This window comes from Scyliorhinus canicula, chromosome 5 (genome assembly GCF_902713615.1).
Source record: "Scyliorhinus canicula chromosome 5, sScyCan1.1, whole genome shotgun sequence".
Classification (NCBI taxonomy): domain Eukaryota; kingdom Metazoa; phylum Chordata; class Chondrichthyes; order Carcharhiniformes; family Scyliorhinidae; genus Scyliorhinus; species Scyliorhinus canicula.
The window spans coordinates 185,742,877-185,814,965 of NC_052150.1; the positions used below are offsets into that span (position 1 = coordinate 185,742,877).

The 72,089-nt window shown below is 47.2% G+C and overlaps 1 protein-coding gene across 1 annotated transcript; it reads right to left on the bottom strand.

The window, feature by feature from the left end:
• Positions 1 to 14,477: 14,477 nt before the first annotated feature.
• Positions 14,478 to 36,378, bottom strand: map3k8 (mitogen-activated protein kinase kinase kinase 8). Its single transcript, XM_038798238.1, has 7 exons — positions 35,890 to 36,378; positions 33,951 to 34,121; positions 31,310 to 31,571; positions 31,082 to 31,188; positions 27,269 to 27,421; positions 24,397 to 24,643; positions 14,478 to 18,305 (listed from the first exon to the last, which is right to left on the bottom strand). The coding sequence occupies exons 1-7, from the start codon at positions 36,217 to 36,219 to the stop codon at positions 18,178 to 18,180; spliced, it is 1,398 nt and encodes a 465-aa protein (XP_038654166.1). The 5' UTR covers positions 36,220 to 36,378; the 3' UTR covers positions 14,478 to 18,177.
• Between the last annotated feature and the right edge of the window lie 35,711 nt (positions 36,379 to 72,089).

The window sequence follows — 72,089 nt, forward strand, 5'->3', positions numbered from 1 at the left end:
CCCGCCGTGTCCCGAATTCTCCACCATCAGAGATTCGGCGGGGGCGGGAATCGCGCCACGCCGGTCGGCAGGCCCCGCCCTCCCCGGAGATTCTCCGGCCCGCGATGGGCCGAAGTCCCGCCGCTGTCAAGCCTCTCCCACCGGCGGAAATCAAAACACCTACCTGACCGGCGGGACTGGCAGCACGGGCTGGCTCCGGGGTCCTGGGGTGGGGGGGCGCGGGACGATCTGGCCCCGGGGTGTGCCCCCACGGTGGCCTGGCCCGCGATCAGGGCCCACCGATCGGCCGGCGGGCCTGTGCCGTTAGGGCACTCTTTTCCTTCCGCCTTCGCCATGGTCTTCACATGGCGGAGGCGGAAGTGACCCCCTCCCCTGCGCATGCGTTGGGCTGAAGCTCCGGCGCATGCGCGGACTTACGCCGGCCGACGAAGTCCTTTCGGCCCCGGCTGGCGTGGCACCAAAGGCCGCCACGCCAGCTGGCGGAGCCCATCACTCACATGACACCACACAACCAGACCAGCTACATGGCATGAGTCATCATTTTCCCGAGCAACAATGTTGCTTTATAAACTTACATTACACCTCATTTTATTTGATTAATATAAAAGTAGGATGAGTACTCATTCAGAAAAATATTATTGTGGTGATTTTCTAAAACATTTTGGAATGTTTCAAATAATGTATTCCATTTTAGTAATATGAAAATATTCAGACTTTAAAAAAAATTCATTTACGGGATGTTTACGTCGCTGACTAACCCAGCATTTATTACCCATCCCTCATTACCCTTGAGAAAGTGGGGGTGAGCTGTCTTTTTGAACAGCTGCAGTCTATGTAGTTTTGATGCACCCACTGCGCTGTTCCAGGAGTTCCAGGGTTTTAACCCAGCGACAGTGGAGGAACGCCGATATATTTCCAAGTAAGAATGGTGAGTGACTTGATGGGGAACTTCCAGGTGGTGGGGTTTCTAGTATGCATTAATATTTTACTAAGGACGTTTAATACAATAACATAACTGCACATAAATTTATCACATTTAGTATTGAGAAATATTTATAGTTTCCAAAAATTCTGATTAATTCTGAAGAGCTCTTTTTGCAGTGACAGGAGAAAGCAGTGGGGCAGGACTGGTACATGGCCTAGAGCAGGGGTGGGCACAATACGGCCCGCGGGCCGCATGCGGCCCGCCAAAGGTATTTCTGCGGCCCACCAAGTCATTAAAAAAAAAAAAAAAATTTTGTTTTAAAATTTTTTTTATTTTTTTTTATTTTTTTTAAGGTTAATGGGGGGGGGCTGTTGGGTTACTTACTGGTATAGGGTGGATACGTTGACTTGAGTAGGGTGATCATTGCTCGGCACAACATCGAGGGCCGAAGGGCCTGTTCTGTGCTGTACTGTTCTATGTTCTATATGAGGCGCCCAGAATCATAACCGGGTGAAGTAATTATTTTACTTAATATACTATGCGGCCCTTTGTGAATTGTGAATTTCTGAATGTGGCCCTTGCACGGAAAAGTTTGCCCACCCCTGGCCTAGAGGGTTTTATTTTCTGTGTCGGTGGATGAAAAGGTTCGAGAATCACTGCCTTAAGGTATGTGAACCTTATCCTGTCAAAATTGGAAAAGGAGGCAATAGGGAAAAAGCGGATGCTGGAATCTGAAACAAAAACAGTAAATAGTGGACAATCTCAGCAGGTCTGATAGCATTTGTGTAGAGAGAAGGGAGCTAAGGTTCTGAGTTTGATGGCCCTATGCCAAAGCTGGAGAGAATTGGAAAAAGGGGGCGGGATTCTCCAATAATGAGGCTATGTCCCCAAGCCAGAGTCAAAACGTGAGCATTTCACTCTGGACTTTCCTGAAGAATGTCCAGAGTAATTCTCCAATTTGTAGGGGGCTAGCAGGGCCCCGGAGTGCTTCTCGCAGCTCTGGCTGCAGATACGGGTCCTGCACTTCCGGTCAGGAGTCCGCGCATGTGCACGGCGGCGGCCTGCAGCGGCCGCCCCGTGTGACTTGGCGGACTCACACCGCGGACCATGATGAACGAAGTAGGTCCCCCCTCCCCCGAGATCGCGCACGCCCACGGATCAGTGCCGTTCGATCGCTAGCCTGGCTGTCTGTGAGCCCCAACCCCCCAGTGAAGGATCCCCCCCCCCCGCCTCCCACCAGGGCGGTCGCGGACTGAGTCCGCAGCCGCCACCGGCCTTTCCCGACAGACAAAACGTGGTTAGAACCACACCATCGGGAACTCGGACAGTTTTCCTGGGAGAATCACCGCGGAGTCCTCTGTCAATGGCCCCCTACCTGCGCCGCGTAGACCACGTGCACGATTCATGGGAGCGACGATTCACGGGAGTGGCGTCAGACCAGTTTTTGGCGTAAATGCTCATTCTCTGCCCCCGCGCCGATTGCGATTTCGTCGTGGAGGCTCGGAGAATCCCGCCTGATGCGGTAGTGTAAAATATTCATAATTTTTAAATATAAATTGTTGTGAGATCTGAGGCTGGTGGTATATTGCAGACTCATAGACAGTTGAGGATAAAAACACAAATTCATCAGATCCAGTTTCAGTCCATTCCACACAGACACACAAACATGCACACACATGCAAACATAAACACACACATACACGCACTTGCATACACACATGCACACACATTTGTGCAAACACACACTCAAATATATGCACCCATACCCATGCATGCACACACACACATACATGCACACTCAGAAATGTACAGGCGCACAAACACAAGGGCTCACATACATATACACACACGCATGCGCACATATAAACATCTTTAGGACTTCAAACATGAAAAATAAATCTGCAAGTGGCATCTAAATATTCCTCCAGGGTTTTGGGCACATGCTCTAAAATGCTGTGATTGTTGCTGTGATGATCAATAAAGATACTGGGGGTGATTCTCCGGCCCTGTTGCCACGGTGCAAATCCTGCTATGTCAGGAGAATCCCAGGTGAGGTCCAAAACGGGATTTGTGTCAGACACCAAACAGTTTCCTATGCTCCCGCCCACTCCAGCTGGCGTGATCTGGATCTCACCCAGAAAGCGTGAGAACCTGACGAGAGCTCATTTGCATTCATTTTAATCTCAGTAGTGAATTCAGCAGCCTCCCAGTATACTCCCTCACCCCACAGCAAGAACTCCCCCAGATGCAAATCGTTACTGGGCCTTAAAACTGGGGACCAGGGACGGCACGGTGGCACAATGGTTAGCACTGCTGCCTATGGCGCTGAGGACCCGGGTTCGAATCCCGGCCTTGGGTCACTGTCCGTGTGAAGTTTGCTCATTCTCCCCGTGTTTGCGTGGGTTTCACCCCCACAACCCAAAGATGTGCAGGTTAGGTGGATTGGCCACGCTAAATTGTCCCTTAATTGGAAGAAATGGAGGGACCAGACACCATGGACGTCGAGGGGCAGCAAGGAGGTGCGTGCTCCTCTCCACTTACCTCCAGGGAGAACAAGGGCACGGCAGCCACTGGGCAGATGCCGTGAGGGGGTCCTTCAAGGGAGCTGGGGATTGGCAGGTTTGGGCTGAGTTGGAAGGGGCCAGGTAGGGGGTTTCCGCCGGGGATGAGAGTCACTTTGGGTCTGTGAAGCTGTGAAGCCTGCTTTCTTTCATGCTTTCTTTCATGGACTGTGTGTCTGAAAAGCCTCTTGCAGAATAGATCCCTTCTGTAACTTATCTCTTAAAGAAGCATTTCACCCTTAAAGTTTCAATAGGCTCGATGGTTTCACAGTTGCAGTATTCCTGCATATATCCCTTCCTACTTGCTTCTTTACATTGAATTTCACACCCCATTGATATTTACATGGCTCTGCAGTTTCACTGTTGCAATATGTCTGCTTTTATCCCTTTGTAATTGGTTGTTTACATCAAATTTCACACCCCATTGACTTTTACCAGCCTCCTGGTTGACAGCTCAAGGTTATCTCAGAGAAGCGATTAGCTTTGTTTGTTTTTTAATGCACCTCATGGTCCATTAACTCTGCAGTCCTTCCTCTTTTGAGCAGGTGTCCTGTCTGACTGCATTTTTTCTATCGTGGATTGTTTTCTACTCTGAATTGATTCCGAGAATGAGCATGTGCTCAGTTGGAGTGCAATTTTTCACAGTAGTTTTGTTTAAAGTCTGAAGTGCTTCCTAGAAAGAGCATGTGCTCTGTCTGGCAAAAATTTTTAAGACTGGATTTTTTAGAACCTCTGATGCCTGAACAGCATGGCTGCACTGGAGCTACCTTTCCACCATAGAAGCAGCTGGCACAACTCTTAAAGTGCAAAGGTTGCTCAATGAGCACTTTCTCACAACCACTGATGGGTTCTCTGGCTATATGTGATGGCTATGCCGGGGTGGCTCGGAGGCCTTTGTAGTCCTAGGGTGGAGAGGCTTATTACTGGACAGTGCCCTGACATTTTATTGGCACTGCTAGGGTGCTGGGACAGTGCCAGGTTGGCACTGCCAAGGGGTGGCACCTGAAGGTATCACTGGGGAGGGTGAAGGGTGGTGGGGGGGGGGGGGGGGGGGGTGCCTGAAGGGATGGCCTGAAGAGGGGTGTCTGAGGGGGAGGCTGAATGCTGGACTGGTGGCCTCGTGGTTTGAGATGTCAGGAGGTGGCACAATAACAGATGGAAACAACAAAGAATGTGGTTGCGGGCAGGCAACTGTGCGCAGTGCCCATCTGTTTCGCCGCACAACAGAGCCATCAGCACAACACACGATCGAGGTGCAGCCTGTCGAACAACAACCGCTGGAGCTGACCAGCCTCCATCAGGTAGCTTGATCCGAACAACATCCGCCGGAGATAGCTCAGGCAAATCATTGGCATGAGCATCATAGCTCTGCTTTTGACGGTCCCTGAGTTTCTGCACCTTCTGCAGCCCCGGGAGGTGATCCAGGTCAGGCAAGTGTATGGCTGGAAGAGTCTTCCGCAGGTCCCTGTTGATCAGGAGTTGAGCCGGTGACATGCCGGTAGACAGAGGGGTTGCCCTGTACGCAAGCAGCGCAAGGTTGACATCAGAAGCAGAATCTGCGGCCTTGCAGATGAGCTGCTTCACTACGTGCACCCTTTTCTCAACCTTTCCGTTGGACTGCGGGTAATATGGTTGGAAGTGACGTGATGAAGCTGATATACCTGGGCAAATCTTGACCACTCTTGGCTGCTGAAGCAAGGACCGTTGTCACTCATGACAGTGAGAGGAAGACCGTGCCTGGAGAACGTCTCCTTACAGGCCTTGATGACGGTCTTGGATGTGAGGTCCGAGGGCTTCACAACTTCTGGGTAGTTGGAAAAATAATCAATGATTAGCACATAATCACGACCGTTGGCGTGAAAGAGGTCGATGCCCACCTTGGACCACAGGGAGGTCACGATTTTGTGCTGCTGAAGCGTCTCCTTGCTCTGTGCTGGCTGGAAGAGTTGACAGGTTGGACTGTTGAGGACCATATTTGAGGTGTCCTGACTAATCCCAGGCCAGTAGACAGCTTGCCTGGCTCTGCGCCTGCACTTCTCAACACCCGCGCGGATTTGCCGAAGCACCAAGCTCTGGAGACTGAGTGGAATGACAATGCGGTCTAGCTTGAGGAGGATACCATCAACCACCGTCACGTCGTCCTTCACATTGAAGAATTGAGGGCACTTCCCTTTTTGCCAGGTATTGGTGAGGTGGTGCATGACACGCTGCAGGAGAGGGTCTTTGGCTGTCTCGTCGCGAATGCAGATCACCTTTTCATCCGACGCCGGGAGGTTGCTGGCCCACAGCTGCACCTGTGATTCGATCTGTTTGATGAATGCCGGCGGGTCAGCAGGCAAGGTTATGGAGCAGGACAAGGCATCCGCAATAATGAGCTCCTTGCCAGGCGTGTACTCAAAGTCGTACCTTCTGAGTCTGAGGAGGATGCGCTGCAGCCAGGGTGTCATGTCGTTCAGGTCCTTGTGGATAATGTGGACCAGAGGCCTGTGGTCCGTCTCGACGGTGAACGTCGGCAGGCCGTAGACATAATCGTGGAACTTGAGAATTCCAGTGAGAAGGCCCAGGCATTCCTTTTCAATTTGGGCATACAGCTGCTCGGTGGGTGTCATCGCCCGTGATGCAAAGGCAACCGGTGCCCAGGATGAGGTGTCTTCGCGCTGGAGTAACACCGCGTCGATGGCATCCTGGCTCGCATTTGTTGAGATTTTCGTTTCCCTGTCAGGGTCAAAAAATGCCAATACAGGTTCCGTGATGAGCGTGGCTTTCAGCTCCAACCACTCTGCTTGATAAGCTGCCTGCCACTCAAAGGCAGTAGACTTTTTCACCATGTGTCTGAGGGCCAAGGTGTGTGAGGCCAGGTTTGGGATAAACTTGCCCAAAAAGTTTACCATGCCTAGGAACCGTCTTATTATCTTCAGGGGTCTTCATGGCTTTGATGGCCTTGACTTTGTCTGTGTCCGGATGCACACCCTGCTGAGATATCTGGTCACCTAAGAACTTCAGTGTCAACATGCTAAACACTTGGCCCTGTTCAGCTTGAGGCCATTGGCATGGACACAGCGGAATACCTGCTGGAGACGAGAGATGTGCTCTTTGGGGGTCGTGGACCTTATGACAACGTCATCCACTTCCACATGAATCCCTTCAATGCCCTCCATCATCTGCTCCATGATTCTATGGAAGATCTCCGAGGCCGAGACAATGCCGAACGGCATACGATTATAGCAGTACCTGCCAAATGGTCTGTTGAAGGTGCAGAGCCTTCGGCTGGATTCATCCAGCTGGATTTGCCAGAACCCATGTGACACATCTAACTTTGTGAAAAACCGGGCGTGTGCCACCTCACTTGTTAGTTCCTCCCACTTCGGGATGGGTAGTGTTCCCGCATTATATTCTGGTTGAGATCCTTGGGATCAATGCAGATGCGCAGCTCCCCCGAGGGCTTCTTTACACAGACCATCGAGCTGACCCAGTCAGTCGGTTCTGTAACTTTGGAGATGATGCCCTGTTCCTGAAGATCCTTTAACTGCACCTTCAGGCGCCCCTTCAGTGGAGCCGGGACCCGTCGTGGAGTGTGGAGTGTGGACCACAGGCGTGGCATAAGGCTGGAGCAGGATCGTGAAATGAAAATGAAATGAAAATCGCTTATTGTCACAAGAAGGCATCAATTAAGTTACTGTGAAAAGCCCCTAGTCGCCACATTCCAGTGCCTGTTCGGGGAGGCTGGTACGGGAACTGAACCGTGCTGCTGGCCTGCCTTGGTCTGCTTTAAAAGCCAGCGATTTAGCCCAGTGTGGTAAACCAGCCTTAACGCCCAGGTAATTGAACTCCCATTCTGGCACAAATGGTACAGCACACTGCTTCACTGTTTCATTTTGTGATCTGGGTTTAGACAGGGGTTTTGGGAATTGTGTATTCTCCCAAATTATGCTGCTCGAGTCTTTAGTGGCACGGTGGACCAGTGGTTAACACTATTGCCTCAAAGCGCCAGGGGCCTGGGGCGAAATAATCCAACCCCCGGCAGGGTCGGAGAATCGCCTGGGGCCGGAGTAAATCCCGCCCCCACCGTGGCCGGAATTCTCCGCCACCCGGGAATTGGCGTGGGCGGGAATCACGCCCCGCCGATCGGCGAGGCCCCTGCGGCGATTCTCCGGCCCGCGATGGACCGAAGTCCCGCCGCTGGGATGCCTCTCCCCCCGCCGAGGTTTGTACCACCTCTGGTGGCGGCGGGATCGGCAGCGCGAGCGGGCCCCCGGGGTCCTGGGGGGGCGCGGGGCGATTGGACCCCGGGGGGTGCCCCCACTGTGGCCAGGCCCGCGATCGGGGCCCACCGATCGGCGGGCGGGCCAGTGCTGTGGGGGCACTCTCTTTCTTCCGCCGCCGCCACAGCCTCCACCATGGCGGATGTGGAAGAGAATCTCCCAGCGCGTATGCGCCAGTGGTGATGTCAGCGGCAGCTGACGCACCGGCGCATGCGCGAACCAGCGAAGGCCTTTCGGCCAGCCCCGGCGCCAGGCGGCGGGCGTCAAAGGCTGCTGGAGCCGGGGCGCCAGTCGGCGTGGTGCCAACCGCTCCGGCGCGGGCCTAGCCCCTCAATGTGAGGGCTTGGTCCCTAAAGGTGCGGAGAATTCCGCACCTTTGGGGAGGCCCGACACCGGAGTGGTTGGCGCCACTCCGCTACGCCAGGACCCCCCGCCCCGCCGGGTAGGGGAGAATTTTGCCTCAGGGTTCAAATCCAGATGATCTGTATAGATTTTGAATTTTCTCCCTGTGCCTGCGTGAGTTTCCTCTCAGTCAGAAAAATGCGCAGGTTAGGTGGATTGCCCGTGCTGAATTGCCCCTGAGTGTCCAAAGATGTGCAGGTTAGGTGGATTGCCCTTGCTAAATTTTCCGAGTGTTCAAAGATGTGCAGGTTAGGTGGGGTAATGGGGTTACAGGACTAGGGCGGGGTAGTGGGGCTAGGTAGTTTGCTCTTTCAGAGGGTCGGTGCAGACTCAATAGGCCAAATGGCCTCCTTCTGCACTGTAGGAATTCTATAATTCTATGGATTCCATAGTTCTAAAACCATTACTCTTTATTTACAGCAAGTATTGACATATTTGGACCTCGACACAAGGTTGATGTAAATCCTCCTTCCAGATCTCTCATACTTCTCAGTTATGTGATCAGACATTATCATCACTTCAGCATCATGTATGTTTCTGATGTTAATCCTTTACTCAACAACACACCCTAAGTCTTTATCCCTCTCATAGTTACATCTTCCTGCATCTCCCCGCAAAGTCTCCAACTTCACAGGGTTAATCTCTGAGGTGCCTTGACCAATCCCCTTAATCTTGCTCTAATCTCCTTTTGTGGTTCAGGATATTCCATACTCTCTGTTGGTGTGAGTGTTTTTCTAAAGGGTGGCTGTAGAGCTGTCGTCAGTCTTTCCTCTTCTTCATCAGGACATGTGTACTAACCACAACTTTCTATTTTCTCTTCAAGGATATGTAGGCGCTTTCTCCTTATAATACCTAAATCTGTCTCATTCCTGAATGATCTTGCTCATGGGGTTTTTTCAATGATTATGCTTTCCTTCTATGGGCCTTGGACCCATACCCACTCCCTGGACTTCAGCACTGGTAATGCTCTATGCTTGTGATTAAAGTTTGAAGCTTGGTTACTTCTCTGCTCTTCCTCATGCTATTGTACCCTCTCATGGTCATTCGTGGTGATATTGGGTTTGAGTTTTTGTACTCGAGACAGAAACTGTGACCTCAATCACCTACCCATGAGTAACTGTTTTTTCATGGTGAGGTTCAATAAATCAGAAAAGCTAGATTAAGGTTTTTGCTTTTTCGACAAACCTTTGACAGTTTGTAGCCCTCTGTCAGCTTCTCCACTCACTCTAGGAGATCAAGGTGGCATGGTTACCTGAATGAAGCCATATTTATTTATGAAACTGTGGAATAGATCATTAACAAAGTGGCTGATTATTGTCAGACCCAACAATGTGTTACATGAATTCCAATGAGGGATTGGATGACTGTTTCTGATGTGATACTATGCAATTTCTTTATTTCAGTCTACCTTGAGTAGTAATCAGTGACAACAAGGAAGGTTTCTCCTATGAATTCAACTAAGTTCATTCCCAGGCAATCTCACGGCCTTAATGGAAAAGTTGAAAGTAATGGTGATTCTTTTTGTTCGTGTCTATTTACAGCATAAGTAAGATAGTTAGAAATAATTTATTCTATAGAGTGAGTAAAGCCTGGCTGCCAAACTGATTGCAGAGCTCCGGCATGATATTTTGCTATTCCAGGATGACCTCAGTTAAGTCTTTGACAGAATATCACGTTGAACTGTTCTCATATAATGATTCTCTCTTCGAATCATAGAATTTACAGTGCAGAAGGACGCTATTCGGCCCATCGAAACTGCACCGGCCCTCGGAAAGAGCACCCTACTTAAGCCCTTAAGCCCATGCCTCCACCCTATCCCTGTAGCCCAGTAATCCCACCTAACCTTTTTTTTGGACACAAAGGGCAATTTAGCATGGTCAATCCACCTAACCTGCACATCTTTGGACTGTGGGAGGAAACCGGAGCACCCGGAGGAAACCCACGCACACACGGGGAGAACGTGCAGACTCCACACAGACAGTGACCCAAGCCGGGAATCAAACCTGGAGCTGTGAAGCAACTGCGCTAACCACTGTGCTGCATTGCTATCCCAGTAAGTCATCAATGATTGTGAGGTGCTTGCATTGTTAAAAGTACTTCCATAGTATCAGAATGGTGGGATATAGTCTGGCTATACTTCCAAACAATATACTCAGACTTGGAGACATTCTCTATCTCATTGCTGGGCTTGTTTTATTTCTTGCAACTTTTTTGCAGTAGCTGGTAAGTGCTGAGAGATTAAGGATGTATGTGCTTCAATCTATTTGGTGAAGTGCAAATCCTCTTGTTTGGTTCTTTCGAATGGTATTTCTGACAGTGTGCCTGTCATTGTTTGATACTTCCCTTGCACATGTTCTGTGATGGAGTCATATCTCACTAATCTTGATCTGAATCATTGGATTCTGCATTGCATCTTCCCAATTTCATTAATCTTCAGAAGGGCTTGTGGCCCGTTTTGATTTTGAATAACAATCCCAAGCTCTAGTCTGAGAACTTCTTACATGCCTACGTTGCTGCCAATGCTTCTTTTTCAGTTGTAGTATTTCATTGTTCTGTCTATGTTAGTGACCTTGAGGCACAGTAGATTGGTTTCCTCTGGCCATCCCTCTGCACTTGAAATAAAACTGCCCCAGATCTGTAAGCAATGAATCTGCTGCTACAATGGTCAGTAATTCTGCGTCAGAATGTGCCAAGATTTCAGTTGTTTAGTCCTTTCAAAAGCATTTTGCTGGTTGCAGCACCACTGCTGACCCTCTCTCAGCAGCTGTCTCATTGGCCTCTGCTAAATTTGGTAGGAACTTGTCTCCTTGGTAGACCATCCTCAGGAATCTTTTAACTTCAGTTAAGTTCATAGGTTGTGGACATTTTCTGATTCCAGTGGTATGTGCTATGTGACCTGGAAACTTGATCATAGCTTGATGTATTCACACTTCTCATTAAATATTAGGCACACATCCTGTAAGATGGTCTTCTCTGGCCCTGCGATCTGGCTCTTCTCTCCTGGGACCATGTATACGTATGTCATTCACCTGGTTTCCATATTTCTTCCATGCCTGAGCAGATGCAATTCTAAAGCGTAATCTCGTGAAACAATAGCAACTGAATGGCATTATAAAAGTGGTCAGCAAACTGGGTACTTTGTCCAGCGGTAACCAAAATCCACTGTTTGCATCCAGTTTGGTAAATTAAGTACTCCTGACTACTTTGGCAAGGCTTTCATTCACTGAGGCCATTGGGTGGCTCTCGCAATACACTGATTTGTTTCATTGAATTAAATGCACGCAAATTCCTATAGAGTCATTTGGTTTTGGGACATGGTGACCAGTGAGATAACCCCTTAGTACTGTATCTTTTCACTTTCACCCTTGACTTTGTCTAAGAGTAGGTGAGGCATTTTCCTTGGTTTCGCATCATCACATAGGGTGACATGGTACTCGGTCTTTAACTTCCCTAGTCTGTAATCAATTTTGGAAATTAATTTCAAGTGTTCTGCTGTATTTTTCATCAACAAATTTCAGTTTTAGGCATGCCTTTCTGCTTTGTCGAGAGCATTGTCAGGGGCAGCACGGTAGCACAAGTGGATAGCACTGTGGCTGCACAGCGCCAGGGTCCCAGGTTCGATTTCCCGCTGGGTCACTGTCTGTGTGGAGTCTGCACGTTCTCCCCGTGTCTGTGTGGGTTTCCTCTGGGTGCTCCGTTTTCTTCCCATGGTCCAAAGATGTGCAGGTTAGGTGGATTGGCCATGATAAAAATTGCCCATAGTGACCTAAAGGGTGGAAGTGAGGGCTTAAGTGTGTCGGTGCAGACTTGATGGGCCAAATGGCCTCCTTCTGCACTGTATGTTCTATATTCATTCTTGATTTTAAATGGCATTGAGAGGTTTAAGGATTTCTCGATCTTTATATTTCAACTTTGCCATGAGTTGGCCTTCCACTTTTAAATTTGTCCCACCAGGACCTTGTAATTTATTAGATAAGGGTTGCAATGTAATCTGATTGACCCATTTGACTTCATCTGGTAAAACAGAATTCCCCGCTCCTATAACTAGTTCAAGGAGGTTGGTCTGTGATCCGGAGTGAGGCCAACAGCATGGGTTCAATTCCTGTACCTGCTGAGGTTATTCACCTTACCCTTCGCCTGAGGTGTGGTGATCCTCAGGTTAAATCACCACCAGTCAGCTCTCCCCCTCAGAGGGGAAAGCAGGCTATGGTCATCTGGGACTATGGAGACTTAACTTTATCTAGTTTAAAATGGTCCGTCCGGTTTGTGTTTTAACACTCCCAATACTTGATTTCAGTATTGTTTACATCCCCGGGGAAGATTAGTTCCTTTTTTTTTAAAACAAACAATTTTATTGAGGTAGTTTTTCGGCATTGTAAACAGTTACAGACATCAACAGAAAGAAAGCGAAAAAGGCAAAAATGTGCAAACATCCACGTACATTCAATACTTCAATTGTAACATACTGCACAAGCCCGCTCCTCTCCCATCGGCACTACCCGCCATTTTATCCCTCCTACTCTATTCTACCCCCCCCCCCCCACCCTGCTGACGCTCACTCTCCTGCAAAGAAGTCAATGAATGGTTGCCACCTGAAGATTAGTTCCTTTGCTTGTGGTTTGTGCTTATGTGGTTTGTTCCTACCAAGATTTCAAAATGACAGTTGGGGCACCTTTCCCCATTTCCGCAGGCTTAGGTGTGCTGTCTCTCTTATGGCCTACAAACTGAATGGTGTCAATTTCCTCCATGGGGCCTTCCTTCACCCCTCTCCACCAGACCTCCCCCCAAACAAATGCCCAATTTTATTTCCTGAATTCCATTTGCCTCACAATCTGTATTGCTTTCACTAGTTTAAATCCTCTCTAGTCTGTCAGAGAGCTGATGTTTCACCTGGGACCCCGACTATGATCCTCTCATAAATCAGCTCATCATTTAAGATTCCGTAGTTACTGTTCCCTGCCCATCAATTGAGATTGTGGATGAATGAATCCATGCTTTTGCCTGTTATTTTTCTTTTTTTATTGAAGTTAGCTCTCTCAATTAAATTCTGATGGATATTGAAATAAGAGTTGAAAGCTTGCAGGACAATTTCAAAAGAAGTTGAAGTCTCATCAACACCCTGCCTTGCTATCACATTGTTGGTGACAGGTCTTACTGCATAAAATAGTGTACTGGCTTGGTCTTTCTGAACTTTTTTTAGGTTCGGCTGAAGCAGTTCTGTACCTTGCAGACCTTTATTCTAGTTCCAAGCCTTCTGCACCCTGAAATCATTCTGGGAGTGGTAGTGTAGATTTCATGCTCCTGATGAGCCTTGGAATAATTCCTGCTTCCATGCTGGCGTTTGCTGCTTTGGGCCTGTACTCACCGTTGTCTGGTCTTTGGGTCTGCATCTCAGCTTGTATCTGTTGCCCCTGGGATGTTCTGACATCTGACTTGGTGAGTCTCCCCCCCCCCCCCCTTTGTCCTTCCTGCAAGGATCTCTTTCCCTTGGCAGCATTGTATCTTTTTAACATTTTATGGATCTGCGACTCGCTGCCACCATGTTGTGTTGTGTGGTCGGGATCTAGGCATGGACTTAGGGATTGTCTCTTCTCCCAAAATGTGTTGCTTGGGTCTGTAGTTTCTCAAAACTATTGCTTTTTGTTTACAGCAGCAAGTATTTACACATTTGGGTCTGTGCGAGTGGTTGGAGCTTTTCCTCCTTACAGATCTCTTACTTCTCAGTCATGTGATCTGACACCATTATTAGCATCTGATGTGAACCCTTTACACACTCTGTGGGGTGGATGAAACTCTTCTCCCACTGTATGTTTGATCCATATATATTAGGAAGTTACAAAGGCCATAGACTGGGCGCACAGAGTTCAGCGTGGGGATATGAAAAGATATCCACTTTGGATCTCAGAAAGACAAAGCAGAGTATTTTTGTTCTAGAAAGTGGCTAGGGAATAAAGTAATTCAGAGGTCTAGCTGCACAGATCATTGCATAATCAAGTACAAAAAGCAATCAAAAGGCTAATTGGATGGGTTGGTCTTCATATCTCGGGGATTAGAATACAAAGTAGGGCTGGAGATGGGGGGGGGAAAGAGTGATACTTCTGGGAACAGTCAAAGGTGGAGACATGTTGCGATGCTAAGCTTGTTAATACAAGGCCCAATGGGGAATAAATCACTCAACTGAGTGTGCACTGTCAACTGCTACACGCGAGCATGGAATCCACAGAATCAGGCGACAGTGAACTGTCAGTTGTCACTCTCTCCAGGACTGTTGGCCCACTTATCATTCGAGAAACAATATTCAGACTATTGTATCAATATAAACAAGAGTTCATTTAAATAATTGTTTATTCAACATTATTTTGTTTACAAAGTTGCAAAAACAATCTGGTGCCCATGAAACTGTTCACCAGCAAGCAATCAAAACCTTCAGAAAAGTTGGAAAAAAGAACAATCAGGAAGAAAAAAGTACATCAAGTACAAGTAAGGTCTAGGAACAATCTTAAATTGTTTCCACAATGTTTTTGTAATGATAATGAGGGAAAGTATCCCTCAGTAAGCATTTGTTCAAGTTCATTTCCAATCACTAAATGAAGTAAGATGACACATATCCCAAATTTGTTCCTCTGATGTTCACCAGAGTATATAATACAATGACAGGATTTTTAAAAATTTACCTGGCCAAGAGGCAGCTAAACAATCCTGGGTAGCTCAGACCCAACTTCTGCTCATTGATCACTAATTTATGGATAGGCCTTGTCAACCAGTGTTAGGCCCCTAATTTATGTATCTTGCACAAGTATTGCTCCCACTGTGAAATTCACATGGCACATGTTTTAATAATTTCAGTGGATATCTAAGAGAGGCATTAATATGTTAATTTGGGTGCTAATTACAGTTGAAGGACCCATGCGGTAATATCTGTTACCAATGAGATTTTTCTTTCCATGCACACCCGCAAAGAGAGGAATTTCTTAAAAAATAAAATACTTTTACATGGTGCCAAATTGGGAGTCTTGGCAAATGCACTCTCCACTCCAACACCAATATATCCTGTGCATATGCGACTGAGATGTCAATTCCTGCCAATCCTCCATCCTAGACCAAAATTGACCTCATTAAGGGTGCAGACTAACCATCTCATTACTGCGATCAGCAGTGACACCTTGTCTAATACTTTTCCCCTTTCTTGGTCTAGGGATGTTGTATAGAATCACTGCCACAACAGCCACTTGGGGGACACAATTTGATGACTGCGCTGCTGATTTAATGTGAATTTTTCAAATGTTTTGGGGGGCCCCCTCCTCTCACAGTGAATCAGGTACTGTGACTCAGGTTTCTGGTGTTGCCATCTTTAATGCAGAAGAAGTCTGAAGTGACTCACATTGATATACCCTCCATTCAACCAGTCAGATTTGTCTCCCTTCATATGTTACTGATATCAGAAGATTCAGCATCTGGGCGGATATAAGGCCCATCATTCCATAGCATGCCACACTGGAGCACTCAAACGTACTGTGCACCCTATCAGAAGATCTTCAGAATTCATTCCTGAACTGGATTGACTGGCTATTGCATCATATTAACATAAATATAAAATCAAACATATGATAAAAATATTGATTTCACAGCAGCAAATTAAAAACCTTTCAACATCAAATGGAAATCTACTCAGTAACCGTAGACACAACTTATTAGAATTACAACAACGTTATAAGAATAGAGTGAGAAAACCCATACCCAAACTGAAGCAAAATATATACCAAGTGCCTGCAAGATTCAAATCGATGGTTTCAGTAAGACACAGTAAAGCTAGCTGGAGTAAGCTAACTAGTTTGATGTTAAAAGAATACATGGCCCAGATCTTTTGGTCCACGGATAGCCAGAGACCAGACTTTCCCCCGAAGATGTGGTATGAGATCAAATTTAATGACTCCGTGGGAATTGCCTGGAAGTTTGAACTCCCAATGGGCAATCCCCCTGCTCGTTGGACCCACCAACTTACTTACTCAGGAAATGTTAGACAGAAAATAAATTCCTCGTCGAACTCCTGCAAAACTATGCAACACCCCTCCAGAGTGCCACCTGCAACTCCCCCCTTGAATCCCTGACCCTCCCAACTCCCTCTCGATCCAACCTGACTACCTCCCACCAGTCGACTCGCACCCGACATCCCGAAACCAACCTCACCATTCAATACCCCCACTGACACCTCCAACCTGACCCCTCCATCCAACTACCCTGAATCCCCGACCCGACCTCACCCACCCTACCCCTTTACCACCATTCACTCGCCCATTCATTTCTGCACTAACTTACAAAAAAGCTGTTTAAACGTCCCAGCCTTTCAATGTGTTAATGAACACTTATCAGAATACGGCAGCTAGTGGTTAAAGAGGGTGCATGGCCTGTTTCATCTGCTGATCCAGCACTATGAAGGAGGTAGGATCAGGTACACTCTGCATTTCTGAAGACGGCAGGATCAGAAGTCCCAACCGGAAATGCAGAGATCTGCAGTGGCACAGAAAAGTAGGAGTGGAATGGCAATCCATCGGTGATTGCTGCTCCTCGGAAAATTTTAATGTTTAGAAAGGACACATCTTTTCAGTGAGACATTACTTCACTGGATCTTTGCATTATCAGGGAGACCAGCATTTATTGTCTGTCTCCAGCTTCCGCAAGAAGATAGCGATGGGTCTTTACATGCAGTTTGATACAATTGAGTGGCTTGCTTTGTCACTTCAGTGGGCAGTTAAGAGGCAACCGCTTTAGTGGGGAACTGGAGTCATAGTTGTGCCAGACTTGATAAAGGCTTCTTTCCCCAAGGGACAATGGTGAAGAATTGGGTTTTCAGTGACAACCCAACAGCTTCTTGGTCACTTTTACTGTCCCTAACCTTTTTTTTCCAGACTTTATATGACCTACTAGATAACTAGTCAAGTTTGATAATCATTGTAACTGCCCGTGGAGACACTCGGGTTTGAATACTGCAGGTACCAGCACAATAGTCAACATTGGTTTGGTTCTGCTGCAAATTTTCTCGGAGCTTTTCTGACAGTAAACAAAATATGCTCATTAGTAAAAACACTGTTTAAAACAGATTAACAATAACAAGTTAGAAGTTATGATACATAAATGTGCCACCTCAAAAATAAGGAGAACTTCATTTTTTTTTTACAGTTTAGTGGCTGAAGTAGCATGACTATGACACATAACATGTTGCTAAATAATGCACATTATGGATGGGATTTCTCTGGTCCACATGCCCCAGGGATGGCCCAATCCCACCCAAAGTCAATAGACTTTTGTCTGGGCCGCCAAATCTCCCATGGCGGATCTGGCCTTGACAGGGCCGAAAAATCCCAGCCTATGTTTCCAATATTGCTTAACTAGCCCTTTGCAGAGCAAAGCAGAGGCTGACCCATCCCATAGGGTGTACAGAACAATCAGCTCATAATGTTTACAGAGCTACAGGGTTACTGTAAACCCGCAGCACACTTTGTGTGCAATTTAGTCGCCTGCATGGCATTTATTACATACATGCTCTTGTTTCCATAGGAACACATGTATTTTGACAAGTCTAACTCTCATCATTTTGAGTAATTTTTCCATTAGAGAAATACATTAATCAGCGATAATCACTGAAAGCAAAGAGAGGGAGAGGGAGCATTAATCCATCAACCAAACCATGAGGCATAACAGAGGACAGGAAAGGATAGTGCTTTTGTTATGGGAGACAGTCAAGCATCATTCACATTCCTTCTATCGCACTCTTCCATCACTGCACCTTGCAAACTAAGGAAACATACAGCAATGGGGATGTTAACTGATAAAATATATTAGTAATAAAATATTCTTTTTTAAAAAAACACTATTTTTTCTTAATGCTATAATCACATTGATGAAACATTCATTGACCCCTTCCCCACTCTCAGGCAGACTCCTCCAATTCCATAGCACTGCACCAGATATCTGGTGCCACTTGTTCTTCACAACACACTGGGTATCCCTTAGTCTGCTGGTTTGACAATCAACCATATTCTGATCCAGGAGGTCCCCTGATCATGTTGAAGTAGCCAGCCAAGGCGCCCAGATCAATATAGAGAGAGCGATTCCTTTTTCCTACGGTTGATTCTTCAGTGCTGCACACAGAAGTATCTGGAATTCAAATAAAAGCAAGTGAGAAAAATCAAGCTTTCCCCATTCCCGAAAACAAAAACTATATATTTTTTTGAATTTGGAGTACACAATCCATTTTTTCCAATTAAGGGGCAATTTAGCGTGGCCAATCCATCTACCCTGCACATCTTTGGGTTGTGGGGGCGAAACCCACGCAAACATGGAGAGATTGTGAAAACTCCACACGGACAGTGACCCAGAGCCAGGATCGAACCTGGAACCTAGGTCCTGTGATACAGCAGTGCTAACCACTGCGCCACCACGCTGCCCACAAAAACTGTATTACTGGAAAGGAACCAATAAATATATTGCTCCATCACTTCTGTCTCAACTTTCAAAATTACAGCTCAAGCATTTTTGCAATCTCTCTGTCCTGTAAGACTCTTGTGGCAGTTATGGTTAACAAATGGGGGAGGTGTGAGCACCCATCAAGATCAGGGGTGGAGGGCAGCACGGTGGTGCAGTGGGTTAGCCCTGTTGCCTCACAGCGCCGAGGTCCCAGGTTCGATCCCGGCTCTGGGTCACTGTCTGTGTGGAGTTTGCACATTCTCCCCGTGTTTGCGTGGGTTTCACCCCCACCACCCAAAAGATGTGCAGAGTAGGTGGATTGGCCACGCTAAATTGCCCCTTAATTGGAAAAAATTAATTGGGTACTCTAAATTTATAAAAAAAAAAAAAGATCAGGGGTGGGACCCCCCGGGGGGGGGGGGGTCGGAGAATCGCCTCGGGGCCAGCGTCAATCCTGCCCCCGCCGTGTACCGAATTCTCCGCCACCCGAGAATCGGCGGGGGGCAGGAAACGCGCCGGTTGGCGGGCCCCCTGCAGTGATTCTCCGGCCCACGATGGGCCAAAGTCCCGCCGCTGACAGGCCTCTCCCGCCGACGTGGTTTAAACCACCTACCTGACCAGCGGGATTGGCGGCGCGGGCGGGCTCATCTGCCCCCACGGTGACCTGGTCTGCGATCGGGGCCCACCGATCGGCGGGCGGGCCTGTGCCATGGGGGCACTCTTTTTCTTCCACCGCCGCCACGGCCCCACCATGGCGGAGGTGGAAGGGTCCCCCTCCCCTGCGCATGCGCCGATATGATGTCAGCAGCTGCTGACGCTCCGGCACATGCGTGGACTTACGCCGGCCTTGGCCTTTCGGCCCCGGCTGGTGTGGCGCCAAAGGCCGTTCGTGCCGGCCGGCTGAGTGGGAACCACTCCGGCGCGGGCCTAGCCCCTAAAGGTGCGGAGAATTCCGCACCTTTGGGGAGGGCCGACGCCGGAGTGGTTGACGCCACTCCAATATGTCGGGACCCCCCGCCCCGCCGGGTAGGGAAAATCCCGCCCCAGGTTCTTCTTCCGGCCACTGAGTAAATCTGATCTGAACCAAGTGGCCCAGGGCCTGTGCTCTCTCTGTAGGGAGAAGCACTGTGAAGCAGGGCTTGTTTGGCATTGCCAGTTTTACAGTAGCTGCAGACTTATTGGGTTTTCACAACTTGTATTTCACAGTTCTATTACCAAACACAAAAATGTACAAAAACAAATGGACAATAAGAAAGTCAAAGAGAACACAACATGTATTTACAGGAAATTGTTTTCCCTCCCGCTGTGGTGACCCCCTCCACCTTAATCGGCAGCCGTACCAGCCTCCCCGGACAGGCACCGGAATGTGGCGACTAGGGGCTTTTCACAGTAACTTCATTGAAGCCTACTTGTGACAATAAAGCGATTTTCATTTAATTTTCATGTGTTACAATCCCCACTGTGGCCAGAACACATATTTACAAGTGTCTATTTACAGTGTGGTTTGGGCATCAGTCTCCTGCGACTTTGTCCCTTGTTCCCCTTGTTCTCTTTGCATACCTTCATACATCCCCACCCCCATCCCCCCCGTTTCATTCCTTCTCCCTCACCCGCTTTCATTTTCCTCTTTGTCTTATGGCTTATTTCTGTTTCCCTGCGCCGCTGCCAACCCCCCCATCAGCCCTACTGGTTGCTGGCTACAAACAGAAGCTGCATGGAAAGGTAAAGTGGCTCCCAGTCAATTCTGATGCCAGAGGAGCTCAGCTGACATGAGTTTATATGGAGTTTAATGTGGGTGTAATGGGCAGTATTTCTGAGGTAGTTTGGGAAATCCCAAAGAGCAGTCCTAGTATATAATGGGAATGGGTACCTCAACCTCAATCCACTGACATTTGGACTGTTTTTATATAGGGTGGGAGTCTCGCCGATCTGCGTTGACTGTGATCTCCCTGTCATGATTAATCTATTTACTCTGTGTTTACCCTGGACCCAACATCGCAGGTTAATGTTTATTGGCTCAACACAGCCAACCTTGTCTGATTGTTGACATTCACCATGACTCAGAGAGCTCATTTCTGTGCAGGCAGCTGATGGAGGACAGGTTTGGTAACATTACTTTTCAGTTCTGCCCTCAAGGATCACGATGAGATTATATTTGAAAACACAGTGGGTGAGATTGTTTTCCTAATCTCCTATCTGTACAGATGATATGGCTTCCATCTGCTACATTTAAATTCCGCATTTTTTTTTGCTTTCCCTACATTCCAAAGGCTCATTTTTTCACAAAGGGCTGGTTTATTTTACAGTATTATTAAAGGAGTATCAGTAGCATATCTTTGTTTCTGTATAGAATAATCACATGTAAAAGCGGCACACTATCACTTGCATGTAAAGTAAGTAGGACTACTCCAAAACAATGCTCTCATTCCTGTTTTATGGTTAAATTTAGTTTACTTTAGAATTTCTGGCAGATGCTTCAATTTCAGCAGTATCATTTATAGAGGAAGTTTCCTTCTCTGCACAGTGGGTACAAGGTTGTAAACACTTTCTTTACAATGCTCTACATTCAGCATATAGGTAAAATGGCAGCGGCCCCTACTATGTGACTATCATGTTCCCATATGCCTGAATTCCCTATTTCGCCAACCATCTAGTCAATCTACTTGTAAATGGCATGTTCTTTGCTTTAATTACTAACTCTGGTGGTTTAGTCCAGAGTCTTACAGCCCTTCCCTGTGTAAAATACTTAATATTTTACTCCATCCCAAATCCCTTTAAATTTAAAATAAAAATCAATAAGTTAAACAAAAGTGAGCGGGGGTGGCAGCCCATGGTGGGGGGTTGTAACTAAAATCAAACGTCAAAGGAAACTAAACTAAAAATATCATTTCTGGGGGTGATGATGCATGCCAGTGCATCCAGCGCCCACTGGTCATGTTAAGTCTGAAGCATGCCGATGAACACTGCGTGCTCCCTCTCCAGGGTCACCCGGTGTGAACATAGCCACAGGAGGGGCAGACAGTTCGGTCGGCATTTCATCTTATATCGATGTCCCCTCGATTACCAGAAATGGTCTGTTTCAATTAGCTCTACACCAGCAAAACACCTTTATCAAATCATCCTGTGATTCCCTCTGTTCTAACAGAAGCAGCTCCAATTTGTCAAGTCTTTCTTTCTATTTGATCACCTCCTGCCAACAAATTTGTGCTGTAACTCGTTTTATTGTCTTCGCTTTCCAATATGTGGAGCTTAGAAGTGTACAATACTCCAACTGTGAACTAGCTTACTGATCATTCAGTATTATATGGAGGTCTATATTAAATACATCTTGCAATAAAACTAATTCCAATTGATTTTTCCAATGCCTCCGAGCTGCCTCTTCTCCCTCCAAATTGACAGTTGAATGGTTGCCATTCATTTGGATAGGATGGGGATGCAATGATGGGAAATAAAATAAATTCCAGCCAGATTTATCCTTCCAACAAAACACCATAGAGTCAGACTGCAATGTATCATCTGACACATTTGGTGCTCTGAAAAATAGCCATGTAGAAGGAGAAAATCTGAACGTATGGTTGTAACTGGTGGTAAATACATTGATTTCAGAAAGGAGGGGAGAAATCAATGGAGCACATCAATTAAGAATGAAATGTTCCCAAGCTACACCCAGAAGGTAAATATTGATTTGGGCTGGAAACTGCTGTTGGCCAGATCCTGTACTCAAACAAGAGGCTTCAGCCACCCAGGTCACAGTGAACATTGGGACGAGTGCTAATTCCTTTTGTGTTATTTTGTACAAGCCAGCTAATGCCTTCAGATGATATCCCTTTGTTTGCTAGTTAAACAAGGTCATTAACCTTGTTATTTTTCCCCAAACATGTTATTTATTATCATCCATAAACAGTGGAAATTCTATCCGTCAGGGTTGAATCTAGCCATTGTCACTGTGATATTCTTCCCCACTATACACTTTCTAGCGTTATTGGTGCATCTAATACTCCAGCTCCATAATATAAATTGTATCCTGGATTTGATTTGAGAAACTCCAAATTGCATGTTTGGCTTCAAGAATAATTTTCATTTGTAACTCTCATGTTTTCCCACCCAACTCAAAATGATTCCCCTATAACCCTGAAGGTGCTAAGCACAGTTACTCAGACACCCTCTGTACCTCACACCCCGGACGGGATTCTCTGACCCTGGGGCCGGGTTGCAGAATCGCCGGGCCAGGCGCAATTCACGCGACGCCGCCCCGCCGATTCTCCAGTTACCGGAGAATCGGCGCCATTGGCGCTGGCGTGGTCGGGGGTTACTCTTCGCTGTCCCCCACCCCGGCGATTCTCCACCCGGGATGGGCCGAGTGGCAGCCAAGAAAGCCTGAGTCCCGCAAGCGTCGTTTACATGTGATCTTACCCGGCGGGACCTTGGCGTCCATCCTGCGGGCGGCGACCTGGTTTTGGGGGGGGGGGGGGGGGGGGGGGGGCGCATGCCGGCCTCTCCTGGGAGGGCCACCTTTTACTCCGCGCTGGCCCCTGTAGCCCTACGCCATGTTGCGTCGGGGCCGGCGCGGAGAAGGAAGCCAGTGCACATACGTGAGTTCGCGCCAGTCGGAGCACGCATGCGCAAGTTCGCGCCGGCCGCAGTGCGCATGCGCAGACCCACGGCGCCGGTTTGACGCTGGTCTCAGCAGCTGGAGATGCGGAGTCACTCCAGTGCCATGCTGGCCCCCTGTAGGGCTCAGGATTGCTGCTCCTGGGGGCCTGTTGTCGCCGTTGTTATGACGGCGTCAACACTTAGCCTCAGGATCAGAGAATCCCGCCCCCCCATCTTTATGTGAATACATAAACCAAGATGGCATCCAAGTCAGCACTGAGCCAGTGCTGCATTACTGGTGGTGCAATCCTTATGGCAGGAGTTCAAACCAAGGTTCCATCAGCTCCCTCAGCTGGATTTCATGACATTATTCGACCAACAGGAGGGGAGTTCAGCTCGGTGACCTGGCCAATGCTTATCTCTCAACTGACATCAGTAAAGACAGATTAGTCATTCCGTCATTCTCTGCCGCGGTTCCTACATTACAACAGCAACTACACTTCAACGAAGTACATCACTGGCTGTAAAGTGCTTCTCCTGAGGTCATGAAAGTTTCTTTTTAAAAGCGTGTTTGGTTGTTCACGTGAATCCAGACAGCAAAGACTGGCAGGCTCATTAATTGTGAAGAGGTGCGGAAGAAGAGGAAATGACAGGTAAGACACACACTGGCCTCAGTCAATGACCACAGTTGCATTGTCGAGCAAGATCAGAAGTGGAAACCTTAGATCACTTTCCAACCTGCCCAAATCAAGGGATTCATTGTAGCAGCCAGACCGATAGGATTCAGCTTTGTGCTGGCAGAATATGATTAAAACCATTGGGGGCAATTTTAACCTTTCCTACTCTGACGGGATTGGATACAATGCTGATTTCACACCCCTCCTGGTTTAGCTCTCCAATGTAGTCAACAGAGTACATGTTGGGCTGGTTTACCTCAGGAGGCGAGACAGCTGGTTTGTAATACAGAACAAGGCCAGCAGTGCGGGTTCCATTCCCGTACTGGCTTACCCAAACAGGCGCTGAAATGCGGCGACTAGGGACTTTTCACAGTAACTTCCTACTCGTGACAATAACAGAGAGTACATTGGGCAGAATGTAAAATATAGCTCCACCTGATCCCATAGGTCTCCCAGCTGGGGAATTGTTAAAATTGCCCTCATTCCAGCTGGAAGAAATCGAAAGGACATACCACATATTTGTTCAGGTAACTCCAGCTCTTTTCTCCTAAAGGTGCGACTGATTTCGAAGAGAGCGGAGTCAAGGCTCTGGCAGCGTGGCTGATCTTCAGGAGGAGGGCTCAATGCTGAATGCTTCAACAGCTCTCCTGCACACCACCTTTTCTTTGGATTTCTCTCTAACGTCGCTTCAATAAACTTCTTCATGGCAGGGCTGCAGTCCTCCGCAATGTCTTCTAATGGTGGAGCCTGCTTGTGGATCTTCAGGGAAAGTAACAGAATTATCACAAAAAACTTAGCGAGTTTGCAAATGAGAAAAATAAGACCGTCGTAAAGCCAAGCAAGAAAAAATGTTGCTGAAAGGTTTCTGTTTGCAGCAGCACCTGCTCATTTTTTTCTCACCAACTGTCTCCTACCCGCACCTTTTGTTTCGGGGACTTGGTTCTACAGCTACAAAACAGTTCCTAGTACTTTGCACATGCCTGTATTACTGGGAAACAGGGGTCGAGTTTGATCCTATTCCCAACTGATGTCCACACTGCACTCACAGCAGGATCCATGAAGTGGATCAGGAGCTGAAAATCTGAACAACTTTTCCTTCCTTATAGCAAGCCATCTTGTCCATTTTCATATATCCATCTTGATGGAGACTAACAAGCTAATAAGGTGGGAACATTTTCCTGCTCTGTATGATTCCGATAATCAATGGGTATTAATGGAGATTTGGCAGCACATATGATTTATTTTTATTGTTTTAATTTAGAGTAACCAATTCATTTTTTCCAACTAAGGGGCATTTAGCATGGCCAATCCACCTAGCCTGCCCATCTTTGGGTTGTGGGTGCGAAACCCACGCAAACACGGGAAGAATGGTGCAGCACATATTATTGAGCATCTATTCCTTTTAATTATTTCTTCCACTTTCATTTCTTTCTTTCTGGGTCATCTACAGCTAACTACCACAGTCTAACTGAGTCAAGCAGCTATTAGGCTCCTTCTACCCTTTCTCTTCAGCCAACTAGCTGAAGATGTTCCTCGTCGATTTCCTTTTCTTGCCCAAGCTGGTTTAGCTCACTGGGCTAAATCGCTGGCTTTAAAAGCAGACCCAGCAGGCCAGCAGCACGGTTTGATTCCCGTACCAGCCTCCCCGGACAGGCGCCGGAATGTGGCGACTAGGGGCTTTTCACAGTAACTTCATTGAAGCCTACTCGTGACAATAAGTGATTTTCATTTCATTTCATTTCTGCCCTTTGGGGAACTTCTTAGCGTTGCAGCGTCTATGACAGCTGGCAGGAATAAAATTCCAAAATTTCTTGGGTTTTGAGCACGCACAACACAAGGCAGTCTAATTTGCCCTAAGATTCTCCTCTGAGCTTTGGATACAAGATCACTAACTGCCCTCTGCCACTTTACCCCTTTTTATTTGTTAAGCAAGGTAGTGAATGCTGACACAAAATTTGAATATGGATGGCATCACAGCTGAGCGTGATCTCACTACCACTTGTGTACTCTTTCAAACAGTGATCATTAAAGTGTGTATCAGATATGAGATGTCAGAATGATTTCTCTCCCCAAGCAAGGATCATTAAAACCAAATGTGGCCCCCCCACCAGAAGATTCACTAACCTGGTCAAATCTGGGGGCATACTAATCTACAAAGCTGAGTGTTGCATTTGCGAATTGGGGGAAGAAGGAAGAGGGGGGGCGGGATTCTCCGCCGACGTGAATCTCCATTATGTCAGCGCCCGGGGATTTTCCCGACGGGGTGGGGCTGCCCCATAATGGGAAATCCCACTGACCGGCCGGCATAACGGAGAATCCCGCCGGCCGGTCGGGCAGAAATGTGGCGCGACAGGGCGGAGAATCCCGCCCATGGTTTATTGAGGAAAATAAAATTCAGGGTGGTAGACATGAATTAAACTTACTAGGGGCGGCACGTGGCACAGTGGTTAGCATTGCTGCCTGTGGCGCTGAAGACTCAATTATTTGTTTTTCCAATTAAGGAGCAATTTAATGTGGCCAATCCACCCACCCTGCACATTTTTGGGTTGTGGGGGTGAGACCCACGCAGACGCGAGGAGAATGTGCAAACTCCACACAGTCAGTGACCCATAGCCGGGATCAAACCTGGGTCCTCTGTGCCATGAGGCAGCAGTGCTAACCACTCCACCACCATACCACCCCAATTTTACACTTATTAATTTCAGCATCGAATAAACAATGCTTTTAGAAGTCAATTAAATTGATTGCCTCAATCATAAAGAAGACAAGAGGATAAATATCCTTTTGCGCCACAATTGCATTGCTTAACTTTTTTTTGTAAATGCTTTGCTTAAACTGATGCTTTCTTAGAAACATATATTTCTCAGTCTTGTCTACATTCCATTACTTCCCCATCAAATCACAATGTCTAACCACTGTCACTTTATTTATTTCATTTGTCTTATTTTTCATTCTTGGTGGCATCCTGCATTATGTACCTTGTGCCCTCACCCAGGTTTCTTAATTTAAAATAGGGATCCACTATCTTTCAACAATGCAGTTTCGTTGACATACACATTTGTTCTGTGTCATGAAAGCACACAAACATTATCTTAATCACCTGTCCTAGTAGGAATGCACTTGTCCTAATCACCTGTCCTACAGGAATGCACTTGCTCATAGAGCAGAAGTGACTTATTCCGGCTATTTTAGATCCTGGTAAATTGTAAAACCAGTTTCACTGCACCCACTCCCATCCCATTGAAAGTGGCACTGTCTTCATGAAACACTGTTTTCCAAACTGGTTTGCTCTCTTACTCAACATTTCATTTGTTTGATTAGACCATTGTTTAGCTTCAATGTGATTCCTACTTTTTACTTAAATTTATTGTGATGGAAACTTACAATGTACAGATATGATGGGTAAGCTGACCTAGGATACCTCTTCACCCAGGGTGGATACCCAGTCTGCATGTGGATGATGGTAGAACCAAGACTGTAGATGTCTGACTTTGTTGAATGGCCTCTGCAGGTAATAACTTCTGGACTCATATAGAACTAAAACAAAATATAAATCTACAGTTAATTCATGACTTCCAATCATTCTCACAAAACCTGGCTTTTTCATCTAGCAAAACGAAAGCCTTGAAGTATATTAATGGGAAAGCCAACTGCACACTTAAACAGTTTTAAATGTAAAACCATTGGCAATCCGTCTTATTTGTTGGTTATCATCGGATATTTTCAGGACATGTTCATCTTTTTTAAAGTAACAGATAACAGAAGGTTCCAGTAGAATATTTGTGACTTTTGTTATCTGCCTACTGAATGTACTGTCCTAAAAAATGACAATCTACGCTAAATACTGTTGCCTTTCATTGCAATAACTGATAAGCACATCAAGATTAGTGAGCACATTATAAATGATTAGTGAGCACATTCACTTCAGAAAATGAAGATAAAATATTTCTAATGTACTGTATGCATTTTGCTACCAATACACTCAAAATAGATTGGACAATCTGGTAAAATAAACTGTTAGATTATTGTAAATATATAACTCGTTTGCTAATGTCTTTTAGGGAATGAAGCCCACTGGCTATCCCCAGCCTAACTTTAGGTAGCTCCAGTCCTACACTAATTTAGTTGACTCTTGCTCTTTGAAGCTGCATAGCAAGCTATTCAGTTGTTTTAAATTAAGGGCAAGAAATACCAGCAAAGCACATAACATGAACATTAATACTGGAAACAAAATATCTATCATAAACATCAGTACTTGGTTTTGCAACTAAGTATAATCTTCGCATTTTTCTTTCTTCTTTTTCTAAATTTAGAGTACCCAATTATTTTTTTTTCCCAAATAAGGGGCAATTTAGCATGGCCAATCCACCTAACCTGCACATCTTTGGGTTGTGGGGGTGAAGCCCAGGCAAACACGGGGAGAATATGCAAATTCCACACGGACAGTGACCCAGGGCGGGGATTCAAACCCGGGTCCTCAGCGGCGTAGGCCCAGTGCTAACCACAGCGCTATGTGCCGCCCTGTAATCTTTGCATTTATGCCACTTCAATGCTTCATTTCATTTCTAGCAGAATGCCGATGTGCTCTTTGTACTCTGTAAATAAATCTTCAGGTCAATCACACCTACTAGGCTTCCTGCCTGATATATCTACCTTGCTGCAGAAATGCCATTTCATTAGTGGACCAAGGAAGCTTTGTGTAAACATCCTTCATCATAGTTAGTTCACAATCACCATCCAAAGTGATATAATGACAGATGAAAGAGAATTAAAAAGCTCTATACTATTTGGACCACATGAGCTAGAATAAACAATACTAAATTTACCAGAAATAGGGGGTGGGATTCTGTGATCCTGAGGCTAAGTGTTGGCGCCGTTGGAAACGCCGTCAACACAGCCTCAGGATCAGCAATTCTGGCCCCGACAGGGGCCAGCACGGCACTGGAGCGGTTCACGCCGTTCCAGCTGCTGATCCCTGTGGTGATCACAAGTTAACTAGATGCAATACAACTCAGCAAACACTAGAGGGGGCACGGGAGAGCCATATAAATAGACGGGGACAGGAAGTGAGGACACACTTCACAGAGGGCAGAACTTGGAGCAGGACACATACACCCACACCAGCTAGGAACACTGAAGGTAACCTTAGGAAACAGCTCTGAAGAGAGAACGAACTCACAATAAAGCATCTTCTCCACATTTGAGACTACGAGCTTTATTAAGACACGAGTAACAACACAATCCCGACGTCAACTGGGCGCCGCAGGATCTGCGCATGCGCAGTGGCTCCCTTCAACGCGCCGGCCGCAACGCAATATGGCGCAGGGCTGCAGGGCCGGCGCGGAAGAAAGGAGGCCCCCCAGGCAGAGAGGCCAGCCCTCCCAGAGCAATGAAAATTCACCTGATTGGTCCCTGGGAGGACAAGGTTGACCTATGATGAGTGACTCAGTATATTGAGCATATAATCTCTGGATTTTTCAGGAATGAGAGATGTTTACATAGAATTTACAGTGCAGGAGGGTATTCAGCCCATTGAGTCTGCACGGGCCCTTGGAAAGAGCACCCCACTTAAGCCCACACTTAAGCCCACACCTGGCATGGCCAATCCACGTAACCTGCATGTCTTTGGACTGTGGGAGAAAAACGGAGTTCCCGGAGGAAACCCACGCAGACACAAGGAGAACGTGCAGTCTCCGCACAAACAGTGACCCAGCAGGGAATCGAACGAGGGACCCTGGAGATGTGAAGTGATAATGCTAACCACAGTGCTACTGTGCCGTTACATTTGGTTGAAACATACAAGAAGGGGCTTGATAGGGCAGATAATGAGAGATTGTTTCTGCTGACTGGGGACTCGAGCATGGGGATTCAGGATAAGGAACAAAACATTTAGGACTGAGATGAAGACTAATATCTTCACTGAAGTCGTTGTGAATCTTTAGAATTCTCTACTCCAAAGTGTTTTGGATGCTCCATCATTGAGTATATGTACGGCTGGGATAGACAGATTTTCGATCTCTCAGCAAATCAATGGAGAGCCGGCAAGAAAGTGATCAGCCATCATCCTATTGACTGCGCGGAGCCAGTTTGTATTTATTAGTTATTTTGAATAGTTTGACTCCTTTCATCTTTGGAGTTTCCCTCAGCAGCCATACTTGCTGGCTGTCTCCAGCTGACAGGACGTTCATGCTTCTGTGCAGCATTTCCCAACCTCATAATGCAATTGGTTTCTGGGACACTTCAAAAAAAACATTTGAAGGCTTCAATTTCATCCCACACCCTGTAAAGATCCACTGAGTGCGTCCCTGCCTTGTCTTGAATTACATTAAATTAAATTAGGAACTCAATGCAGAAACTCAAAGACAGAAACCATAGCCTACATAATGTGCCACCACGCCTTGCAATACGGTTCAATTTCTTGGGCTTTCCATAAGCCTGTGCATTTGTTCGGTTTTACTCTGAGATACACATTTTGAGAGAGCTGCACCAAGATACGTTTGATAAAAATGGTGTGAAAAGATCTTTTGTTGCACAAGAGTTTGTTGGATAAGGGGGCATTTTTGTTGAAATAGTTTAGATGCATTGTTCTGCTCCTCATTAGCCCATTTCCTTCAGTGTTGTGCACCTATATTGTAGCCCCTCTGTAAGCCTACAGCGACAATCGGCAAGCCATGTTCATCGCAAAATCTGAAATGGATGTTTCTCCAAAAATGGAACAGATCATTCACCAAAGATGAAGCAATCAGTTACCAAAGATGGAGAAATTCTGTCACAAAATATGTGCAATAATACAGAAACAATTCCAGAGGCACGTGTATTCCAAGGCATTAAACAAGTGGCACACCAAATTTAGTTTTAAATCAGAGACTTCTTCAGGAAGTGAAACCGTAGTTCTGAATACATGCACAATGACAAATCTCAACACCCCAACAGTATCTCCATAATTAAGGGGATGCATGACAAACATCACTGCCATTTCATAGTCAGAGTCTGCACAGAACCATGGAAATATGTTAACTGGGGGAAAGCCAATTGGGTATTTTGCCAAAAGTAATTGTGAGGGGATGATGTGAGGGGTCACAGGAAGTCTGATAAAGAGCCAAGTAAACTAAATGGTTTGAAAGAGATGAGACAAATGTTATTTTAAAAATCCTGGCCTTGTATAACTGTTTTTGGGAATACAATAACCATTCTCACCTCTGTTCCTCGAATATCTCTGGGAATGTAAGTTTCTTCAGTCATCTGGACAGAGAGACCAAAATCTACCAGCACTGCCTTGGTTGACATGAGAACTATATTGCTGGCTGGGAAGACATGAACAAATGAGACAAATGAACAAATCATTCCAACATTCCTTTTCATTGGGCAAACGTCTTTAACAGATTAGGAGTTAGGTATAAATTATAGAAAGTGCAAAAAACGTACGTTTAATGTCATGATGGATGACATTTTTGGAATGTAGAAAGTCAAGTGCTTTGAGGACCTGTTTTGTCAACCATATGATTTCAAATTCCTTCATAGGCCCACAGCTTTCTAATTTTTCCAAGATGGAGCCTCCCTCGCCTGCCTCCATGAAGAGGTGTATGGTCTCATTCCACAGCAAGGCTCCATATAATTCTGCAATGTTCTCATGGCGGAACTGTGCTTGTATTTGTATGTCGGCAGGCTTGAAAAATTCCACCGGAATCTTAAGATTTAAAACAAAATGGATTTTGTAACTCATTAAAGAAGATTTGCATTTATAATATAATTATATAGAAAATTAGGGGGACAAAATACATTTATTGCCTCCAATTTCCTTGTCTCCTTTCTTGCTGGCAATGATACAAGTCGGTATATTGTGTGATGCCCATATGGCCATTATTGATATGAGACTATAAACTGTTTTATCATGTGGGAAGACTGATACAGTCCTCAGCTGACATCTATAAAGATTCACACTTTCCAGTAATACTATTTTTTTTTATAAATTTAGATTACCCAATTATTTTTTCCAATTAAGGGGCAATTTAGTGAGGCCAATCCACCTACTCTGCACATTTTTGGGTTGTGGGGGCGAAACCCACGCAGACACGGGGAGAATGTGCAAACTCCACACGGACAGTGACCCAGAGCCGGGATCGAACCTGGGACCTCAGCGCCGTGAGGCAGCTGTGCTAACCACTAGGCCACCGTGCTACCCTCCAGTAATACTATTAGATACTGAACAGAAATCAGAATCCTGGCCAGCCTTTCCCAGTCAACACCCAGCGATTCTGAGGACAACTTCTGGCACTGCGTTAGTTACCTTAATACATACAATTGACAAAAAATAGTTTCTTTATAATTTGTACAGCATAGAATGCACATAGCGCTCTGGGAAACTCCAAATATCACTGATAGGCTTTTTCAGCCCATGTTTTTTAAAATCTTCTTCTCTTTCTCCTCATTCCTCTGTTTCCCTTTTCTTTTTTGATCAATTTATTATTTTACATTTAAGCTTTTCCTCAGCCACCTATTGGCTAAGTTACAGGCACACCTGTATAGCGTCACCCTTGTGTTCATATCCTGGGACGCAAGCAAAAGAGGCCTGAAGTGATGTCTTGTCCTCCCTCCCCTCAATTTCACCACCCGTCAAATAAGAGCTGGGCCTTTGCTTTCACTTCCCCTGACAGTATATCTCAATGTGGGAGTCCACCTCGTGAACATTTTTGGCATGACGTCCTATCCTGCTGCTCTGTGCTCCAAACAGAGCTCAGTAAAGTGACTTATGTGCTATTTTAACACTGCTGTTAATTATAACATGCAGATGTCTGGAGAATTAATTCAAGACATTGCAAATGTATTTATCTTTTAACACCAACTGATCAGATAAAGGTAATTACATTATTGAAGTTTAATTAATTTTACCCAGATTTTTATATTTACAAAATGGACCTTGTTGGGGAAAACATTATGCAGTAATATAAATTAATCCAGTCATAGCTTGATTGTGGTGTGTTTCATAGACCACAGACCAAGCAGTTTTCTCAGCAACATACAGGTATACAGTTTTTATCATGGGTTTCAGAGATTCACTTGCCCCACACTAAATTGGTGATGGCATTACAGGGGAGACTTTCCTGGGTCGTATTTTCTTTAATTAATTTTGTGTACCCAATTCATTTTTTCAAATTAAGGGGCAATGTATTGTGGCCAATCCACCTACCCTGCACATCTTTGGGTTGTGTGGGTGAAACCCCCGCAACACGGGGAGAATGTGCAAACTCCACACGGACAGTGACCCAGAGCCGGGATCGAACCTGGGAAGTTGGCGCCATGAGGCAGCAGGGCTAACCCACTGCGCCACCGTGCTGCCCACCTTTCCTGGGTTGTATTGTCCGACAATTGAGTATATATTTTTTTTATAAACATTTTATTGAGGTATTTTTTGGTTTTACAGCGACAACAAAATAAACAATATGCATGAATCTATAAACATAATTCCTGCCTTACAGGTCACACCTTTGACAATTGAGTACACTGAGTAGGATAGAGTGCACATCTTTAAAACCTTGTGACGAAAGGGAAAATGCTGGAAAATCCAGCATTTTCTCTTTCATTTCAGATTTCAGAATCCGCAGTAATTTGCTTTTAAAAGCTTGTGTCCAATTAAATACTTTTATAGCAAATGTTAGGTGAATTCATTGAAATTTTAAAGATTATGAAAGCAAATAACAAAGCTGTTTGGAGCAAATGTTACTTGTGTTGTTGGATTACAGGAGTCTCAAGTTAAAATTAGGAAGTTAGGAGTAAAAAGAGAAGTTGCGTTGAACCATTATGTGGACAAAGCTGTAATGCACTTTACAAGAAGGGGCCATTAAAATGATCAATATAAATAGTTTTAAGAGGTAACTATATCTGTTTCTGGAGCGAAGAGGTTGAGGTGTATGATAAAGTGAGTTGAAGACATTAAGATCTATCAAAATGGGTTGGGTTTGTTGAGACAAGAATATTTACAAAATGTTCAATACGCAAAGGTTCTGAGCTTTGATAATATCTTTCAGTAGTTGAAGGAATTTATTTATAAAACTTTTACAGGACTTACTAATTTGCATGCCATTCGCTTCTTTGTCTCTCTGTCCTGCGCAAGGTGACACTTTCCAAAAGTACCACGAGGAATGTAACCAGGACCAATGTTCCTATGGGCAAATTTCCATGGAAACAAGAAGACTTCCGAATCAACCTGATAATGCCCATTTTTAATAGCTATATCTTTCTGTAGAATAAAAAGAAAGCCATGACAATCAAAGACCACAATAAGAAAACTATTTCAAACTACCTCCTCACATGTCAATTTGAAGTACTCAAGCCTACTGTGGAAATGGAAAGTTTATATTTACACATTAATAGTGCTTGTGGTGGACTTAAAATAGGTTAAAACTAGTTTGAACTGCAAAACATTTTCCATTCATGTAGAAATCTGAGTGGACACAAAAGTGCAGCACCGAGGGAGTGTTGCCTGTCAGATGAGACGTTAAACTAATGTTCCATCTGTTTGCGGGATGCTAAAGATCCCTCAGCACTATCTGTATAAGAGCCGGGGAGTTCTTGCCAGTAGTCCTAGCCCTAAACCTATTTGTAAAATATTGGTGTGCATAAATTGGCTGCTGCGGGGGACTGAAACCTGCCACTCCGGAGCATCTCATTTGTGGATCCCAACCTGCTCCTGTTGGATTGCATTAACATGGGAAAAAATGAAGTAAAGTAAGAATTGTGATTTAATTGTGGGGATTAAAAGGCTAAATCAACTTGCTGCACTTCATGGCTTTAACGCAAAAATCATGCTACTCGAAACAAAGCTGCCCCGAATGGTAGAACAACACCACGGTTATAGCTACATGCTATCTGGATTGAGGAACAGGTTTCATTGTTTGCCACTCTTATTGTCTCTAATATAGCTGTGATGATAGATATTCTGACTGTGCTGTTGGAAGTATTTTTTTTACCAGGAGGAAAGATTGTCTTAATTCTATGCTTAAGTTAAAGTTTATTTTAAAGATCACTGACAAAATTAGAGTAAAAGTAATCAAAAATGTGATAATTCAGAGTTAGACCTACTTTAATTTCCATTTTTTTCTATTGACACACACATTCAGGGGCTGGTTTAGCACACTGGCCTAATTCGCTGGCTTTTAAAGCAGACCAAGGCAGGCCAGCAGCACGGTTCAATTCCCGTATCAGCCTCCCCGAACAGGTGCCGGAATGTGGCGACTAGGGGCTTTTCACAGTAACTTCATTTGAAGCCTACTTGTGACAATAAGCGATTTTCATTTCATTAAATGTATCTTATGTAGTAAATATGCAAATTAAACATTCTACTCATGACACTTGTTAATTTGCCAATTATTTGGTTTACAAATGCAACATTTTAGGCTTGTGGTTCTAATAGTTTTTATTTTCGGGACATTTGTTTCATAGAATCATAGAATTTACAGTGCAGAAAGAGGCCATTTGGCCCATCGAGTCTGCACCGGCCCTTGGAAAGAACACCCCACCCAAGCCCACAGCTCCACCATATCCTCGTAACCCCACTTACTATTTTTTTTGATGCTAAGGGCAATTTAGCATGGCCAATCCACTTAACCTGCACATTTTTGGACTGTGGGATGAAACCGGAGCACTCGGAGGAAACCCACACAGACATGGGGAGAACGTGCAGACTCCGCACAGTGACCCAAGCCAGGGAATCGAACCCGGGACTCTGGAGCTGTGAAGCACCTGTGCTAACCACTCTGCAACCGTGCTGCCCTTTATTAAGACTCTTTGGGTAAAATAGGACTTCATTGGCTGCAACTGAAAGGCGACAGAAATTCAAGTCTTTCTTAATTTTCGATATTCAAACATTGGACCCATTTCAGGCTAATCTCCATCCTTACCAGGGCAACAAGAGGGGAGGGGGGGGAAAAACAATGCCAGCCACGCAGCACTCTGTTCATTCTGAGTAATGTCTTTGCGTGCAGCCAACACAATGAAATATCTCTCACCTTATTCAGTATCACTCCTGCCTCGCTGTTTCGGAATTGCTGGAGGAAGCTGCGGGAAGTGTTGGACACCTGATTTGCAAAGTTAAGTAAATCCTCCACGGTGCCGTATCTGACAGAGGCGAGGAAGGGCGGCTGCTGCTCGTCCCTGGCCCCATTCTCGAGGGCTTCTCGGTCCGAGTGCTGCTCCAGCGAGAGCAGATTGTCCTGGTACAGTGCCGTGCCCTCCAGCGGGTAGAGCGCCTCCAGCACCTCCATCACGTCGTCGCCCATATGTTCCAGCAGCAATTCCCACCTGGCGTTGTCGATACTCTGGGTGAGCATGTACTCCATTGCCTTCCTCTTTCGATCGCTGCCGTCTGACCTGACAAAAGAGAGGCGGCAAAAATGATCAGCACGCCCGCCAGCTCCTCGCCAAAGCGGACACACAGCAGCTGCCGCTCGCTGCTGCCATCCTACTCACTGACTCTGAGTGTGACACTGAGCAGAGATTCCCTGGACTGCACCGGGGGAGGAGCAGAGATTCCCTGCCCACCGGGGGAGGAGCAGAGATTCCCTGCCCACAGGGGGAGGAGCAGAGATTCCCTGCACTGCACCGGGGGAGGAGCAGAGATTCCCTGCCCACAGGGGGAGGAGCAGAGATTCCCTGCCCACAGGGGGAGGAGCAGAGATTCCCTGCACTGCACCGGGGGAGGAGCAGAGATTCCCTGCCCACCGGGGGAGGAGCAGAGATTCCCTGCACTGCACCGGGGGAAGGAGCAGAGATTCCCTGCCCACCGGGGGAGGAGCAGAGATTCCCTGCCCACAGGGGGAGGAGCAGAGATTCCCTGCCCACAGGGGGAGGAGCAGAGATTCCCTGCCCACAGGGGGAGGAGCAGAGATTCCCTGCCCACAGGGGGAGGAACAGAGATTCCCTGCCCACAGGGGGAGGAGCAGAGATTCCCTGCACTGCACCGGGGGAGGAGCAGAGATTCCCTGCCCACAGGGGGAGGAGCAGAGATTCCCTGCCCACCGGGGGAGGAGCAGAGCGCCGCTTTCAGTACGTGGGGGAGTGGAGAGAAGGAGGCGGGCTCTTCCCAGACAGGGGTTGCCCCAGATCTGATAGGACTGCACAACAGGAGAATATCACACACCCTGCAGTAATGACTTATGACTGAACATTAGCAACAGCATGTCTCATTTGAATACAGTTATTTCTGGGCGGGGTGAAGTCTGGGAGGCGCGCACACACATACACCCGCTGGGCCGAATGGCCTATTAATGTACTGTTATTCTCCTGACTCACATTGAGAAAGTGAGCAGAATGCAAATGGACTCACTTAGCCATTCATTTTTAAACATTACATTCGGGGTATGGGTATCCCAGGCAAGGTTAGTATGCAGAACGATCATTTAGATCCAAAATGTTAACTCTGTTCCTGTCAGACCTGCTGCGTTTATCCAGCATTTTCTGTTTCTATTTCAAATTTCCAGCATCTTCATTGTTTTCTTTTTATTTTAATGCTACTGTAGTATGTATTGTCTATTCTTGGGGAGGTGGTGGTGCGCTGCCATCTTCACCCAAAGCTGTCCCTGTCCAGTGTCGCTATATCCACAGTGCTCTTGCAGAGGGGGTTCCAGAATTTTGACCCAGTGACGGTGAAGGAGCAGCGATATACTGCCAAGCTGAGAATGTTGTGCGACTTGGGAGGGAAACTGCCAGTTGGGGGGTTCCCACTGGCCTTCTAGATGGCAGAGATTGTGGTTTCGGAAGGTGCTGTTGCGTTGAATAAACCTTGAAGGGTTGCTGCAGTGGATCTTGTAGTTCACACTGTGGTGGAGGGAGTGAATGTTTAAGACAGTGGAACATAAAATGGGCTACCTCATTTAAGATGGTGTTGGACGTCATGATTGTGATTGGTGCTGCACTCATCCAGGCAAGTGGAGAGTATTCCATCACACTCAGGATATGAGCCTTGTGAATGGCAGGCAGGAGATACTTCTGCAGAATTCCCAGCCTGTAGGCTGCTTTTGTAGTATTTTTGTGGCTAGTCCAATTAAGTTTCTGACACCTCTGGACTCAGCGCCACACTTGTTTTTAACACCGTGGGCATGACATCTGCAAACCCCTGCCAAAATCTCCTAACCATACAGAAGCAGATTGTCTGCATTGAGCAAGACTCTGTGCTCCACCACACCCCCGGACCAGCCCCTTCCAGCCCCTTGAGGCTCTCAGAGCAATTGCCAACAGCTCTATAGCTAGCACAAACAACAGTGGGGAGAGGGGGTGTCCCCCGGTGCAGTCTAAAATAGTCCAATGTCGTCCTATTCGTCCATACACTTGCCACAGGAGCCTGATACAACAACCTGACCCAGTTATTAAAGCCCCGCCCAAATCCGAACCGTCACAGTACCTCCCACAGATAATCCCATTCTACCCGATCAAAAGCCTTTTCTGCATCCATTGCGATCACTACCTCCACCTCCCTACCTTCTGGGGGCATCATGATCACATTTAACAATCTTCTCACATTGGCCACCAACTGCCTGCCCTTAACAAACCTCGTCTGGTTCTCCCAATAACGTCCGGAACATAATCCTCAATCCTGGAGGACAAAATTTTGGCCAGCAGTTTGGCATCCACATTCAACAGGTATATCAGCCTGTAGGACCCACACAGCTCCGGGTTCTTTTCTTGCTTCAGAATCAGCTAAATCGTGGCCTCCGACATCATCGGGGGCAGCACCTCTCTTTCCCTCATTGAACATCCTCATCATCACCGGCCCCAATATCCCAGAGAACTTTTTATAAAACTCCACTGGGAACCCTTCCGGGCCCAGGGCTTCACCCGCCTGCATGGCCTTCAGACCCTCCACAATCTCTTCCAACCCCATCGGGGCCCCAGCCCTTCTACCAGCTCCCCGTCCACCTTTGGGAAATTCAGCCCCTCCAAGAGGAGCCTCATCCCCTCCGGCCCTTTGGGGGGTTCAGACATATACAGCCTACTATAGAAATCCCTAAATGCCTTAGTCACCTCTGCTGAATCTCCAACCAGGTTCCCATCTCCATCACTTACTTTCCCTATCTCCCTGGCTGCCTCCCTCTTTCTAAGCTGCTGTGCCTTCTCTCCGTACTCATAGATCCACCCCCTCGCCTTTCTCAGCTGCTCCACGGCCCTCCCTGTGTTTAACAAGCCGAACTCTGCCTGCAGACTCCACTGTTCCCTTAAAAGCCCTGCCTCTGGGGTCTCTGCATACCTATCGATCTGTAGTATCTCCTTTACCAGTCGGTCCATCTCTGCCCTGTCCACCTTCTCCCTATGGGCCCGTATCATAAATCATAGAATTTACAGTGCAGAAGGAGGCCATTCGGCCCATCGAGTCTGCACCGGCTCTTGGAAAGCGCACTCTACTCAAGCCCACACCACCCTATCCGCAGAACCGAGTAACCCCACTCAACCAACACTAAGGGCAATTTAGCATGGCCAATCCACCTAACCTGCACATCTTTGGACTGGGGAGGAAACCGGAGCACCCGGAGGAAACCCACGCACACATGGGGAGAACGTGCAGACTCCGCACAGACAGTGACCCAGCAGGGAATCGAACCTGGGACCCTGGAGCTGTGAAGCAATTATGCTAACCACTATGCTACTGTGCTGTATCGAGATCAGCTCCCCTCTGACAACCGCCTTCAATGCTTCCCAGACCATCGCTGCTGAAATTTCCCCCGTGTCGTTGACCTGCAGGTAGGTCTAAATACATTTTCTCAGCCGCTTGCACCCACTTCGTCAGACAAAAGTCCCACATCTAACCTCCAGTGCGGGAGCTGGTTACTGTCTTTACTAACCTACAGGTCAACCCAGTGCGAAACATGGTCTGAGATTGTGATCGCCGAGTACCCCGTGTCCAGCACCTCTGTCAGTAAGGCTTTGCTCAAAATGAAGAAATCGATCTGGGAGTACACTTTATGGACGTGTGAGTAGAGGGAGAACGCCTTCACCCCCGGCTGCCCAAATCTCCATGGATCCACCCCCCCCCCCCCCCCCCCCCATCTGCTCCAGGGGCCCTTTTAGTTCCTTTGCCATTGCTTTTTTTTAAATTTAGATTAGCCAATTATTTTTTCCAATTAAGGAGCAATTTAGCGTGGCCAATCCACCTACTCTGCACATTTTTGGGTTGTGGGGGCGAAACCCACGCAGACACGGGGAGAACGTGCAAACTCCACACGGACAGTGACCCAGAGCCGGGATCGAACCTGGGACCTCAGCGCCGTGAGGCGGTTGTGCTAACCACTAGGCCACCGTGCTGCCCTCCTTTGCCATTGCTGGCACCATGTCTGTTTTCGAGCTTGACCAGTCCAAGCCAGGGTCAATAACTGTGTTGAAGACCCTTCCAATGACCAACCTTGTCCCGTATCTGCCCCAGCATCCTCTTTATAAACTCCACATCATCCCAATTTGGCTCATATACATTTACTAATACCACCTGCACCCCTCCAGTTTCTCACTGACCATAATGTACCAACCTCCCACATCCGATACTATTCTACCCGCCTCAAACACCACCTGCTTATTGATCAGGATCGCGTCCCCTCCAGTCTTTGAATCCAGTCCGCCTTCAGTCCCCTAAGATGCGAGAACACACGTGCCCTCTTGACCGGGCCATTTAACCCTCGAACATTCCAGGTGATCAGCCTAGTTGGGGGGCTAATTGCTCCCCCCCTTCACCGATCAGCGATCCCCTTTTTTGGGCCTGCCTCCAGCCCATGCTCCACGCCTCCACCGGCCCGTCCCCAGGCAGCCTCCGCCCCCAACCTCCTCTCTGTCCCTTGGCCAAGTCCCTCCCTCGTCAGCAGAACATTTTCCCCCCTCCACCCCCTAGTAACAACACTCTGTAACCCAACCCCTTTGACAAACGAAACATATGAAAACCCCCCACTGCGCTTCCGTGAGCTAGCCCGCCCAGCTAGCTTTGTGGCTCCCATCCCTGGTGCCGGATAGTCTCCCACCTATTATTCCCTCCCCACCTTCCCTCCGCTCATACAAACATACTCCAACATCAAACAATCCCCTCACAATTGCCCAACAGAGAAACACCAAAATCTAAACAAGCACACCTCCATCCCCCAACAGTGCAAATGAAAACCTTAACTCACTCAGCTCTGCCACTGGTCCCAAATCAATACAGAGGGCATTACAAACAGCTTCCACAAAACAAAAAACGAGAAACTTTTTTTTTAAAAGAACAGAGAAACATTTAAAAAACATGAACGTTGCAGCAAAGTTCAAAAGTTCTCAGTCCACCACCAATCCTTTCCTTTTCACGAAGTCCAGCGCGTCCTCAGGCGACTTGAAATAAAAGTGCTGTTCCTCGTACGTGACCCAGAGACGGGCCGGATACAGGTCCAAACTTCACCATTTTCTTAAAAAGGATCGACCTAATCTGGTTGAAGCCTGCTCTTCTCCTGGCCACCTCCACACTCAGGTCTTGATAGACCCGCAGGATACTGTTGTCCCACTTACAGCTCCGTGTCTGCTTGGCCCACTGTGGAATCTCACCACCATTGCCATCAGGGGGTTCTCCCGTTCGTGGCTTCCTCGCGAGTGCTCTGTGAGCCCTGACAACCCCCAAGGATCGGATGAATGCCCCATCCCCCAGCAGCTTCTCAAACATATCTGCGATTTATGCCCCAGCGTCCGCTTCTTCGGACCCCTCCGGGAGTCCAACGATTCTCAAGTTCTGCCGGCGGGACCTACTCTCTAGGTCCTCCACCTTCTCCAGGAGCTTCTTCTGCTAGTCTCTCAGCATCCCCACCTTCAACTCCACCACAGTTTGATTTTCCTCCTGCTCAGCCTGCACCTTCTCCACCTTCTGGTTTGCCAGATCTTGGGCATCCAATCTAAGCTCCAGCCGCTCAATCGACTCTTTTATCGGGTCCAAGCAGTGCCATTTCTGTTTAGCAAAGCCTTCCTGAATAACTTGCATCAGCTGCTCCGTTGGCCGCTGGGTCGACAAACCAGAGGTCCGGTCCTCCGCCACGCTGTCTCCCCCTGCAGCTTCAGCCCATAGCACAGGGCTAAATCGCTGGCTTTGAAAGCAGACTAAGGGAGGCCAGCAGCACGGTTCAATTCCCATACCAGCCTCCCCGAACAGGTGCCGGAATGTGGTGACTAGGGGCTTTTCACAGTAACTTCATTGAAGCCTACTTGTGACAATAAGCGATTTTCATTTCATTTCAATTTTCATTTTCTGTCTTTCTGTTTCTGCCTTTACGAGCACTTCTAGTCCTTCTCTCCTGGCACTGATGTGGGAATTCAGTACATAACTGCCTCTGTCATCAGTTTTACAATTCAAGTCCGGTAGAAAATCGGGGGAAAAGGTCCAAAAGTCCGACCCGAGCGGGAGCCACCAAATGTGCAACTTACTCCTTAATAGCCGCCATCGGAAGTATCGAAGATTTTTTTTTAATGCAATATAATATTCCTGCCTGAAGGGAGGCAGAGAGCAGGTCAGGCCCCTGAACGTCGCTGTCACGTGTGTTGGGCGCGATTGCAATTCCTCCATTTTGACAGCAGCAAACTAGGTAAGAGAAAATGGTGGGTCACGAAGGTCGGCCGGCATTGAGTCGTGAAGGTCGGCCGGCTTGAGTCCTAAAGGTTGGCCGACATGGGCCTCGAAGGTTGGCCGGTTGGTAAAAATGGGTCCCCGGAAAAAAAAGTTTGAAAAACACTGTATGAGCCTAACCCTGAATGTGGTCCAGGTTTTGCTGCATGTGAACAGTTACAAATTGAACTGTGCACAGTGAAATCATCAACGAACATCCTCACTTTGCATTTATATTGGAGGGAAGGTCACTGATGAAGCAGCTGTATATGATTGGGCCGAGGACACAGTCCTGAGAAACCCTCGTAGTAATAAATTGGGGCTGAAATGATTGGCCTCCAACAATCACAAACCAACTTCCTCTTTTAGTTTTGACTCTAACCAGTGGAGATTTTTCTGCCTGATTTCCACTGACGTCAATTTTAATAGTGCTCCTTAATGCCACAACTGGTCAAATGGTTCCATAATGTCAAGGACAGTCACTTTCCCCTCAGCACTGGAATGACTGTCTTTTGACCATGTTTGGAATCAGGTCATAATCGGGTGTGGAGTTGCGTTGTTGTGGTAGAGCCCAAACCAAACATTGGTGAGTAGATCATTGGTGAGAAACTGTTGCTTGATGACAATGACACCTTTAATCATGTTGCTGACGATTGAGATAGACATATGGGATGGTCACTGGCCTTCATTTTCTGATGTAATCCATTGATCGTGAGGTTGTTTAGCTCTGTCTGTAGCACTCTGTGCAAACAGTCTTATGTTGTAGCTTCGCCAGGTTGCCACTTGAATTTTAGGCATGCCTAGTTAACCAGGGTTGAACCAATGTTGGTCCCCTGGCTTGACAGTAATGTTCGAGTGAAGGATATGCCAGGCCATGGGGTTACAGATTGTGGTTGAATACAATTCTGCTGCTGCTGATGGCCCACAATGCTTCATGGATGCCCAGTTTTGAGTTCCTAGATCGGTTCTGAATATATCCCATTTACAAGTGATAGTGCCACACAACACTGTTTGATCGTGTATGACATCAAGGAGCTCTAGCAAAACTGGAGTCAATGAGAATCTGAGGGGAAACGCTCCACTGATTGGTGTCATACCTACCACGAAGGAAGATGGTTGTGGTTGTTGGAGATCAGTTATCTCAATCCCAGGACATCACTTCAGGAGTTCCTCAGAGTACTGTCCTAGGCCCAACCATCTTCAGCTACTTCATCAATGACCTTCCTTCCAAAATAAGATCAGATGTGGGGATGTTGACTGACGATTGCACAATGTTCAGCACCATTCCTCAGACACTGAAGCAGGCCAAGTGCAAATGCAGCAAGATCTGGACAATATCCAGGCTTGGCTTAACATGAGAAAGATAACAATCACTATCAACATCCAGGGGGTTATCATTGACCAGAAACTGAACTGGACTAGCTATATAAATACTGTGACTACAAGAGCAGGTCAGAGGCTAGGAATCCTGCAGTGAGTAACTCATCTCCTGACTCCCCAAAGCCTGTCCACTACCTAGGGGTCTAACGGAATACTCTCCACTTGCCTGGAAGATTGCAGCTCCAACAATACTCAAGAAACTTGACACCATCCAGGATAAAATACGCTTGGTTGGCACCCCTTCCACAAATATTCATTCCCTCTACACCAATGCACTGTAGCAGCAATGTATACTATCTACAAGATGCACTGCAGGAACTCCCAAAGGCTCCTTAGGCATCACCTTCCAAATTCACGACTACTACCATCTAAAAGGACAAGAGAAGCAGATACATGGGAACAGTGCTCCCTGGAAGTTCCCTCCAAGTCACTCACCGCCATTCCTTCATTGTTGGGTCAAAATCCTGTAACTCCCTCCCTAATAGCACAGTGAGTCTACCTACACCACATGGACTGCAGTGGTTCAAAAAGGCAGCTCACCACCACCTTCTCAAGGGCAATTAGGGATGGGCAACAAATACTGGCCGATACAGGAAGCCCATATTCCATAAAAATGATTTTTTTTAAATGTCAAAATCCCCCAAACAGAGCACATCTGTGCCCTTGCTACCCATTGCTCTTTTTCAAAGTTCTGTTCAATGTGGAAGAGAATTGATTCATCAGCTGAAGAAGAATGGCAAGTCATAATCCGTAGGTATCTTTGCCCATGTTTGACCTGATGCCATTAGACTTTGTGAGGTTTTGAGTCTATGTTAAGGATGTCACTCCCTCACCATTCTACACCAGTGAGCCACCTCTTCTGATGGGATAAGACATAGCCACACATGGTGACAGAGTGTTTGGGACTTCGGCTGAAAGGTATGACTCTGTGAGTATGACCAAATCAGGCTGTTGTTTGTCTAATCAGGTGGACAGCTCCCCCAATCACAGCACAACTGTACGTGAGGAGGACTTTGCAGGTTCAGCTGGGGTGGGTAATGCTTTTGCCACATCCCAATCCAATGCTGGGTGGTCTAGCCTGTTTTATTATAATTATACTTTGAACTGGCAATTTCATCGGCCAATTTCAGTCAACTGTAGGTCTATCTGCCAGTCTGGGTATGGACAGGAGATTTCCTTCCCTGAAGGACATTAATGAACCAAGCAAATTTTGGCAACAGCCCAATAGTTACATGGTCACCATTACTGATACGAGCTTTATATCACGGTGGCTTGTACTGCTACCTCACAACGCCAGGGACCCGAGTTCAATTCCAGCCTTTGGTGTCTGTGAAGTTTGCACTTTCTCCCCATGTCTGCGTGGGTTTCCTCCCACAGTCCAAAGATGTGCAGGTTGGATGGATTGGCCATGCTAAATTGCCCCTTCATGTCCAAATGTTAGGTGGGGCTACAGGGACGGGGTAGTGGAGTGGGCCGAGGTAGAGTGCTCTTTTGCAGGGTCGGTGCAGTTTCGATGGGCCCAATGATCTCCTCCTGCACTGTGGGGATTCTATGAATCCATATGCATTCAATTTAATTCAGCCGTGTGGGGAGATTTGAACTCAACTCTCGGGAGTCACTGTCCAGGGCCCTTGGATGACAGGCAAAATCCTGCAGATGTTGACAGTGTGAAATGAAAACGGGTAACTCTCAGCAGTCTGGCAGCATTTATGGAAAGGGAAACGAGAGAGAACGTCTCAGGACAATGATCTTTCATCAGCCTCCATATCTACCGCAGCCGGAGGTCAATGAACTCTGGATCTAGTTGAGATCGAGAGGAGGGAGTTGTAAAAGTGAGAATGGCAAACTGAGCATTGTGAACAAAGGCAACGCCTCCCTCTGCACATCCCCCCTCCCCCTCCCCGAACCGAGTCAATGGAATCAACAACACAACAGGAAATGTGCCGTTCGTTCCGCGGTAATAGCCCAAAAGGTTTACAACTGCTGTTGAAAACAATCGGAACCCCGGAGCGTGAAAATAAAATCTATCCGAGGCAGGGGGCGGAAAAGAAAATGAAAATAAAAATGCAGGTTGATTGCGATCCTTGTGGGACAGGACTGGGAAATCCCGCTGACTCTCACTTCCTGCACAGCTCAAGGAAGGCGACCCTTCTCCATGCGAGCTGTGGGGGCGATCACCTGGGAAAGCCACCGAATGACAGTGCCTTTGGGATGAACCCTTTCGAGTCGCTGTCAATCCCGGCAACATTCCGGGTGAAAGTCTGGCCTGGAAACTGGCTCGTCTTCATTTCTCATGGGAAAGTTGTCACTCGTCACAGTGAACCCATCATGTCACATTTAAATGCAATGCAACCCTCCAGTGTGACTATTAATAGGGTTTGCGGTTTTGAAGTGTTCTTTTTTTGAACAGTTTGAAGTCAGTGACTGATTAGACTTGAATAATAACGATGCAATGGTGCAAAGTGCAAAAATACCCCGGGACTGTGAGCGGGTTGGCGTGGCAGACACTTGTCAAACATTGAAACGTCTGCTGGCGAACATACCCTCATTTGGAATGCATGTAGGTTGAAAAGCGGTTCCCATATTGCCAGTAAAAGGCTTCCTGTTTTCTTCATCGTCATTCATTGGTCTTAATGTGAAATTAGGCACTGCCCTAAATACGTCAGGATTACGCAGAACCCCCCTCCCCCCACACACACATTGTCATGACATTTATTTTCCTTTTAAAACCTCAGTTATCCGGAGTTGCGCAATTTTCTACAAGAATTAGAAACGGCATTCCAGCGACCTCGACATAGAAAAGATGCTTCACCAGCGAAAAGACACGAACTGAACGTTTTGACCGGTAGAAGTGGCCGCAAACGCTCTTAATAGTGTTTCAATGCGACCTTTGTCGAGTTTGCATTATTATCGATCCACCAGCCCACCCCCCGCTTGCAAAGATATAACACAACCACCGGTCGGTGCACAGACCGGTAGAATGCTGCAATAGAAAGAAATACTTGCCTTTTTTACAGACTTTATCAAGGATTGCTTCGGGCAATTCCAGTCAATCCCGTTCTGTGGATTTGGAAGTCATTCCGCCCAGAGCTTCAGCTACACAGTCGCTCGCCTTGACTCTTAGCCAAGATGACATGGTCAAATCCTGAAACTTGGGTCCACCCCATTCTGACTCAAGGTGAGAGTACTCGAGCTCCGAATAGTACCAGGGAACTTTTATAGGATGGGCGGGCTCTCTCTGTCCGTTTAATGACTCATTAAAAAAAAGCCCACAGGGCCAACCTAATTAAAAGCCAAAATATTGCGGGAGCTGGAACGGTGAAATCAAAACAAATGCTCAGCAGCATCTGTGAGATGTTTCTGACCTTTCATCGAATTACCTTTCATATCTGCACGCACGCTGCCAAAACCTGCAGAACATTGCCCACATGTCTTGTTTGTATGCCCGATTTGTCATTTCGACCATGAGCTAATTACTCCCAATCTCCAAAAGTAGGCACACCGATCAGAAATGGTGAGTGTTCAAACCATTTCGATTCCTTAGTTCTAGATTTGTTGAAACCCATCTACCAAAGCTCTAACACAAGTACAAAATACTGCAGATGCTGGAAACCAAATAGGTGGGCAGCACGGTAGCATGGTGGTTCGCACAATTGCTCCACAGCTCCAGGGTCCCAGGTTCGATTCCTGGCTTGGTTCACTGTCTGTGCGGAGTCTGCATGTTCTCCCCGTATGTGCGTGGGTTTCCTCCGGGTGCTCCGGTTTCCTTCCACAGTCCAAAGATGTGCAGATTAGGTGGATTGGCCATGCTAAATTGCCCTTAGTGTTCAAAATTGCCCTTAATGTTGGGTGGGGTTACTGGGTTATGGGGATAGAGTGGAGGTGTGGGCTTGGGTAGGGTGGTCTTCCAAAGCTCGACAGGTTTTAAGCAGGGGATGGGGAGGAAGGTTTGAAAGGATAGCTCAGTGATAGGGTGGAAGGTAGGAGAGACTGAAATGGCAAGAGGACGAAATAAAGAAGGAAGAGGAGCTGTAAATAGCATCTGCTGTCTGAGAAAATGGGGGTATTGGTTATGATATGGAATTGTTGAACTTGCTGCTGAGTTGTAAAGTGTTTAATCAAAAGATGAAGCGCTATTTCCCAAGCTTCTATTGAGCATCATTGGAAGGTGCAGTAAGAGGCTTATCATGGAGGTCTGAGTGGGAACGGGACAGAGAATTAAAATGTCAGCCAACTGGAATCATAGAAGCCCTACAGTGCAGAAGGAGGCTATTCAGCCCATCAAGTTTGCACCCGCCCTCCGAAAGAGCATCCTACCTAGGCCCCCTTCCCTGCTCTATCCCTGTAACTCCGCCTAACTTATTGGACATTAGGGGGCAATTGGTCATAGCCAATCCACCTAATCTGCACATCTTTGGACTGTGGAGGAAACCTACGCAGACATGGGGGGAACGTGCAGTCCTCACACAGACAGTCATCTAAGGTTGGAATCGAACATGGGTCCCCGGTGCTGTGAGGCAGCAATGCTAACCACTGTGCCACCGTGCCACTTGTGGACTGATCAGAAGTATCAGCTTCATTGAAACACTCTAAAAAGCCGAGGACAGAGAGGTCAGACTGGGGGTGGGCAGAAAATTAATATGACAGGTGACCAGAAATTTGGGATACTGCTTCAGGACTAAAGAGAAACATTCATTTGGTGTGCCCAGTGCGGGGGAGACTATTGCGATCAGCAAATACCGTATACTGAATCGGAAGAAGTACAAGAAAATCACTCCTGTGCTTGCAAAGTAAGGTGTCAATGGAAGGGAGGGTGGCAGTTTGCTGTGATGGGAGAGTGTATCTAGATGTCACAGAGGAAATGATACTTTTAAAATACTGAAAGGAGAGAGGAAGATGTGTTCATTGGTGGCATTGCACTGAACTTGGCAGAAAATGATTTACTGAATTTGGAGGACGATGGAGTGGAAGGTGAGAACCAGAAAAATCCTATCTTGGTTCTGGGAGGTAGGGGAATGGATGAGGGAAGAATTATTGACACAGTCGAAGGCTCTGTCAACCACAATGGAGAGGAATTAGAACATAAGAACTAGGATCAGGAGTAGGCCATCTGGCCCCTCGAGCCTGCTCCGCCATTCAATGAGATCATGGCTGATCTTTTGTGGACTCAGCTCCACTTTCCGGCCTGAACACCATAACCCTTAATCCCTTTATTCTTCAAAAAACAATCTATCTTTACCTTAAAAGCATTTAATGAAGGAGCCTCAACTGCTTCACTGGGCAAGGAATTCCATAGATTCACAACCCTTTGGGTGAAGAAGTTCCTCTTAAACTCAGTCCGTGGTTGAGGAAAAAGGAAAACGTCGAAAGAGCTGGTAAGGAAGGTCAAAAAGAACTCTAAAAATTGACATCCAGAAAATAAGAACAAAAAACAATACAGTGCAGGAACAGGCCCTTCGACCCTCCAAGCCTGTAGCAGTCTTGACACCGCCCTTGGCCAAACCCTCACCATTTCCTAGTGCCATACCCCTCTATACCCATCCTATGCATGTATTTTTCAAGATGCCTTTTAAATGCCGTTAATGTATCTGCTTCCACAACCTCCCCTGGCAGCGCGTTTCATGCACTCGCCACTCTCTGCGCAAAACAATCTGCCTTGCACATCTCATCTAAACTTTGCCTCACGGACCTTAAACCTATGCTCCCTAGTGACTGACCCCGCCCCCCTGGGAAAGAGTGCCTGGCCATACACTCTATCCATGCCTCTCATAATCTTGAAGACCTCTATCATAGCACCACTCAATCTCTATCGTTCTAATGAAAACAGTCTGAGTCTACTCAGCCTCTCCGCATAACTTAACACCCTCCAGACCAGGGAACATCCTGGTGAACTTCCTCTGTACCCTCTCCAAAGCCTCCACATCCTTCTAGTAGTGTGGCGATCAGATTTGTGCACAATACTCCAAGTACGGCCTTCCCAAGGTTCTATACAACTGTAGCATGACTTGCCAGTTTTTATACTTGATGCCCCGTCCAATGAAAGCAAGCATTCTATATGCTTTCTTGACTACCTTATCCACTTGTGATGCCACTTTCAAAGATCTGTGGACCTGTACGCCCAGAGCTGTCTCACTTTCTATATTCCTAAGAGGTTTGCCATTTATGGTATATTTCCCCTCAATGTAGACCTACCAAAATGCATTACCCCACATTGTCCGGATTAAACTCCATATGCTATTTCTCTGCCCAAGTGTGGGCGGCACGTTAGCACAGTGGGTAGCACTGTTACTTCACAGCTCCAGGGTCCCAGGTTCGATTTCCGGCTTGGGTCACTGTCTGTGTGGAGTCTGCACGTTCTCCCTGTGTCTGTGTGGGTTTCCTCCGGATTCTCCACTTTTCTCCCACAAGTCCCGAAAGACGTGCTGTTCGGTGAATTGGATAGTCTAAATTCTCCCTATATATACCGAACAGTCGCCGGAATGTGGCGACAAGGGGCTTTTCACAGTAACTTCATTGCAGTGTTAATGAAAGCCTACTTGTGACAATCAATATTATTATTAAAGTCTCCAACCTACCTATGTCCTGCTGTATCCTCTTACAATCCTCAACACTATCTGCAACTCCACCAACCTTGGTGTCATCCGTAAACTTACTAATTAGACCAGCTAATTTTTGCTCCAAATCGTTTATATATACTACAAACAACAGAGGCCCAAGCACCAATCACTGTGGAACACCACTAGTCACAACCTTCCATTCAGAAAAAGCACCCTTCTACTGTTACCCTCTGCCTTCTGTGACCGGGCCAGTTCTGTATCCATCTTGCCACCTCGCATCTTATCCCATGTGACTTCACCTTTTAGATCATAGAATTTACAGTGCAGAAGGAGGCCACTTGGCCCATCGAGTCTGCACCGGCTCCTGGAAAGAGCACTCCACCCAAGGCCAGCACCTCCACCCCATCCCCATAACCCAGTAACCCCACCCAACACTAAGGGCAATTTTGGACACTAAGGGCAATTTATCATGTCCAATCCACCTAACTTGCACATCTTTGGACTGTGGGAGGAAACCGGAGCAGCCGGAGGAAACTCACGCACACACGGGGAGGATGTGCAGACTCCGCACAGACAGTGACCCAAGCCGGAATTGAACCTGGGACCCTGGAGCTGTGAAGCGATTGTGCTATCCACAATGCTACCGTGCTGCCCAGTCTGCCATGAGGCATCTTGTCAAAGGCTTTACTGAAGTCCATGTAAACAACATCCACCGCCCTCCCCTCATTAATCATCTGTCACCTCTTCAAAACACCTCCCCTTCACAAAAGCATGCTGCCCACAGCTAATGAGTCCATTTGTTTCCAAATGGGTATAAATCCTGTCCCTGACAATTCTCTCCAATAATTTATCTGCTACCCACATGAGGCTCATGAGCCTATGGTTTCCTGGATTATCCCTGCTGCCTTTCTTAAACAGCGGTACCACATTAGCAATTCTCCAGTCCTCTGGCATCTCACCTGTAGCCAATGAGGATAGAAAGATGTCAGTCAAGGCCCCAGCAATTTCCTCCCTTGCTTCCCTCAGTATTCTGGGGTAAATCCCATCAGGCCCAGGAGATCCATCTACCTTAATGCCTTAAGATGTTTTTAAAAACACCCAATACCTTCTCCTTTTTGACATCAACATGACCCAGACTATCCACACACCCTATCCAAGAATCATCTTCCACAAAGACCTTTTCTTTGGTGAACACTGATGCATAAGATGTCAGCATTTCGGCCAATTGATCGGTAATAAAAAAAGCCACAGGGATCTCTTTTGGAGGACAAAGTGGAGGGCAGCAGAAAGAGGGGTCAATCTAGGCATAGTTGACAGACAGGTGGGTGTGTGAGGATGGTGCAAGACAGATAAACGTGACGTACCGTTACAGCATATTTGTTGGTCACAGAAGCTGCAGCAAGGAAGGTCATCAGAACAAATATGAGGGGGACAGGCAAACTGAGAGAATTCAATAGAATCCTGATAGGAAGCATGATGGGGGTCTACAAATCAATCTACAAGTCAATGTTTACTGACAGCCTATTCGCATAAATAGAGATAGGGAAGTTTAGAAAGGGAAGTGAAGAGTTGATATGGACCATATGAAGGCAAAGTGGTGTGTAAATTAGATGGCATTTTCCAGTTCATGGCATGAGCAGGAGGTGACACTGATAAAGTCTCCCAGTGCACAGGAAAAATAAGAGAGAGGCGATGTATGCAAGACGGGAATGTTCCATTTCTTCTATGACGAGGTAGGCATGGCAAGGTCCTATATGGATTCCATAGTGATACCTTATTTTGGAAGAAGTGTGAGGAATCAATTTTAGAATTTAGAATTGCAATGCAGAAACAGGTCATTCAACCCATCAGGTCTACCCCAACCCTTCGAAAGACCACCCTATCTAGGCCCAATTCCCCGATATATTCCTAAAACTGCACCCTAAGGGGCAATTTAGCATGGCCAATCCATCCAACCTGCACATCCTTGGACTGTGGGAGGAAACAGGAGCATCCAGAGGAAACGCACACAGACACGGGGAGAATGTGCAATCTCCACACAGTCACCAGAGGTCGGAATCAAACCTGGGTCCGGGTCTGTGAGACAGCAGTGCTAACCATTGTGTCACCTGCAAAAGAGAAGTTGTTCAAAGTAACAACTTGTTCAGCCAGACAGAGGTGGGGTTAGCGAATTGGGGCTGGTTGGGCTTCTATACAATAAGAATAATCTTTATTATTGTCACAAGTAGGCTTACATTAACACTGCAATGAAGTTACTGTGAAAAGCCCGAAGTCGCCACACTCGCCTGTTTGGGTACATTGAGGGAAAATTCAGAATGTCCAAATTATTTAACAGCACGTCTTTCAGGACTTGAGCTTAAGGGGATCATGCTAAGGATAGTGAAAACATGCCAATGACTGAACTTGATGGAAAATCTACCTCGGGTACATCAAATCTGTTCAGTTTGAAACCCCAAGTTTAACATCCGCAGCCTTATCGGGAAGAGAACTCCAGATTTCTGCTACACTTTGTGTGAAAAAATGCTCCCCAATGTCTCTTAAATGGTCTTGCTTTAAATTCTCAATCAACGTTCCCTTGTTCTCGATAGGCCCACTGGAAGAAATGATTCCTCTGCATTCATCATTTTAGCCCCTCAGAATTTAACCTTCAAAAGCCTAGTATGGCTTTCAAAAGGGTTGGATCACCACCTGCAAAGGGAAAGAAGCTACTGGGGAAGGATAGGACAAGTGGCTCAAGGTGAACTGCTCCTTCATCGGGCTGGCACAGACATGATCAGCCGAATGATCTCCTCACCATTCTATATTTCCGGGGTATGGCCTTTTATCATTAGTGACCTCGACGTTCCAAAATTAAATTAATAATAATTTTTATCTGTGTCACAAGGAGGCTTACATTAACACTGCAATGAAGTTCCTGTGAAAATCCCCTAGTTGCCACATTCCAGCGCCTGTTCGGGTACCTGAGAGAGAATTCGGAATGTCAAATTCACCAAACAAGCACGTCTTTCGGTACTTCTGGGAGGAAACTGGAGCACCTGGAGGAAACCCACAGCAGACACAGGGAGAACGTGCAGACGCCACACAGTGACCCAAGCCGGAATTGAACACTGGTTCCTGGAGCTGTGAGGCAGCAGTGCTAACCACTGTGCTACTGTGCCGCCCATTCTAGGAAGTCTGGACGCTGATGCTGTCAATGACACAAATCTATCATTCTTTTCCTGATGTAGTTGATTGCCCTAGGGGCTTTTTCTTGTTGTCGAATTGACATTTCTCCCTGCTGTGGTCATTTCATTACTCGATTCATTAACATGTGAAAAGAATACGTCTTAGCTTAGCGATACACAGCGCCCGGCACGTATATTCAATAGAGTCCAACAGCACGGCAGTGCAATTTGAGTGACAGTATAAATTACTTCAGGGCAGAGGATATTAAAATGATATCATGTTGCCTGGTGCCAAGAACTATTGGAGTTTCTGCGAAATCAGGAATGATGGATTCTTCTGTAGTCACAATAACCTCAATTCTAAAGGACTGCACATAAACATTACTCATACACATAGAAGATCATAAAAGTGAGTCACATTTTTTACTCAAGAAACGTATTGGCATTAAAACCCTCAGTCATGAGATGTCTTGCTCGCCCTGATCATTCGTGTGCAGGGAAAGTGTTCCGGGAATCGGTTCAAAGTCTGATTGTTGTGAGCTCCACGCCAGCCAAGCGAATCGAAACTTAACAAGGTCGGGTTTCGCTGCTGCTTTCACCATTTGAAGCGGGTTTGCAAATTGTCAGTGCAGAAAATCAGAGCGCTTGCTCGCTGTTTACTATATCCAATGCCACACAAGACCACATTGTAAGAGCGGGAATGCAAGTGGGAATTATTTCCCAAACCGTGCAGTGCTTCCCCCAGCGCCTAATAATAGGAAATCCATTAAGCCAGCTCATGCATCTAAACGAAGGAAAACACATCTAAAATGGTGGTGAAATGGAAGTTTCTTCATGTACTTCCCCCTTCATAATCTAGAGAATGAGAAGTTCCTTCTTTCGTTTTTGCTAAACCCGATTCCCTTTAACCTACATTGCTCATGGGTTCAGTAAAGCATACACGAATGGCACAAGTTTTGAGTGTTTCTGTAGAATTAATAAAGGTGAGGGTTGCTGGCACTCAAGAACAGAACATTGTTTTGCACCCTGTAATAATAAAGGTCATACAAAAAGCTCAATGTATTTGTGAAATTCACTACCTTGCTGCAGGTGCAGCCCACACTGTGTGCTTACAACATCTCAAGTGTTTCATTATGTGATGGGCAGAGTTGAAACCAATAGGTATTCAGAGAGGAGGAGGCTGTCACATCCAGCTTTGCATCACTTTCTGACCTGAGGGAATGGAATCTCGAATACCCTGTCGGCATGTATAGAATTCATAGAATCCCTACAGTGCAGAAGGAGGCTATTTGGCCCATTGCATCTGCACCGACCCTCTGAAAGAGCACCCTACCTAGGCCCAATCCTCTGCCCTGTCCCTGTAATCCCACATAACCCGTACATCTTTGTAGACTAAGGGACAATTTTTACCCTGGCCAACCCACCCAAGCTGTGGATCTTTGGACTGTGGGAGGAAACCAGAGCACCCGGAGGAATTCCATGCAGACACGGGGAGAACGTGAAAACTCCACACAGTCACACAAGGTCAGAATTGAACCCAGGTCCCTGGCGCTGAGGCAGCAGTGCTAACCATTGTGTCACCGTGCCATACAAATCTCTGGTTCCCTGACAACTTAATGCTAGTTATATTTACTGTTTAATCCCAGTCCTGGGTCACTGTCCATGTGGAGTTTGCACATTCTCCCTGTGTCTGCGTGGATCTCAACCCCACAACCCAAAACGATGTGCAGGGTAGGTGAATTGGCCATGCTAAATTGCTCCTTAATTGGAAAAAAATATATTTATTGTTTAAAAAAAGTCAACATCCAGTCGGTGTTTTGCTAACATGGGTCAAAGATTTTAATTTTTCTTTTAAAAACTCCCAGGTAGTTTAATACACAGCCTGGAAACTTCATAAACTTTACTTTGCACCATCTGTCGTTATACACCACACAGTGTACAGCCAGGTGAGGGACTACCATTTCACACAAATTTGGAACTCTCGTCCCCTCAAAAGGCTGTTGAAAACAATTCAAGACTGAGATCAATACTTTCCTTCGATAAGTGTATTAAGGGTTAGGAAATCAAAACAGATTAAGTTAAAATACAGATCGGCCATTATCGAATCTAATAATGGAACCAGCTAAATGGGCTGAATAGCCTACTCCTGTTCTTATGTTGAGGAGCAGATCATATAGACAGTATAAGAACCACATAGGATTTAATGATCCCAAAATATTTTCAAAGCATGGCAATTTACAGCATATTAGGCTAATTGCTTTTATGGATTCTCTATTCATACTTTTCATGTTAAACATTCTTTCATTCCAAGCCTTTTCTGAAAGCAATAACTTGCAATGGCAGTTCCATAGGTGACAGTAGTCAGAAGCCTGATATTAACTTCTCCTTTCATCTTGTGCAAGTGGGCATTGGCTGGCTATCATATGTGAGTCTGGATAGGCAGTGATTGATCAGATACCATTTAATACGAGAGGCACCACAACAGAATCCAATCATGTTTTTGTGCATTCAGTTGCTTTCCTGTCGGACTGGAACCATTGCTTGATTGTTCTTTGCCAAGAATGCTGAGGCCAACTGTAGCATGATTCCACTCTCACCAGCAATCTGCTTGGTTTTCCTTATCCACATCCGTCAGCACTGCATTCACGTTTGAGCAGCCAGGCTAGGCCAAATTTATTTGCGTTTTTGCTGTCAGCATATGGGTCTGACTAGTAAGACAGTTATTTGTCGTCTATTTCCAGTTGATGAAAAAGCTGAGCACGGGTCCTCTTTGAGAAATAAAAGTGAGTTTCACTCAGTTTTCTTACAATAAATGTGTGTGTGTGTTGGAGAGGTGGGAGTTGGTGGTGGGGAAAGGGCATCTGTATTTTAACTTACAATAGAATGGGGTATTTTACTATGTTAAACCAATTATATAAATGCAAGTTTTGTTGTTATATCATAAAACCATAAGACATAGGAGCAGAATTAGACCACTCGGTCCATCGGGTCTGCTCCGCCATTCAATCATGGCTGATATTTTTCTCATCCCCATTCTCCTGCCTTCTCCCCATAACCCCTAATCCCCTTATTGATCAAAAACCTATCTATCACTGTCTTAAAGATTTGGCTTCCACAGCCTTCTGCGGCAGAGTTCCACAGATTCACCACCCTCTGGCTGAAGAAATTCCTCCTTCTCTCTGTTTTAAAGGATCGTCCCTATAGTCTGAGATGGTGTCCTCTGCTTCTAGTTTTTCCTCCAAGTGGAAACATCCTCTCCACATCCACTCTATCCAGGCCTTGCAGTATCCTGTAAGTTTCAATAAGATCCCCCCTCTTCCTTCTATACTCCAACGAATACAGACCCAGTGTCCTCCACCGTTCCTCATACGACAAGCTCTTCCTTCCAAGGATCATTCTTGTGAACCTCCGCTGGATCCTTTCCAAGGCCAGCACATCCTTCCTTAGATACGGGGTCCATAACTGCTCACAATACTCCAAATGGGGTCTGACCAGAGCCTTATAAAGCCTCAGTTCCCTCGTCTTGTATTCTAGCCCTCTCGACATGAATGCTAACATTGCATTTGCCTTCCTAACTGCCGACTGAACCTGCACGTTAACCTTTTTTTAAAATATAATTTTTATTGGAATTTTTTACAGAAAATATAAAACATAACGACAAACAATGAAATGCAACAAAATAACCCATAATAACTGTAACACCCCCAGACCGTATCGACGCATGTATCACATCCCCCACCCCCCCAACCCCAATGAACAACAAAAGAACTTAAAAATAAATTTAAATTAAATAAACAAACATAGTCATCGTCCGCCCCCCCCCCCCCCCCCCCCTTTCCCTCCCCCTTCCCCCCTCCCCCCCGGGTTGCTGCTGCTATGTCCCCGTACCCTATTGTTGAGCCAGAAAGTCGAGAAAAGGTTGCCACTGCCTAAAGAACCCTTGTACCGACCCTCTCAGGGCGAATTTGACCTTCTCTAGCTTAATGAAACCCGCCATGTCATTGATGCAGGTCTCCACGCTTGGGGGCCTCGCATCCTTCCATTGTAGCAAGATCCTTTGCAGGGCTACTAGGGACGCAAAGGCCAGCACACTGGCCTCTTTCGCCTCCTGCACTCCCGACTCCACCCCAACCCCAAAAATCGCGAGTCCCCATCCTGGCTTGACCCTGGATCCCACCACCCTCGACACCGTCCTCGCCACCCCCTTCCAGAACTCCTCCAGTGCCGGGCATGCCCAGAACATATGGGCATGGTTCGCTGGACTCCCCGAGCACCTGACACACCTGTCTTCACCCCCAAAGAACCTACTCATCCTCGTCCCAGTCATGTGGGCCCGGTGCAGCACCTTGAATTGGATGAGGCTAAGCTGCGCACACGAGGAGGAAGAATTAACCCTTTCCAGGGCATCAGCCCATGTCCCGTCTTCGATCTGTTCCCCCAGTTCCCCCTCCCACTTAGCTTTCAGCTCCTCTACTGACGCCTCCTCCGCCTCCTGCATAACCTTGTAGATATCAGATATCTTTCCCTCTCCGATCCAGACCCCCGAAAGCACCCTGTCGCTCACCCCCCTCGCGGGAAGCGAAGGGAATCCCTCCACCTGCCGCCTAGCAAATGCCTTTACCTGCAGATACCTGAACATGTTCCTCGAGGGGAGCCCAAATTTCTCCTCCAACTCCCCCAGGCTCGCAAACCTCCCATCAATAAACAGGTCCCTCAGCTGTCTGATGCCCGCTCTGTGCCAACCCTGAAATCCCCCATCAATGTCCCCCGGGACGAACCTATGGTTTCCCCCTTAACGGAGCCTCCATCGAGCCCCCCACTTCTCCCCTATGTCGCCTCCACTGCCCCCAAATCTTGAGGGTAGCCGCCACCACCGGACTCGTGGTATACCTCGTAGGAGGGAGTGGCCATGGCGCCGTTACCAGGGCCCCCAGGCTTGTATCTCCACAGGACGCCCTCTCCATCCGTTTCCATGCTGCCCCCTCCCCCTCCATTACCCACTTGCGCACCATCGACACATTGGCCACCCAATAATACCCCGAGAGATTGGGTAACGCCAGCTCCCCCCATCTCTACCCCGCTCCAAGAAGACCCTCTTCACCCTCGGGGTCCCATGCGCCCAAACAAAGCTCATGTGTCTGCTAGTCACCCTTCTAAAAAAGGCCCTAGAGATAAAGATGGGCAAACACTAAAAAAGGAACAAGAACCTCGGGAGAACTGTCATTTTGACGGACTGCACTCTACCCGCCAACGATAGCGGCACCATGTCCCACCTTTTAAATTCCTCCTCCATCTGCTCCACCAGCCTGGTAAAATTTTTTTTTTTTTTTTTTTATAAATTTAGATTACCCAATTATTTTTTCTATTAAGGGGCAATTTAGAGTGGCCAATCCACCTACTCTGCAAATTTTTGGGTTGTGGGGGCGAAACCCACGCAGACACGGGGAGAATGTGCAAACTCCACACGGACCGTAACCCAGAGCCGGGATCGAACCTGGGACCTCAGCGCCGTGAGGCGGTTGTGCTAACCACTAGGCCACCGTGCTGCCCTAGCCTGGTAAAATTAAGCTTATGGAGAGTCCCCCAACTCCTGGCCACCTGCACCCCCAGGTATCTGAAACTCTTCACTGCCCTCTTAAATGGGAGTCTCCCAATTCCCTCCTCCTGATCACCCGGGTGTACTACAAATACCTCACTCTTGCCTAAATTTAACTTATAGCCCGAGAAGCCCCCAAATTCCGCTAACAGCTCCATCACCCCCGGCATTCCCCCTTCTGGATCCGCCACATACAACAGCAGGTCGTCCGCATACAGCGATACACGATGTTCCTCCCCACCCCGCACCAGACCCCTCCATCTCCCTGACTCCCTCAATGCCATAGCCAAAGGTTCAATCGCCAGTGCAAAGAGCAAGGGGGACAGGGGGCACCCCTGCCTCGTCCCACGGTAGAGCCTAAAGTACTCCGATCTCCTTCCATTGGTAACTACACTTGCCATCGGAGCCGCGTAGAGCAGCCTCACCCATTTGATGAATCCCTCCCCAAATCCGAACCGCTCCAGCACCTCCCACAGGTACCCCCACTCAACTGTATCAAACGCTTTCTCCGCATCCAGCGCCACCACTATCTCCGCCTCCCCCTCCACTGCCGGCATCATAATAACATTTAGCAGTCTCCGCACATTCGTGTTGAGCTGCCGTCCCTTGACAAATCCTGTCTGATTCTCGTGTATCACCCCTGGCACACAGTCCTCTATCCTGGTGGCCAGGATCTTCGCCAGCAACTTAGCGTCAACATTGAGGAGCGAGATAGGGCTGTATGATCCACACTGCAAGGGGTCCTTATCCCGCTTCAGGATCAGAGAGATCAGTGCCCGCGACATCGTCATTGCCTCCCATCAATAAACCTCCCATCAATAAACAGGTCCCTCAGCTGTCTGATGCCCGCTCTGTGCCAACCCTGAAATCCCCCATCAATGTTCAATGTTGCCTCATTGAAGGCTCACACCAACAGGGGGCCCACCAGATCCGCATACTTTTTATAAAATTCCACCGGGAACCCGTCCGGCCCCGGCGTCTTACGTGACTGCATTTGTCCAATCCCCCTGACTAGCTCCTCCAACTCTGTCGGCGCCCCCAGCCCCTCTAGAACCCTTGGGAACCATAGCCTGTTCATGAAGCTCTCCATCCCCCCTCTCCCCATCGGAGGTTCTGACCGGTACAGTTCCTCGTAGAAGTCCCTGAAGACCCCATTTACTTCTGTCCCCTTCTGCACTACATTCCCACCCCTATCCGTCACTCCACCAATTTCCCTAGCTGCATCTCGCCTGCGGAGCTGATGCGCCGACATCCTGCTCGCCTTCTCCCCATACTCATATGCCGCGCCCTGCGACCTCCTCCACTGTGTCTCCGCCTTTCTGGTGGTCAACAAGTCAAATTTGGCCTGCAAACTACGCCGTTCCCCCAGCAACCCCTCCTCCGGTGCCTCCGCTTATCTCCTGTCCACCTCCAGGAGCTCCCCCACCAGTCTCTCCCTCTCCTTCCTCTCCCTCCTTGCCCTATGGGCCCGGATGGAGATCAGCTCCCCCCGGATCACTGCTTTCAGAGCCTCCCAGACCATCCCCACCCGGACCTCCCCCGTGTCGTTGGTATCAAGATACCCCTCAATACTTCCCCGGACCCTCCTACACACCTCCTCATCAGCCAGCATCCCCACATCCAGGCGCCAGAGCAGGGGCTGGTCCCGCGCCTCCCCCATCTCCAGATCAACCCAGTGCGGAGCATGGTCTGAAATCGCTATGGCCGAATACTCTGCATCCTGCACCTTCGGGATCAATCCCCTGCTCAGGATGAAAAAATCTATTCGGGAATAGACCCTATGGACTTGGGAGAAAAAGGAATACTCCCACGCTCTCGGCCTCCCAAACCTCCAGGGATCCACCCCTCCCATCTGGTCCATAAACCCCCTCAGCACTTTGGCCGCCGCCGGTCTCCTACCCGTCCTTGAACTGGACCGGTCCAGTGGGGGATCCAGCACTGTGTTAAAGTCTCCCCCCATGATCAGGCCCCCTGCCTCCAGGTCCGGAATGCGGCCCAACAAGCGCCACATGAAGCCGGCATCATCCCAATTCGGGGCATATACATTAACCAGCACCACCTTCTCTCCCTGCAGCCTATCCTTCACCATAATATATCTGCCCTCCTTGTCCGACATCACCTCAGCCGCCTCGAACGCCACCCTCTTCCCCACCAGAATCGCCACCCCCCAGTTCTTCGCGTCCAATCCTGAGTGAAAAACCTGCCCCACCCACCCCTTCCTCAGACGAACCTGGTCCGCCACCTTCAAGTGGGTCTCCTGGAGCATTGCCACGTCCGCCTTCAGCCCCTTCAGATGAGAAAATACCCTAGTTCTCTTAACTGGCCCATTCAGCCCCCTCACGTTCCAGGTAATCAGCCGGATCAGAGGGCAACCTGCCCCTCTCCCCCGCCGGCTAGCCATAGCTTATCGACTGCTCGCTCCAGGCCAGCTCGCCCCGCCTGACCCGTTCCCCATGTCCATGTAGTTACTCTTATTTAATTGTAATACAATTCCATCTGATTGCAGCTTCTCCCCCTCAAACTGCAGTGTAAATTTGATCATATTATAGAGGTATAGAACAGTACAGCACAGAACAGGCCCTTCGGCCCTCAATGTTGTGCCGAGCCATGATCACCCTACTCAAACCCACATATCCACCCTATACCTTACTTTTATTAGGACACTACGGGCAATTTAGCATGGCCAATCCACCTAACCCGCACATCTTTGGACTGTGGGAGGAAACCGGAGCACCCGGAGGAAACCCACGCAAACAGGGGGAGGACGTGCAGACTCCACACTGACAGTGACCCAGCCGGGAATCGAACCTGGGACCCTGGAGCTGTGAAGCATTTATGTTAACCACCATGCTACCCTGCTGCCCCATATTGTGGTCACTGCTCCCTAAGTGTTCCTTCACCTTAAGTTCTCTAATCAAGACTGCCTCATTACACATCACCAAATCCAGAATTACCTGTTCCCTAGTAGGCTCTGTCACAAGCTGCTCCAAAAAACATCTCTTAGACATTCCACAAATTCCTTTTCTTGGGATCCACTACCAATCTGATTTTCCCAGTGCACCTGCACATTGAAGCCGCCTGTGATTAATATAATTTTGCCTTTTTTACATGCCTTTTCTATCTTTTGATTTATTTATTTTTTTAAAATATAAATTTAGAGTACCCAATTATTCTTTTCCGATGAAGGGGCAATTTTAGTGTGGCCAATCCACCTATCCTGCACATCTTTGGGTTGTGGGGGTGAAACCCACGCAAACACGGGGAGAATGTGCAAACTCCACACGGACAGTGACCCAGAGCCGGGATCGAACCTGGGACCTCGGCGCCATGAGGCAGCAATGCTAACCACTGCACCACCGTGCTGCCCTTTTTTGATTTATTTTCTGCCCCACATCCTGACTACTACTGTACATAACTCCCATGAGGGTCTTTTAAGCTTTGCGATTCCTCAATTCTACCCACAGAGATTCTATGCCTTCTGATCCTATATCGCTCCTTGCTATTGATTTAACATAATTCCTTACTAACAATGCAACCTCGCGCCCTTTGCCCATCTGCCTGTCCTTTCGATAAGACACATATCCTTGGATATTTAGAACCCAGCTCTGATCCCCTTGCAGCCACGTCTCTGTGATGCCCACATCATCCCGGCCAATTTCAATGTGCGCAACAATCTCATTTACCCAGGGCAGCACAGTAGCATTGTGGATAGCATAATTGCTTCACAGCTCCAGGGTCCCAGGTTCGATTCTGGCTTGGGTCACTGTCTGTGCGGAGTCTGCACATCCTCCCCGTGTGTGTGTGGGTTTCCTCCGGGTGCTCCGGTTTCCTCCCACAGTCCAAAGATGTGCAGGTTAGGTGCATTGGCCATGATAAATTGCCCTTAGTGTCCAAAATTGCCCTTAGTGTTGGGTGGGGTTGCTGGGTTGTGGGGATGGGATGGAGGTGTTGACCTTGGGTGGGGTGCTCTTTCCAGGAGCCGGTGCGGACTCGATGGGCCGAGTGGCCTCCTTCTGCACTGTAAATTCTATGTACCCTGTTCTGTATACTGCGCGCAAAATCTCCAAAAACATTTCTGTGGGGACATGCAGTGCTGGTGGAGATACTGGGTTAAATTCTTCGTTTGGGAGACTAATGTTCTCCTGCTGGAGCTGCATTGCACCTGATTTGCGCTCCCTTTCCAATCCTTAGTCATGCAAATTTATGCATGATGAGGATGGTAGTCCAATAGTGAGGTCCCGCGGCTGGCCACTCACCCACCTCACATCGCAATTCAGCCCCCAACCCCAGGATTTTTTGGGTCCCCCCTCAGGACAGGGATGACCAAACCCTCACCCAGCCCTCTCCACAGTGAATCCCTAAATAAGGGACCCCCGCAGAGACCCCCAAAATAAAGAGACCGCCCCAGTTACCCCCAAAATAAAGAGGCCAGCACAGAAACCCCTAAATAAACAGACCCTCCCAGAGACCCCATAACTAAAGAGACCCACACCACAGAACCCCCAGGAAAGAGACCCCTATCAGGAAGCTCCCCAGAGGAGAGACTCCTGTCAGGAAACCCCCAGAAGAGTGACCCCTGTCAGGAAGCTCTAAATGACCTATTTGCCAGCGGGATGATCCCATTGTCAGCATGGGGACCGGGAATGGGGGGAGCAGAGCATCGGAAACGCATCTTTTTTTCCTAAACGACGCTGGATTCTCCTCCTCATTGGGAACTCCACTACCGGCAGTATGAGGCGGAGATTCGCCCGTTGTCTTTCAAATAACACATTAAAACAAGGCTCCGTCTGTTCAGGTGTATGTTAAAGATCCCATTGCAGTATTTCAAGACCAGGGGAGGTCTCCTTGTGTCCATCAAACCAAAGCACTGAAAAATCTAGGACATCTTGTCACTTATCATACTGCTGTTTGAGGGATCCAATTTAGATTTAGATTTATTGCCATGTGTACTGAGGTACAGTGAAAAGTATTGTTTTGCATAGAGTCCAGACAGATCGTTACATACATGAAAAACCAGGACATACGATAAATACACAATGTAAATACATAGACATTGGGTGAAGCATACGGAGTGAAGTACTACTTAGTAGAGAAGACGTGTAAAGGCGCTCTGCGGCGCAGTGGTTTGCACTGCTGCCTCACGGCACTGAGGACCCAGGGTCGATCCCGGCCCCGGAACACTGCCCGTGTGGAATTTCCACACTCTCCCTATTTCTGCGTGGGTCTCACCCCCACAACCCAAAGATATGCAGGGTAGATGGATTGGCTACGCTAAATTGCCCCTTAATTGTGAAAAGAATGAGGTACTCTAAATTTATTTAAAAAAGTAGAGAAGATGTGTGGAGAGATCAGTTCAGTCCATAAGAGGGTCATTTAAGAGTGTGGTAACAGCGGGGGAGAAGCTGTTATTGAGTCTGTTCATGCGTGTTCTCAGTCAAGATGGGTCTTTGATTATGCTGCCCACTTTCCCAAGGCAGTGGGCGGTGTAGACAGAGTCAATGGATGGGAGGCGGGTCAGGGGATATGGGGAGAAGGCGGGAGAATGGGGATGAGAAAATATCAGCCATGATTGAATGGTGGAGCAGACGCGATGGGCCAAGTGGCCTAAGTCTGCTCCTATGTCTTATGGTCTTATGGGTTCGCGTGATGGACTGGGCTGTGTTCAGAACTCTGTGTAGTTTCTTACTGTCTTGGGCCGACCAGTTGCCATACCAGACTGCAATGTAGCCAGTTAGGATACTTTCTATGGTGCATTTGTAAAAATTGGTAAGAGTCATTGTGTACAAATTTCCTTAGTTTCCTGAGGAAGTATAGGTGTTGTTGTGCTTTCTTGGTCGTAGTGTCGACATGGGTGGACCAGGACAGATTGCTGATGATGTGCACACCTAGGAATTTGAAGCTGTCAACCATCTCCACCTTGGCACCATGGATGCAGACAGGGCTGTGTAGGATACTTTGCTTCTTGAAGTCAATGACCAGCTTCTTAGTTTTGATGACATTGAGGGAGAGATTGTTGTCATTAGCCCACGCCACTAGGTTCTCTATCTTACTCCTGTATTCTAACTCATTGTTGTTTGGCTCTTGCTATGGAAACTATTTGCCATGTTAATCAGGTGACCCAGACATGGCAAATGCCTCCAGCAGCATTATGTTGCTGTGAGGAGCAGAAGTGTTGCTCATAATTCCAACTTAAAGTAAGTTTAAAAAAATAAGACCAACATCTTTGTTTGGAACTGCTGATAATGTCACAGCAAATTCCTGAAGGCCTGACTACAGAACCCCTTTTTTGAAGGGGTTCTCAAACATTAATGTATTAAGGCAGCCATCTGGAATACCTCATAATCTTTTATTGTCACAAGTAGGCTTACATTAGCACTGCAATAAAGTTACTGTGAAAATCCCCTCGCCGCCACAATCCGGTGCCTGTTTAGATATACAAAGAGAGAATTCAGAATTCTCAGCTGGTACGGGAATTGAACTCACGCTGCTGGCCTTGTTCTGCATCACAAACCAGCTGTCTAGCCCACTGAGCCAAACCAGCCCCTGAATATTGTCTTAAGGTAAACATAACATTGGACATGCTTCAGACATCCTTATGAATGCAGGGCATAGCCATACAAAATTGGTCCTTTTGGCTCACATTTTCACATGGAAAATGTCTGCAATACGACAAATTACTACAACTTGTTTATCATAGAGGTATAATTTATGTTTCAATATACACTTATCCAGTGGAAGTCTGCTGAGTAGTACTTTTGTATATTGTATAAGCATCATAAGCAATGATTCAATCATTTTTATATACCATTCTGGGCAGCACTGCGCCGAGGTTCGATCCCGGCTCTGGGTCACTGTCCGTGTGGAGTTTGCACATTCTCCCCTCGTTTGCGTGGGTTTCGCCCCCACAACCCAAAGATGTGCAGGCTAGGTGGATTGACCACACTAAATTGCCCCTTAATTGGAAAAAAATGAATTGGGAACTCTAAATTAACATAAAAATTATATACCATTCTCGATGGAAGAATGGAAACTACTCATAACATAATGGGACTCACTACTGAAGGAAGTTATTCAGGTAAAGTTGTTCAGGTGCTTTCAAGAGGAAGCTGGAGAAATGCCTGAGAGAGAAAGTATTAGAAGATAATGTTGATCGTGCAAGATGAAGTGGGATGAGAGGAGGCTTGTGAAACATAAAACCTGGCATGGATTTATTGGGCTTGTCATGAATCTGCCTGGAGACAGCAGTAGAGAGTATTCAAAGGGCCTCAATTGATAATAATCAAGTGTGAATGGCGTATAGAAGGGAAACAGCTAAGGGGCGGCACAGTGGTGCAGTGGTTAGCACTGCTGTCTCATGGCACCGAGGACCGGGGTTCGATCCTGGCCCCAGATCACTGTCCGTGTGGAGTTTGCACATTCTCCCTGTGTCTGCATGGGTCTCACTCCCACAATGCAAAGAATTGGCCACACTAAATCGCCCCTTAATTGGAAAAAAAAGAATTGGTTACTCTAAATTTAGTATAAAAAAGAAAAGAAATAGCTTATAGCCAATTAGGAAGGTCCATACGGTATACAAACGTTAATATATAGTCAAGGAGGTTGATAGGAGCAGACAGCCGAATACACAGAAGACATACTCAAAGGACAACAAAGATATAATTGACCAGAATCTGAAAAGCAAGAGAGGCAGTTAACATCTAGCAGTCTCAGAAAGCGGACATGCCAGTTTCCAGCCAGCAAGCCTGAAGGACACATTTACAGCAAACAAGCTTCTAAGTCTTAGAACCAAGAGCCAAAGCAGTGCAGAAAACTTTTGTGACAAACTTTTGGGATCAGCTGTTCTGGGGAAATTTGCATACGTGCAGTGCGGTCAGCCTAAGTTGAAGGTGAATCTGCGAAGAAGACCCGAGGAGTTTGAGTGAAGGCAATCATCCAGCAGAGGGCAGCAGAGCAGAGCTACTGATCAGCTGTTCTGGGGAAATTTGCATACGTGCAGTGCGGTCAGCCTAAGTTGAAGGTGAATCTGCGAAGAAGACCCGAGGAGTTTCAGTGAAGGCAATCATCCAGCAGAGGGCAGCAGAGCAGAGCTACTGATCAGCTGTTCTGGGGAAATTTGCATACGTGCAGTGCGGTCAGCCTAAGTTGAAGGTGAATCTGCGAAGAAGACCCGAGGAGTTTCAGTGAAGGCAATCATCCAGCAGAGGGCAGCAGAGCAGAGCTACTGATCAGCTGTTCTGGGGAAATTTGCATACGTGCAGTGCGGTCAGCCTAAGTTGAAGGTGAATCTGCGAAGAAGACCCGAGGAGTTTCAGTGAAGGCAATCATCCAGCAGAGGGCAGCAGAGCAGAGCTACTGATCAGCTGTTCTGGGGAAATTTGCATACGTGCAGTGCGGTCAGCCTAAGTTGAAGGTGGTTTGTGGAGAGGCTGTTGGCAAGTGACAGTTAAACCTGAAACACTTTGTGAGTGTTTCCCACCCTACCTCCTCCTCTAACCAACCCCCCCACCCCACAGTGGTTGGGAAGCGGGAGCAGGGGCCTGTCGTGAAGGTGAGTGAGTGCCGTTAAATTTGCTTACCTTTCAGCGGGAGCAGGGTTTGAAGTAATATCAGGTAAGCTCTTCCTTTCTTTTTCTTTTTCTTGTTTTTTTTTTAATCTAGAGGTGATGTCAGGGAAGGCAGTACAATGCTCCTCCTGCAGAATGTTTGAGGTGAGGGACGCCGTCAGCGTCCCTGCTGATTTCATCTGTGGGAAGTGCACCCAACTCCAGCTCCTCAAAAACCGTGTTAGGGACCTGGAGCTTGAGCTGGATGAACTTCGGATCATTCGGGAGGCAGAGGGGGTCATAGATAGGAGCTTCAGGGAAGTAGTTACACCAAAGACTGGAGATAGATGGGTAACTGTAAGAGGGACTGGGAAGAAGCAGTCAGTGCAGGGACCCCCTGCGGTCGTTCCCCTGAGTAACAAGTATACCGTTTTGGATACTTGTGGGGGGGACGACCTACCAGGGGTAAGCCATGGGGTACGGGCCTCTGGCACGGAGTCTGTCCCTGTTGCTCAGAAGGGAAGGGGGGAAAGGAGTAGAACATTAGTAATTGGGGACTCAATAGTCAGGGGCACAGATAGGAGATTTTGTGGGAGCGAGAGAGACTCACGTTTGGTATGTTGCCTCCCAGGTGCAAGGGTACGTGATGTCTCGGATCGTGTTTTCCGGGTCCTTAAGGCGGAGGGGGAGCAGCCCCAAGTCGTAGTCCACATTGGCACTAACGACATAGGTAGGAAAGGGGACAAGGATGTCAGGCAGGCCTTTAGGGAGCTAGGATGGAAGCTCAGAGCGAGAACAAACAGAGTTGTTATCTCTGGGTTGTTGCCCGTGCCACGTGATAGTGAGATGAGGAATAGGGAGAGAGAGCAATTAAACACGTGGCTACAGGGATGGTGCAGGCGGGAGGGATTCAGATTTCTGGATAACTGGGGCTCTTTCTGGGGAAGGTGGGACCTCTATAGACAGGATGGTCTACATCTGAACCTGAGGGGCACCAATATCCTGGGGGGGAGATTTGTTAGTGCTCTTTGGGGGGGTTTAAACTAATTCAGCAGGGGCATGGGAACCTGGATTGTAGTTTTGGGGTACGGGAGATTGAGAGTATAGAGGTCAGGAGCACAGATTTGACTTCGCAGGAGGGTGCCAGTGTTCAGGAGGTGGTTTGAAGTGTGTCTACTTCAATGCCAGGAGTATACGAAATAAGGTAGGGGAACTGGCAGCATGGGTTGGTACCTGGGACTTCGATGTTGTGGCCATTTCAGAGACATGGATAGAGCAGGGACAGGAATGGTTGTTGCAGGTTCCGGGGTTTAGGTGTTTTAGTAAGCTCAGAGAAGGGGGCAAAAGAGGGGGAGGTGTGGCGCTGCTAGTCAAGGACAGTATTACGGTGGTGGAAAGGATGCTAGATGGGGACTCTTCTTCTGAGGTAGTATGGGCTGAGGTTAGAAACAGGAAAGGAGAGGTCACCCTGTTGGGAGTTTTCTATAGGCCACCTAATAGTTCTAGGGATGTAGAGGAAAGGATGGCGAAGATGATTCTGGAAAAGAGCGAAAGTAACAGGGTAGTTGTTATGGGAGACTTTAACTTTCCAAATATTGACTGGAAAATATATAGTTCGAGTACATTAGATGGGTCATTCTTTGTACAATGTGTGCAGGAGGGTTTCCTGACACAATATGTTGACAGGCCAACAAGAGGCGAGGCCACATTGGATTTGGTTTTGGGTAATGAACCAGGCCAGGTGTTAGATCTGGAGGTAGGTGAGCACTTTGGAAACAGTGACCACAATTCGGTGACCTTTACATTAGTGATGGAAAGGGATAAGTATACCCCGCAGGGCAAGAGTTATAGCTGGGGGAAGGGCAATTATGATGCCATTAGACATGACTTAGGATGTGTTGGTTGGAGAAGTAGGCTGCAAGGGTTGGGCACACTGGATATGTGGAGCTTGTTCAAGGAACAGCTATTGCATGTTCTTGATAAGTACGTACCAGTCAGGCAGGGAGGAAGGGGTCGAGCGAGGGAACCGTGGTTTACCAAAGAAGTGGAATCTCTTGTTAAGAGGAAGAAGGAGGCCTATGTGAAGATGAGGCGTGAAGTTTCAGTTGGGGCGCTTGATAGTTACAAGGAAGCGAGGAAGGATCTAAAGAGAGAGCTGAGACGAGCAAGGAGGGGACATGAGAAGTCTTTGGCAGGTAGGATCAAGGAAAACCCAAAAGCTTTCTATAGGTATGTCAGGAATAAAAGAATGACTAGGGTAAGAGTAGGGCCAGTCAAGGACAGTGGTGGGAAGTTGTGTGTGGAGGCTGAGGAGATAAGCGAGATACTAAATGAATACTTTTCGTCAGTATTCACTCAAGAAAAAGATAATATTGTGGAGGAGAATGCTGAGACCCAGGCTATTAGAATAGATGGCATTGAGGTGCGTAGGGAAGAAGTGTTGGCAATTCTGGACAAGGTGAAAATAGATAAGTCCCCGGGGCCAGATGGGATTTATCCTAGGATTCTCTGGGAAGCCAGGGAAGAGATTGCTGAGCCTTTGGCTTTGATTTTTAGGTCATCATTGGCTACAGGAATAGTGCCAGAGGACTGGAGGATAGCAAATGTGGTCCCTTTGTTCAAGAAGGGGAGTAGAGATAACCCCGGTAACTATAGGCCGGTGAGCCTAACGTCTGTGGTGGGTAAAGTCTTGGAGAGGATTATAAAAGATACAATTTATAATCATCTAGATAGGAATAATATGATTAGGGACAGTCAGCATGGTTTTGTGAAGGGTAGGTCATGCCTCACAAACCTTATCGAGTTCTTTGAGAAGGTGACTGAACAGGTAGACGAGGGTAGAGCAGTTGATGTGGTGTATATGGATTTCAGTAAAGCGTTTGATAAGGTTCCCCATGGTCGTCTATTGCAGAAAATACGGAGGCTGGGGATTGAGGGTGATTTAGAGATGTGGATCAGAAATTGGCTAGTTGAAAGAAGACAGAGAGTGGTAGTTGATGGGAAATGTTCAGAATGGAGTTCAGTTACGAGTGGCGTACCACAAGGATCTGTTCTGGGGCCGTTGCTGTTTGTCATTTTTATAAATGACCTAGAGGAGGGCGCAGAAGGATGGGTGAGTAAATTTGCAGACGACACTAAAGTCGGTGGAGTTGTAGACAGTGCGGAAGGATGTTGCAGGTTACAGAGGGACATAGATAAGCTGCAGAGCTGGGCTGAGAGGTGGCAAATGGAGTTTAATGTGGAGAAGTGTGAGGTGATTCACTTTGGAAAGAATAACAGAAATGCGGAATATTTGGCTAATGGTAAAATTCTTGGTAGTGTGGATGAGCAGAGGGATCTCGGTGTCCATGTACATAGATCCCTGAAAGTTGCCACCCAGGTTGATAGGGTTGTGAAGAAGGCCTATGGTGTGTTGGCCTTTATTGGTAGAGGGATTGAGTTCCGGAGCCATGAGGTCATGTTGCAGTTGTACAAAACTCTAGTACGGCCGCATTTGGAGTATTGCGTACAGTTCTGGTCGCCTCATTATAGGAAGGACGTGGAAGCTTTGGAACGGGTGCAGAGGAGATTTACCAGGATGTTGCCTGGTATGGAGGGAAAATCTTATGAGGAAAGGCTGATGGACTTGAGGTTGTTTTCGTTAGAGAGAAGAAGGTTAAGAGGTGACTTAATAGAGGCATACAAAATGATCAGAGGGTTAGATAGGGTGGACAGCGAGAGCCTTCTCCCGCGGATGGAGGTGGCTAACACGAGGGGACATAGCCTTAAATTGAGGGGTAATAGATATAGGACAGAGGTCAGAGGTGGGTTTTTTACGCAAAGAGTGGTGAGGCCGTGGAATGCCCTACCTGCAACAGTAGTGAACTCGCCAACATTGAGGGCATTTAAAAATTTATTGGATAAGCATATGGATGATAAGGGCATAGTGTAGGTTAGATGGCCTTTAGATTTTTTCCATGTCGGTGCAACATCGAGGGCCGAAGGGCCTGTACTGCGCTGTATCGTTCTATGTTCTATGTTCTAACAGTTTTAAAATATCTTCACTCGACTAGGAAAATATGGTTCTCAGATTTGAGTATCATCCCTGTATTGTGTGGTAACTAGAGCCGGTTATTCAATTTGGATGTTGTTTGGAGAATCGAGGAAGTCTTACAGAGTTCAGGTATCATAGATATATTTTGTAAGAAGGGGTACGTTATATATAAATTGTGTGTGTTTAGTAATTTTGTGTGTATTTGTCTTTTCTTTAATATATATTTTGTCTTTAATAATTGTTACCTGATGACTGGGCTATTTATTCTCACTGGGGTTTCATTTGTTTCCTCCCACCAAAAACCCCCCAAAACTGTGCACCCCCACGAACCGATATTCCAAATTGG

Excerpts from the sequence above, each read along its gene's own strand:
- map3k8 (XM_038798238.1), bottom strand. The coding sequence starts at position 36,219 with ATGGAGTACATGCTCACCCAGAGTATCGACAACGCCAGGTGGGAATTG. Across the intron at positions 27,422-31,081 it reads GAGATATTCGAGGAACAGAG|TTCTATATGAGTCCAGAAGT; the intron begins GTGAGAATGGTT and ends ATTTTGTTTTAG. Across the intron at positions 24,644-27,268 it reads ACCCATCATATCTGTACATT|ATCCACAAGCAGGCTCCACC; the intron begins GTAAGTTTCCAT and ends CTTTCCCTGAAG.